This window comes from Psammomys obesus, unplaced genomic scaffold (assembly GCF_907164565.1).
Source record: "Psammomys obesus unplaced genomic scaffold, mPsaObe1.curated_primary_1811, whole genome shotgun sequence".
Classification (NCBI taxonomy): domain Eukaryota; kingdom Metazoa; phylum Chordata; class Mammalia; order Rodentia; family Muridae; genus Psammomys; species Psammomys obesus.
Window position 1 is genome coordinate 7,348,652 of NW_026596101.1, and position 70,488 is coordinate 7,419,139.

The window sequence follows — 70,488 nt, forward strand, 5'->3', positions numbered from 1 at the left end:
TTTATCATTGAAGTTTTCAACTTCCCTCTAGCACCCTTTTTTTTTATGTAAAAAGAAGGCCTTCCCACACACCTCCACTAATTATGTTGTCAGAATAATAGTTTACCCAAAGGTGTCTACATTCTGATCTTCAGAATCCATGAGATTCTTTTCTTACACGGCACAGGAAACTTTACACATTTGATGGGGTCAGTCCTCATCACATTCTAGTTATAAAACCAGAGTACTGTTCTTAGTTGCAGCCTGAGGGAGATGAACACATGAGGAGGGGAGAAAGGTCAAAGAGAGGCAACATTGGTAACCTTGAACATAGAGAAAGAAGACTATGGTCCAAGGAACATGAACAGCCCTCAAAGCTATAAAAGGTAGGTCTTTCATTACATTTCCAGAAAACAAAACTGGCAGCACTTTTACTGTGGCCCAATAAGATGACAAGATTATAAATATGCAGCGCTTAAACTGATAAATCATAGTTATTTTATGATAATAGTAAAAACAAAACTAATAAACATGTACTAAAATTACAAGAACTAGGCAAGAGTCCAATACTATGTACAGCTTACTGGGCAAGCCAGGACCTCTTGTATATGTATCTACAATGTTCTTTGGGTTAGCCTCATACATGTGAGGGTTCCAAAATTTAGATTTTTCTGTACTAATTTCAAGTACTCGATTTCAAACATGTACGTATATAAATTGTATAAATGGAAACACGTACACATGTACAAATGTGCATGTTTAGTCAGATACAGTTAGTGAAGTTAATTTTCAGCGTGCCCTAAATAAAAAAAAAAGACACGGAGTATTCTAAAATCATAGTTGGCAAATGTCACCCTGCTGAGCTCATGGTGGTGGGTGAGCACAGCACACACAGTACAAGAACATGCTGAAGCAAACAGCCTTTACTATGCAGCCTTGAATTAGAAAGGCGATAATAGTTTGAGAAACTTGGAGGCTCAAAGTAGCAACTATATGCATATGAGATTAGACTAAAGTGCTTGCTACACAAGCTTTTAGACATGAATTCAATCCTCAGAACCCCACATTTTTTTTTAAAAAAATGGGTATTTTACTATATAATTATGATCCAACACTAGAGAGGGCAGAGACAAGTAGATTCTTGGGATCTGCTGGCCAACTCACATAGCCTACTAGGGAGCTCCAGGAAAATAAGAGACATTGTCCCCAGAAAAGCAATGCCTCTTGAGGAAAGACAGCTGAGCTTGACCTCTGACTTACACTCATTTTGTGTACATACATACACAATCAAAAATAGAGAGAATAGGAAGAGAACTTGTAAATATCTCATGACTCTGCCTTCATTACAGAGACTCAGAGCACCAACAGCTGCTCCAAGCCACACTCAAAGTATTCTCACACTTACAGGAGTTCTTACCATTCAAAGGAAAACAGGATCGCAAAGTAAGCTTATGTCAACAGTATCCTAGAATTTGCATCATATGAGCTTGTCTTAAAATACAACTAGCATATCAACTTTTGAAGATTTTTTTAACCAAACCAGGAAGTTAATCCTGATTTTAAATGCACCACGTGGAAGAGAAATATTTTTTTTCTATTGCTGTGATAACATACCATGACCAGAGCAACTAATAAAAAAATAGTGTAATTGGGATTATGGTTTCAGAAGGTTAGAGTCCATTAGGGTAGGAAACAGGAATGGCAGCAAATAGCCAGTAGGAAACAGAAATCACTCTGGCAATGACTCAAGTGTTCTAAAACCTAAAAGATGGTCCCCAGGGACACACCTCCTCCATAAATACCACACTTCCTAACTGTAGCAGTTTGCATAAGAATGGGCTCCATAGGCTCATATATTGTAGTGTTTAGTCACCAGGGAATGAAGTGCTGAAAGGATTAGAAGAATTGGGAGGTATTGACTTGATGGGGGAAGTGTATCATTGGGAGTAGGCTTTGAGGTTTCAAAAGTGCATGCCAGTTCCAGTCTTGCTTTCTGTCTGCTTCTGGATCAAAATGTAGCTTTCAACTCCTTCTCCAGCACTACACCTGCCGTGCTTCCCATCATGGTCCCTGCTATGATGATAATGGACTAAGCCTCTGAAACTGTCAGCAAGCTCCAAATTAAATACTTTCTTTTATAAGATTTGTCATGGTCATGTCTCTTCATAGCAATAGAGCAGTGTCTATGATATTAATCCTTCCCTAACTCCACCTACTTAGGCTAAGTACTTACATATATGAGTTAATGCGGATGTTCTTAGTCAAACTACCACATTCCTTTCTCTACCTCCCACAGGCTTATGGCTATATCATAATGCAAAATTCATTTAGTACAACTTCAAAAGTCCCCATGGTTTTTCACAGTCCCCAAACTGTTTTAATGTCCAAAGTCTCCTTTGAGATGCAAGGCAACCCCTTAACTGTGACAACCTATAAAATCAAAAAGTAGATTAAATACTTCTAACATACAATGGCACAGAATACACATTACCATCCCAGAAGGGAGAAATCTTGGCATAGTGTGAAACTAATATACCAAAGAAAGACTGAAAGCCTCAAGACTTTTCTCCTCAGAAAAGCATTAGATGGCCTGGGATGGCCCTTCACAGTCCACATAGCTCTCAGCACTGTCTTGATCTCTTCTAGGGTGGCCTATTAGACTCTGCTTACAACATTCAACAGCTTTTCTAGTCCAAAGCTCCAAAGCCTTTTACATTCTTCCCCAAAATTGGGGAAGTTGGTCAGTTGGTCAGGCCTGACACAGCAATAGCCCACTCCATGGCACCAACTGTCTTAGTTACTTTTTTATTTCTGTGATAAAACATGATGACCAAAGCAATTTATAAAGAAAAAGCTTGAGTGGGCTTATGGTTTCAGAGTTAGAGTTCATGATGATGGAATGATCGCTGAGGACAAAAATAGTTGGAAGCTCACAATAATGTCCTGAGTGTATTGAGACCTCAAAGCCTCTCTCCCCAGTGATACAACAACTTAAACAAGTCTATGCCTCTTAATCCTTCCTAAACAGTTCCACAAAGGAAGGACCCAGTATTCAAACATATGAACAAATGAGTGCCATTCTTACTCAAACTACTACAAGAAGGCAGCAAATGCTAATCTGACCAATAAGTTCATGGCTGCTAGTACAGAGGAAGATACTCTAATCTCCAAATCATAGGCACTGTCTCCTTTAAAATATTTATCTTAATTTTTTAATTTTTTATATACTATATATAATAAATATATTTATATGTTATAAATATATAACTATATAATATAACTATATAATATATAATATTTAAAAATAATTGTATAATATATAAATAATAAGTATATAATATTAAAATATATAATAAATATGGATTTTTGCTTGCCTGTTTATATACCACTTGTTTGCCCAGTATCTACAAAATACGAATTACAAATAGTTGATAGTTGTCAGCCACTGTGTGAGTGCTGGGTTCTTTGCAAAAGCCACCAGTACTCTTAACCACTGAGCCATCTCTTCAGAACTCAGAACTCCCCTTTAAAGCACTTTACAATTCACTCTCATTTAAATTATTTGAATAATTTTGGTGTTATCACTGATGTGTTTGTTCACCTAATGAACATTTGTTGGCCTCTGGGATGTTTGAACTGAGAGAAACTTGGGTTACCTTATTTTTTTTTTCCAAAATTATACAGAAGAAAACATCCTGCAAGATTAAATGTTGATCTTAGGAATACAGACTGAGTTTCATGTGCATTTGTTAAATCTCAGCCTGGGCTCTTTCTCCGCTGTATGTGGAATTTAGATGATGTTTTTATAATATCATAAAAGTCTCATAAAATGCTTTTATAACTCAGCAACATGCACAGCCATTGTGTAACCTTCAATCTGAAAGTGTGCTCACTAGGCGAGAGTTCATAGTCCCTAAGAGAAGAAATCTGATCACCCAAATTTTAGGTGAATACGTATAAGTCACGTATTCACTTTCTTCAGGAAAAATGAAATGAAAGGCTCTAACTACTTGCTGGTGTTCTGATAATCTCCTCAGCTAAACAATGTATTTGAAAATTATGGATTTCTCATTTTCTTCTCATCCACCACATAACACCATATTATCAAGTTGTCAGCAATTACTCAGATACTCACTGTAATACTTAGTATTAGATAAAGTTGGTGATCCCAAACCATTTTTCTATTAAACTTAACACAAAGATATTATTAAAATACTTAAGCCTCAAGACCTTTGCTGGGGCAATTTCCTGGATCTTTGCTCTGGATTTTGATAAATTCAGTCCTTAAGGAAAACCAAATTTCTACCTGTCAAGTGATATAGTTGTAACAAGATTCATTTCACTGTTGATACTTAAGGGGCAGTGGGATTTCAGATTGAAGGCATTTGCATTCCATGGGGATACTTGTTATTTGTTCCTGTGCTAATTTTAAATCTCATTCTGGAAATGAAATGTGTAACTAAGAAGAATTGTGTTAAATGATCCCTAAACATTGAATAATCACTTGCAAAAACTGATCATTTAATAAACTAACCTGAAAATGTGAAGAATGCAATATAATTTTTCTTTGATGATTCTAAACTTACTCAAAGGCTGTACAGTATCTTGAGGTCATCACAGGAGTTATGATTTATAATGGGTCATAGAACTTTGGGATTAAAGAGGTATTTTTTTGTATTATACCATTAATGGTAGACAACCAAGCTTTGCCAACCTTTAACTTGCCAATTGTAATTGATTGTGTGGTTCTGTATGCTAAGCTGAGAATTATAAAATGATATTTGGACCTGGTACAAAAATATGATGTTATTGATTAATGATATCTCCTTTGGGTACAGAGGAGATTGACTAGCTGGGAGAAGTCACTTACTTTCTTTTCCAATTCCAGACCACTCCATTTTAAGGATAAGTATCTTACAGTCAATATTTGCCATAATAAACCATCTGGTCTGTGCTGAAGCTGGCCTAACCACTATTATTTCTGTTGCCTCACTCAGATTCTGAAATTATCAATAAAAACACCCTGAAAGGCCACAGAGGAAGACAATGTAGCCAGTTCTGATGAGAGGAGGCAAGGGTCAGATAAAAGGGCAAGCAGACTCGGGACTTGGCAAGGGAGGGTGGAACTAGGAGGGGATGAGGGAGGTGGCCACAGCTGGAATACAAAATGTATAAATTGTAATAAATTGAATTGAATTTTTTAATTAAAAATAATCCTGAAAATAGAAAACGAAATCACTATTTTTTTTGTGTGTGTGTATGTTCTCTGTGTAGCCTTGGCTGTCCTGGACTCGCTTTTTAGACAGGCTGGTCTCGAACTCACAGAGATCTTGCCTGCCACTATCTCTCTGAGTGCTGGGACTACAGGCATGCACTACCACACCTGACTAAATAACTATTTTCTTAGATTTCTAAAAACGTTGGCAGTAAAAAAAATAAAAAAATAAAAAAATAAAAAAAAATCATTTAAACGGAAAATTTATTTGGCATACTTTACCTAGGAAATTGGTGAGAGTCTACTGCCTAGTAAAAAAAAGAATTTGAAATCAATCTTCCTGTGGTGCACCATATAGCTTAAATTGTAATAATGATTTCAGAATTCATTTTCAAATACTCAACAAATATATTTGGATGTCTTCACTGTATAAGATAGTATTTTAGAATGGTGAGAATAGTAATGAGATGATTTAGGCAAATATTCCCTAGATATGTATTGAACATTTGCTGGAGTAAGGCAACCTTGAGCTTTGGAGATTCAAAACCAAATAAAACCCTTCAGTAATAACGTTGTAAGCTTGCTTGGCAATATGTAACATAATACCTAATGAATAAAGCATGCTTTGTTTTGTGAATAGACCTACAGGAAGCTGCAAGAAACTAAAGACAAGTGCCACACTATAAAGTAAGTTAAAGCCTAGGAAGGGAGAAACTCTGAAAATAAATTTTCAAAATAAGTGCTGAATGAAGTTCAGGAATGTCAGGCTTTAAATACTTTAAAACTTTTTATTGAATTTAACACATACATAAATCAAAATTTTTAAAAGTCAATGAACTATCCTACAATGAATGGAATCACTACATCTATGAAATCATCAACCTTGCCCAGAAATAGAATACTATCAACATCAATGTTCCCTTTTCTTCTCCTACTCAGTACCCCTTACCTTAGGTCAAGGTTAACTACAATGCTGATTTTCAACACCAGATTTGTTTTCCTTGTTTCTTTGTATTTATTCTTTTCTCATAGATACATCTTGACTGCATCCTCCCTCCCTTTTCAACCCTTAGATCCCACACACACACACCTCCACTCTCCCCCAGATCCACTGACCCTCTATTTCCCTTCAGAAAAGGACAGGCTTTCTAGAGATTTTAACAGAACATAGAATAGCAAGATCAATAAGATTAGGCAAAAATACCCATAGCAAAGCTGAATGAAGAAACCCAGTAGGTGAAAACAGGTTCCAGGAGCAAGAAAAAGAGTCACAGACATCCCCACTCCCACTTCTAGGAGTCCTCAAACACCGCAAGCTAAACAACCACAGCATGTATGCAGGACACCTAGCTCAGATCTATGTAGATTCTATACCTGCCACTTCCGTTTCTGTGAGCCTCTATGAGTGCTGCCTAGTTGATTCTGTGGGATGTGTTCTCCTGGCGTCCTCAGCCCCTCTAGCTCCTACAGTTCTTTCTATACCTTTTCCACAGGGTTCGCCAAGCTCTGCTTAATGTTTCAGTGTGGGTCTCGGCCAGATTCTCCTTTCTAAGTTTTAAACTTTTCTTTTGGGTGGAATTATATGCATTGTTTCATAACTGGCTTCTTTTATTCAACATTATTTTATTTACTACTTACACTAAAAATACCTGTAGTTTGTCTGGTGTTTTTGTCATCTAATGTCACAATGTATGTATATACTGACTCAGTATTTCAGTGAATCTGAAATAACATTTTCATACTACTAAGAAAATTGAATATCCACTTATATTTTGGGGAAGGTCATTTAGACATCATCTTTTATAAACCTTTAATTCAATTTTCAAGTTTTTCAGTTAATTTTCTGTGTTATTGTCTTATTTTCCTTAACTGTTTTTGTTGGGTGATATTCAAAGTAAGAGCTTGAGCTTCTGTAAAGCAAAGGACACTGTCATCAAAACAAAATGACTGCCTACAGATTGGGAAAGGATCTTCACCAACACTATATCTGACAGAGGGCTAATATCAAGCATATTCAAAGAACTAAAGAAGTTAAAAAGCAACAAATCAAGTAATCCAATTTAAAAATGGGGTACAGAGCTAAACAGAAAATTCTCATTAGAGGAAAATCGAATGGCAGAAAAATACTTAAAGAATTGCTCAACATCTTTAGTCATCAAGGAAATGCAAATCAAAATGATCCTTACACTCATCAGAATAGCTAAGATCAAAACACAAGTGACAACACATGCTGGAGAGGATGTGGAGAAAGGGGAACCCTCCTCCATTGCAGGTGGAAATGTAAACTTGAACAACAATTTTGGAAACCAATCTGGCGCTTTCTCAGACAATTAGGAATAGTGCTTCCTCAAGATACAGCTACACTACTCCTAGGCATATATCTAACACATGCACAAGTATACAACAAGGACATTTGCTCAACCGTGTTCCTAGCAGCTTTATTTGTAATAGCCAGAAGCTGGAAACAACACAGATGTCCCTCAGCTGAGGAATGGATACAGAAATTGTGGTACATTTACACAATGGGATACTACACAGCAATTAAAAACAAGGAAATCATGAAATTTACAGGCAAATGGTGGGAACTAGGAAAGATCATCCTGAGTGAGGTATCCCAAAAGCAGAAAGACACATGGTATATACTCACTTATAAGTGGATATTAGACATATAATATAGGATAATCATACTAAAATCTGTACACCTAAAGAAGCTAAGCAAGAAGGGGGACCCTGGGTAAGATGCTTAATCTTCGTGCAGAAAGACAAATGGGATAGACATCAGAAGAGGGTGAAAACAAGGAACAAGACAGGAGCCTACCATAGAAGGCCTCTGAAAGACTCTACCTAGCCAGAGTATTAAAGCAAATGCTGAGACTCATGGCCAAACTTTGGGCAGAGCCCAGAGAATCTCATGAAAGAAGGGGGAGATAGAAAAGTGTGGAGGGGACTGGAGCTCCACAAAGATAGCAACAGAACCAAGAAATCTGGGCCCAGGGGTCTTTTCTGAGACTGATATTCCAACCAAGGATCATGCATGGAGTTAATCTAAAACCCCTACACATATATAGCCCATGGCAGCTCAGTGTCCAAGTAGGTTCTCTAGTAATAGGAACAGTGCCTGTCTCTAATATGAACTCAGTGGTTGGCTCTTTGATCACTTTGCCCTGGGGGGGGGGGGGCAACCTTACCAGGCCACAAAGGAAGACAATGCAGCCAGTCATGATGAGACCTGATAGGCTAAGGTCAGATAGAAGAGAAGGAGGACCTTCCCTATCAGTGGACTGTGGAAGGGGAATGGGAGGAGATGAGGGAGGGATGTAGGGAGGAAGGGATTGGGAAGGAATGAGGGTGGGGCTACAGTTGGGATACAAAGTGAATAAAGCGTAACAAATAAAAAAATTTAAGAGTAAAGATTTTAAGAAATGAAGCACACACATACAAAATATAAATCAATCAGATTAAAGACTCAAAACACATGTGCTATCCCTGTTACATGAAAAGAGGTTGCAACATGAAGAGTGGCGAGACAGATGCAGATTTTTAAGTGGGTAAGTCAAACCAAAATAAGAACATTAAGGCATTCTGCAAGCAGCATTCTTCAAAAAACATCTGCCTCTAAAAGAACCAAATTGATGTTATATGCAGGGGTGAGTTGAGCTAAAATGTGTGACTCAGAAGAATTGTCACTGGTCAGCTACTGTAAAATCTTTAACAGAGTACAATTCAACTTTTGTGAATGTTGGACATAATGGCTATGAAAGCAAATTGGCACTGTTGTGATGCACATGAGGAATTAGACTGGTGCAAGCCAAGGAAATAGAAGTATTCATTCAACAAGGGGAGGCCATCTTGAAGGAGCGTTGTTTAGCAGTTATTAATAGCTAAGCATTGGTGATACCTGCCCTATTCTCAGGCTTCTTCACATTATCATGTTTCATGTTACAATCATCCTTGAAGATGTGGACTATCAGTAACTGGGATAACTCATTACTCAATGAGAGAGCCCGTGAGGATAAACTAGGTTGCCTCTATCCTAGGTTTAAAAGTGATCTTATAATAAATATAAACTAGATTCTTCCCTAGTTTTTCTTTATGTTGATTAAATATTTGCTTCTTGAGGATTTGGGCAATGACCCTCTTATAATATTAACCACAAATGGTTCTATACCACCTGTTCCATGAAACAACCATGCCTTTGTTTCAGAATGTTATTATGACCATCTGTTGTTGTGACAACCTTGTTATAACTACCTTGTTATGATCATCCTGCAAACATGTCTTTGTTTCAAGAGGTTGTTATGACCAACTGTTATGCTTATGTTGTGTGTCTGTAACCTCAACAATTTGCTTCCAAACTCCCCATTTTGGAACACCCTACTCCTGAACTATAAAAACTCTTATCCATGTCCAATACTGATCTCTTGAATCCCACAGTTAGGGGCAAACAGCCCATGCTCATGAAATTTTTTAAAGCTTTCTTTAATTAGGAGCTCACCTTAATTAATTTGGCCATGATGACTTGGATTGGTCATCTTTCTTCTCAAATTTGTGGGATTGATAATGCTTAGCAAACATAAGGCACTGGGCTCCATCCCTAGCACCTTCTACCCTAAATATGAAGAAAAATCATTTCCAGTAAAATATTAGATGAGGAAACAGAGACCAAGTGTTTCTGCAGCCAGGAAGGGCCAGATAGAGCAGATACATCTGAAATAAATCTCATTCATTTTTATGTTCATGCTCTCATTCAAAAATAAAGGTGATTTATTGTTTTTAAAGGAACAATAAAAGGTTATTGTAAATGGGAAATTAAATTTAAGAACTGGTCTCCTGACTTGAGGGAATGTTAATCAATACCTTGTGGTCATGTGAGCTCATAAAGATATGGACAGTGACATCAACATCTTTCTTCCTTTACTTTATGCATAGTCTTAATCAGCTTTTACTTGGTATTTCTGGAATCTTTGTCACGTAAGTAAGAATAACCACAGACTCTGTTGATATAGATTGTGTTTCCTGACAGCTTTTGTTTTCTGCACTTTTCTGTTGCAGACAACAGTCTGCAGACAAATAGTCGTGTTTCCCTGCTCTAGAATCAAAACTTGGGCCCAGCCTGCTCCTAATTAATGGATCAGGAGTTTGTTCATTGGCCATGTATGATGGTTTGACCACAACTGATGTGAGTACAGGCATACTTGTAGCTTTCTCTCAACCCCCCACCTTAACCCATAATTGCTCCTCCCTTTTAAAAGTCTCATTTGTATGTTAGGTCAGAATCATGGACAGTGAAAGAATTCTGCCAATTCAATACCTAGATAAATAAAGACATGCTTTTTAACACACTGCAAGAGAACAATAGGAAGGAAAGTATCAAAAGAATTATCTGCACCAAGACTATGAGGCTGTGGGTTTTTATCTGGGGGCCACCCTCCTTTTTTATTGAATTCTCATCACGTATTTCCTGCCATGCAAAAGAGAGTGTACCTAATTGGTCAATATTTGATTCTTGGCAGAGGCTGGGTTTATAGTTACAAGAACTCAATTCCTGTGCTTGTGGTTTAGCTGGAAAACAAATCCTGTTTTTTTTTTTTTTGTGGAAAGGATAGCTCAAAAATCTGGAAGCTTTTGAGAGAGACTCCTTGCCTTGCAGTCCTTGGTTCCTGGTGCCTCTCATCTCTGAACCTCTGTTTATACCATCACATCTTAGATCCTCACCTTCCTACATTCTTCTTATAGGGACCCATCAGACTACAGGGAGCTCATTCAGAGCCAAGATAATTTCTCCAACTCAAAATTTTCAATTTAGCACATTTGCAAGTCAACCTTTGCAACGGAAAGTAGCATATTTATAGGTAGACATCTTTGGAGGGTCAATATTTAGCTAAGTACGTATTCCAAATCTCACCTCTTTATCCTTTTCTACAACTTCCATGGAAGAAATTCTTCCTATGTTGTCTGTTTTTCATTTCCTGAATGAATTTCCTTTACTATGTTCAGTGGTTGTAGGCCGCTTCTCTTTGGAGAGAGCTTGGCCTAGATTTACTTTCTCTGTTCTGCTTCTTTAGAGCTTTGCCACCCCAGTCATGGGATATCAGCTGTCTGGTTCATTTAGGTTGACTTATAGATGCCTAACTTCTGGGCTACTGAGATCATCAAAGCGAGACTTTCTTGATCCATCAGTGGATGAATTAAGACACGGAGACATTAATTTTTATTATAGCTTAGGTCTTATTTTGAGCTACCTCCCAGATTTCTCATCTAAGTTAATTAACTCAACTACTCTAATCCATGACCCTCATGTGGCTGGTGAATATGCCAGATCTGAATTTTTCTATGTATTTTTTTTTTTACAATTTATTCATTATATATCCTGATTGTAGCCCCCTCACTCAACTCTTCCTAGTCCCACCCTCTCTCCCTCTTTCCCCTTATCCCCTTCCTCTAGTCCACTGAAAGGGGAAGTTCTCTTCCTTTGCCATCTGCTCATAGCTTATCAAGTCTCAAGTGGAATGCCTGGATTCTGGATCCTCTTCCTCTGTGGCATGGCAAGGTTGCATCACCAGTGGCAAGTGATCAAAGAGCAGGAAACTGAGTTCATGACAGAGGCAGCCCCTGCTCTCCTTGCTCAGTGACCCACTTGGAGGCTGAGCTGAATATCAGCTACATCTGAGCAGGGGTCTAGGTACTCTTCATGAATGGTCCTTGGTTGGTGCATCAGTGTCTGCAGTACCTCCTGGGCTCAAATTTTTACCTTTGTTGGTCTCCTTGTGGAGCTCCTGTCCCCGACTTGTCCTTCTGTTCCCCTTTTCTTCTTTCATAAGACTCCCTGAGCTGATTCTTCTTTCAAATACCCTCTCTCAGCCCAGATGTTCTGCCTTTTCTCCCCTGCCTAGGATTGGCCACCAGCTCTTTATTAAACCAATCAAAACATGAGGGAAGGAGACTGTATACAAAATATGATACAGGTACTGATCCAAAAGAGCAGCAATACCAAAGTCTGTAGAGTACTCAGCTCTAGCCAGTTTAACGATCGACAATTGAATGTATAGAGACACCTTCATAGACTGTACAAAAGATTACTCCAACTGATCATTAAGTGAAAGAAGTTTTTCCTGGGATTTGACAAATAGAAAGCAGTCTGTGAATGTAGATTCATTATCTTCAGTGTCTCTTTTACTTTTGTCCTGGCTTAGAGTCTAGAGGTCCATGTTGACCTGAAAGATGGTTAACCCTTCTCTTTCTGACTTGAACTAAGTTCAACCATCTCTTATCAGCATCCCACACTTTAACAGTCACTTAGCATAGAAAGATGAAAGAGGCATAATCTCTATCCCCATTGCCCAGTCTGCAGAGCAAGACAAATAGATGCAAGAATAAAATTCCATGCAGCATGGAGGTTTTAATCCTATAAATGCAGCACTCAGGACGCAGAGGCAGAAGATCAGAAACTTGAGGCTATCCTAGCTAAATAGTAAAGTCAAGTCTGGATTATATAGTAAAATCCTCTTTCCCAAAACAAAAGAGGAAGAAAGAAATGAAAAGGGAATGGAGCAAAGAAGAAAGGACTTTAAAATAATGTGAAGGATATGTATTTTTTTCTTTAAAACATATCAGGAAAAATTTTCTATCTAAGAGCCAATTGAACTTAGTGAGGCTGAAAGTAACTTATTTTTGGAAAAACATTAAAGTATAAGCTTGTAGTACTCTGTATTCATCGATTATATCCCTACCTGAGGCATTGGACCAATTGCTGTCATCAGCAAAATTCATGCATGAATGTTTCAGAATAATAAGAGTTTCACCACTGTTTTTTTTTTTTTCAAGTCAAGCCCAGCAAGGAGAAAGTTGTAAATGGAAGAGTGAATAGCAGGATCCTCTGTTTTGCCTGTGGCAGTGTCTTAGTTAGGGTTTTAATGCTATGAAGAGACTAGATGGCCATAGTAAGTCTTATAAAGAAAAACATTTCATGGAGGTTGACTTAGTTTCAGAGGTTTAGTCTGTTATCATCATGGGGGGAAGCATGGCAGCATACAGGCAGACATGGTGCTGGAGAAGTTGCTGAGAGCCCTACATCTTGATCCCCAGGCAGCAAAAGGAGACTGAGTATACCTTGAGCATAGGAGAATTCAAAGCCTGCCTCTGCAGTGATACCTTTCCTCCATCAAGACCATACCTACTCCAACAAAAACACCCCTATTTGGGCCAAGCATTCAAAACATTCCTTAGGGACCATGCCTTTTCAAACCAGCATAGGCCTCGTGGTATAAATTCATAACAGCACAGGTTTTGTATTTGGTTAGAATACGGTGTCTTCCTAAGCACCTAGCGCCAGCCCAGGGAGATGCCAGATGACAAGAATATGGCCAAATGGCACCACTCAGAAGACTTCAAGCTGGGCTGAAAATCGTGACTCACTCATTCTCTAGACCCTGACTCAGGAGAGTAGAACAGTAGATTTTATTCAACCCATGCTGTGCATGCCGACTCAATAAAGCAAAAGACCTTGAAGAGACGATGGACAGGGTAAGTATGGCACAGTCCCTGAAATTCAACCCATACAATGCTCAAACCAAGCAAATCTTTGCATATTTTCAGCAACTTCTAACAAGAGCAATAAATAAAACTAAACCACCTTAAGGCAGTGTCTATGCTGTACAAGTAGGAAGTGCAGAAGGAGAGCTTCCTTCCAGAAAGTGTTGGGAATCTCTGTTTCATGCTTGTACATTCCCAGTAGAAGACTTACAAAGTTGCCAAAACATTGGGTGGCTGCCCGACATCTTGACAGACTACAAAATTAAAGTCTGTAGCAAATTTTGATCGTGCCCCAATTTTATTTTGTGAAAATCAAAATTTAATCTTGTGTGTTTTTTAATTCTACTAGCAAGGAGGTTTTAGTTAAGCATCAAAATGATAACCTGTGAGCTCATGACTATGCATTACTTACTTTTCCTGTTGTGGTCACACAATACCTGACAAGTCTAATTAAGGAAGAGTTTATTTTGCCTCTTAGCTTGAGAGTATAGTGCATTATGGTGGGAAAGTCATGAGAGCAGGAGCTTGAGGCAGCTGCTCACATTGTATCCACAGTCAGGAAGCAGAGGGAGATGAACGCTAGTGCTCAGCAGAACCCTGGTCAATGGAACAGTACCATCCATAGTTAAAGTGCATGTTTCCTCCTCAGTTAGTTAGAAACTCACAGACACATTCAGAAGTCCATCTCCTAGGTTATTCTATAGTCCTTCAAGTTGACAGTCAGTGTGTTAACCATCAAAGTTGAGTCTGGGATGTAGTTTCAGTCTGTCTGAGAACCACCCTTGGAGCCAACAGTTGGCTCATGACTTACTGTGGTTTGGTTATATATATACAAACTGGTGTATTTGGACTCTCTGTCCCCAGGTGGTAGTGCTGTTTTGGGAGCATTGGAAAACTTGGGAAGTAGAGCCTAGCTGGAAGAAGTGGGTTACCAGGTCACAGGCCTTGACGTCCCATTTCTTGTCCCATCTCCCCTCCCTGATCCACATAGATATGATCAAGTAGTTCCACTTGCCCCTAATACCACAGCTGAAAGATGGCCCCACCATGGTCTTAGCCATCATGATGGAGTGTATTCTCAAACCTCAAATAAATAAATAAATAACCTTTACTTCCCTTAAACTATTTCTTGTTGGGTCACAGCAATGAGAAAACTGACTCATAGTTTATACTAAACAAAACATAAAGCAATGATTTAAGTGAAACCAATGTTTTTGTGGAATCCTGGACAAAGCACAGGGCCACAAGGAGCAGGAAGGAGGCCGCAAGGCATAGTCAAAGGAGTACTCTGAGCTTTATCTAGGCAGTCCTTGAGCAGTATCCAGTTGGATAGGACAAAAGTCAGGAACACACAGTGAACAAAGACATTAAGGAGGCTTAAAGAGACAAAGCCGCAGAGCCTTGAAAGCTGGCTTAGATGTTAAAAATCCTTCAGGCTGGACTTCTTTCATACATGGAAACTGACTTATGGTCATAACATATTGGGCTAGGTTGAGAGTAGAGTTCTCAAGAATGCTGTAAAACCCAAAGAAACCACATACAAAGTACACGCCTCAATTTTGTATCAGACTTAAGTGTTTAACAAACACTCGCGTGTCACCTGTGAGTGACAGACCAGAAGTTTTGAGCCAAGTGGACTGCTTTTGGAAGGGTGGCGAGGGAAGGCGCGATGCAGCTAATGAACTACTGCCACCTGGTGATGCTATGGTGTCATAGCACGCTATATTGCTCACTGTCCCATCGCTCACACAAACCAGTGCACCTTCAGTCATTTGTCACATCATTAACAGTTAACTATCATATTATTTTTACTACTGGTTTGCGTATTTACTGTAATATACGTTAATGAATATTTTAGAGGGTGTTCCTTTTACTTGCTTTTCTAAGTTAAATTTAAACAGCCTCAGGCAGGCCCATCTAAAAGTATCCTAGCAGAAGCTTGGTGATCATAGGAGGCCACACTCCAAATGTTACTGCCCTGAGGACCCTCCAGCAGGACAGGATACAGAAGTGGAACACAGTGGTGGTAAGCCTGACCCTGTGTAGGTACCAGCTCATGTGTGTGCTGTGCTTTCAGTTTAAACAATAAGGAAATACCTTAGAAAATTTAAATATGTGATTTAAAATATAAAATTCAATTTACAAAAAAAAAGGGTATGGTGATACAATGTGTTTCTGTGTTTAGATACAAGTCAAAATGTTTAAAAATAGCTCATAAGGTAAAAAGGTTTCAATCTGCTAAACTTTAATTCCTGGAGCAACTATTTTTATAAATTTAGAGTATCTGTGCATATCATGTTTACAAAATCTACCGGGGTGAACACAAGGTCCCTTAACTTCATATGCATTCATCACTCACTCAAAAACTCACCCAGAATAATTTCTAAGTGCTGGAAGCTTCACTCAGGGCATTGGCTTTGCACCATGTGCCAGTTTTCATCCATGATACCTATCCTCACCACAGTTAGATCCACAAGTACTTAACATTATACTACAACTGCCTATCACATTCAGGACAGCAACACCCTGTACAAGCTTTAGGTTAGGAGTGATGGACTCTGGTCCATGTAGCCAAGAATAATAGCAGAACTATACCACTCAGATTTTGAAAACACTGAAATCACTTAAAAATGTATTCTTTGAGTTTGTGTGTGTGTGTGTGTGTGCGCGCGTGTGTGTGTAAATATATATGGTGTGTGTATGCACCCACATACATGAAACCCCTTATTTGATCTTACCCTGTGGCAAAGCCTTCTAATATGACCGAATTCCACTTTGTGATAATCTAATTCTTCCACTGCAACTTAGACAGCACCCTAGGTTTTGCTTTGGCCCACTAAATATGACTAGTGTCACTAGTCATGTTTAAATGAGAATTTAAATATTTAAATTTAAATGAGAATGACTCATTCTCCAAGCTTTTTCCTTCTGCTGTGGCAGCCAGTGATTGTAGAAGAAAATTCCAGTGGGGCGTTACTACTGGGAAGTAGCCTAATGACCCATCAACAGAGAAGACGGTGTGCTGGAGACGGTGCCCCCATATTCTCCTTATTTGAGCAAAACATAAAAGACTAGCACTGAACTGCTAGTCTTTTGTCATTGTAGAAAAATTTCACATGACCTAGATATAGTCAGTTGTTACAGCAACACCAAGAAAACAGAGGCAAGGAGGAAGACGTTAAAATCATGATCTAAAAAGGGAGGGAGAGTGTAGAGCCTAGAGCCCCTTCTTGTTTTGTGCTCTCCTCTCTGCGGTGATTCTCAGCTATGGTGGAAGTGCCACCTGCCATTGAGAATATCCAGGTGAGTCATGAAAACAATTCTGTAGAAGAGTCTAAAAACCATCAATTCCCCAACATTTTACCATCTTGCAAAATCTTCTCTACTTTACCTGTCAAGTCAGAGATGGATGCGGTGGTAGGAGGTCGCAGTAAATTGCAGTCCTAAGTACTGTCCCAAACAATCATTTTTCACAAATAAGCCACCCTCTGTGGAACCCACATACACTCTGGAGGACCAGAAAATATTACAGCAGCTGTGAAAGCTGCACATAACAATTTCTTCAAACCCTGCATCATTCTACATATAACTGAAATATGAGAGTCATTAATAAAATTGTTGACACTGAGGAGGCTATGAAAGATGCCCTGCCTCTTATTAATTCCTGCTTACAGAGCAGGTTTAGCCCTTTACTTCCCTCTAGACCTGTGTAGAACAGACAAGATCTATCTTTATCCACCCGTAACTGGAATTTACAGTATGTGATGCTGAAGTACACATCTCACAGCAAAGCGCTGCCAGACCCAGCACTTGACAGTTAGAGGTATGCTAAAGAAAAGATGTCTTCCTATCTGGGTTACTACACACACACACACACACACACACACACACACACACACACACACACCAGTATAGGATCATGGTTCTTATTTACTTCTAATACATAGGGCTTTAATATAAGAAGCATGCTTGCCGAGGTATTTTTTCCAGTGATATTTCTTGTGATCCTTATGGAAAGATGAAGCTATAGGCAAACGAGTCCACATTAGAGGGATGAAATGAAGAAAGAACTAGGTGGTGAATTTGAAGGGATAAGAGAGAAAAGAGAAAACAGTGAAAGGCACACAATGGGAGCTCTGGTGATGGTGATGGTAAAGCATTACTTTAAGAGAGAGAGAGAGAGAGAGAGAGCTTTCCCAGGACTCCAGTGGTCCTTTGTTACCCAGACAGTTCTTGATTGAATTGGGGTTCAGAGGATTGAGAAAAGCACAGAAAAGTAATAGCTTTCTTATTTGGAAACTAAATACGTAGGGTTAGGGAGGTGTCTTACTTTAGTACTTGTTGTTCAAGCATGAGGACCTGAGTTCAATTTCAAGAATCTATACAAATCCCGTGGGGGCGGTAAGCTTCGCTTGTAACACCATCCATTGCTACAGAGGCACAGTGGGTCCTCTGGGTCCACAGTGGGGCTCCCTGGGATTCTTTATCGCCAGGCCAGTGAAAGACATTGCCTCAGTAGACAAGGTGGGTTACTTCTAAGTAATCAAACTCCAAGTTGAGTTTTGGCCTCCACTTGCTCCCCCATAAACCAAAAAGTGTGAGTGCACACATGCACAAACAGACAGACAAAATAGAAACCAGATGCTTGCTGTCTAGAGAAAAAAAATCTGCAGGTACACAATTTATTGAAAATCTGCAGACTGTATTTAAATTGATCCCGTGGTAGCAAAAATGCACACATATTTGTATAGCTCTGCACATTTCTGCATCAGTTGGTCGAACTCTTTGCTCCTCCTTTAACACTCATCATCTATTCTGCGGGTTCTCTCCTGCATATGCTCTCTAGTGGTCCAGAACCGAATCATCCTCTGACTAGCTAGACCAATACCTTAACATCACTAACCCATCACAATGGCTCATTCGGCTGTTTTTTAACTCTGATCATAAAAGGCATCAACATATCACATGTTATTAAAAAGGACTTATCTTAGACATTATTAGTTCTGGTGTTGAGATTGTATAAACAGAGTCCTGTGGTTTGGTCAAGGCCATAGTGACTTAGGGATAGAAGGCAGAGTGATAGGAAATTGATTGAGGTACTGTTCCAAAATATTTTCAGATTGTGACTTTTCAATGTGGCAGTTTTTCTAGGGATAAAATGTCTTTTTGGCTTTCCTGGACTCACATTGTAGAACAGACTGGCCTTGAACTCATAGTGAGATATCTGCCTCGGCCTCCCAGAGTACTGGGATTTAAGGCATATGCCACCACATCCGGTTGGGGTGAATTGTCTTAAAACCTCAGATTTATTAGTTTTCTCTGTCTTTTCCGCCTTCCTCTTATTCTCTGATATACCACCACCACTTCCTTCCTTCCTTCCATTTTTTCCAGTTTTCTTTCTTCAGTGAAAACTTGTCTACAGTGAAAGACATTGTCTACACTCTTGAAATTTAAAAGAATTGCCAGCCACGATTCCGGTGCTAAAACAATTCTCTTTCTTCTGGTATATTGTAATTGTTTTACCATATATTGATTTTTTTTTTCTCTTAGTGAAGCCATTATGACTGGGTTGGTTTATATCCTGACAGTTTTACTTTCCAGGTGATTATCGGCGCTTTTCTTGTTCTTGAAAGTCTTTGCCACATATTGTTACACGTTAATTTGGGGCCTATATCTGAGGACTACTGGATTTTTTTTTTTTTAAATCAGCCATATTCCAACCGCCCCTGGAACAGTCCATGTGCTTTCTGAATATTCATTTCCATACTTCTGCACCAAAGAGGTTTGTTTGCTCAAGGTGGACACTAAAAACACAGCCTCGGGTTCCCTACCTGTAAAACTGTCTTCGTGGCTGGGAAGAGGAGGAGCCTGTACAAACTGTGGGAGGGCGGGCACTAGGTCACGCAGGGCTGCGGATAAAGAAAGGTCCCTTGCTGTTCTTCCTTCGGCTTGGTTATTCTGCATCCTTCCAGATTTCTCGGCTAGGCGGCTCGCGGCTCTCCTGGTTGGAGCCGCCAGGAGGCGCTGTGGCCCGGGAGCGTGGCGGCAGCGTGGCGCAGATCCTCCCCCTGCGTCCGGGCACCGCCCTGTCCCAGGCTCCTTTGCGGGTAAACAGACATGGCCGACGAGGAAGATCACCGGGACGCTGCGCACAACATGGGCAACCACCTGCCGCTCCTGGCTGGTAATCTCCGGGACCGACGCCTGGCTGCCGGTGGAGAGCGAGGCCCGGGACCGACCCCGCAGGGAGGACGGGACAGGAAGCCAGGCGCAGCGGCGAGTGGGAAGCTTCTCGCGAGCCTCGCCCGCCGCAGCCCTGTGCTTTCTTCCTGGCCTCTGGCTCCTGGGCTGTGGGGGATGTTGGGGCGTGGGACTTTACAGAGCAGGAACCCATTCCTTTCCATCTTTCGCCCTAGCGGGCCTCCATTAAAAATGCTCTGGGACCAGGCGAAGTCGGGAACCGGGTCACTTTAGTAGCCGTTACTTTTCCCACAAGTCTGTCTTAGTAAGCCTGACGGCTAATATGTCCTAGACATTACACTTGGATGTCACGAGCCCCGAAGTGAATGCTTTGCATGCATTCCTGCTTTTACCGTTACACCTGTCGCCTGTTCAGAAACTTGCTTATAGAGGAGAAATGTATTGACCGATTGTTAAATGTATACAATTCAGTGGCGTGGAAGGTCACACAGTTGCAGACAGGGTTCCGCGGTGTGCTGGTCTGTCATCACAGCTGGTACCTCTTAACTCTCTCTGTGGAAGCAGTATTTGGTGGTGTTTTCCTCAGGTTTGCAAATAATGCGCTTATTTTTAAGATACTCGAGAGAATGATACTACCAGTTTCTCTTTCCTGTTTACTTTATGCCCGTATGCTTTATTGCAGCTTTATGTTGCAGTACTGAATACTGAAAGGACATGAACTCGTGATGCATACTATTCTTAGAATGCTGTGGACAACATAGACTATTGTTCGGGTCTTTTGCTTGTAAGCCATGTAATGTGCTAGCCTTTGTAAGGAAACCATCACCATACTCAGCATTCTGATTTTAGGAGGTTCACAGTTGAGGTAAGGCAATTGAGAATAATTATAATCTCAGGTGCAGTTCATTTGGGGCCACATAAGCAAGTGCTGTTAGGGTGTGTTAGCTTTGTGTTTGATTCTTTGCTATGCTGGATTGGATTCCAGGGACTTCCAAATCCTCTGAGCTTTGTCCCCAACCCCTCTTATGATTCTTTAGAATTAGGGGTTATTCTGGGACTAGAGAAATTGAAAAATCTTGTGATGTAGATTTACTTGGGATATGACTGTGGACTGGGTTAGTTCTGAGTTGTTGATTACAGATGATTGCATTTGTAATCATTTGAGTTAGGAACTTTTTTGTGAGGTGTGAAGAAATAGTTTCAGGTTTCAATTAGTTGCCTCTGGAAAGCTGTGCTTTGGGTATGAATCTGTTCCTTGGTAGTAATGTAGATTGAAGGAGATGAATGCTGGGTGCGGGGCCAGTGCACAGAAGGCAACTTGTAAGTCACTGGTTGTGAAGCTGTACTTGCTGAAGTTCATAAATGTAGTAAAGTCACATTTCAACAGAAGAGATTTAAGAGAAATTGGCAGCACCTTGAATGTACCAGATATTTAGGAAGAAGAGTGGTGGAGTAGACAGAGGGTGTTCTCTTGGCATTCACCTACATGAGTCATTGGTAGTTCTGAAAAGTCTGTGTGTATTTTCTCAATTTACAATATTAAAAGAGGCTCACAAACTCTTATAGATGTTGTAGGTGTAGAATAATGGTTTCCCAAGGTACAAGAGTTTGATTTCTGGAGAAACTTTGGCTTGCTCCTTGAATCTGTATAATGTAAGTTGCTTTGAAAAGCGATCCTCTTTAAGTGCCAGCAAAATTGCTTAACATTTTAGGTGTGAAGAATCTATATTAGACAAATTGAATGTTCAAAGATAAACATAGCCTTGTTTATGAGAATGCACACCATAAGTAACAAATTCTTTTAAAGAATAAAGAAGTAGAAAATTTCAAGTATAATTTTTATATAACTTCAGCCCTTGAGCTAGCATTGGATATTTTATACATGCTGTAGTAGAGAAAAGAATGAGTCTCCAAATGTCATGTAAAATCTAGATTCTCAGAGTTGTAGATTAAAAAAATAATTCAGAATGATTTTTCCATCATTTTAGTTTTGTCTTTATCTCTTAATGTGACTTCCCTGTTATCAAGAAAAAAACAAAACATGTTCGTAAGTATTAAATATCAACTATCTGCATACAACTTGAAATAATTATGTTCATTGACAGAGCTTAATACCTAGGAATTTATAATAAAGTTCCAGCCATTTCCCTTATTGTAAAATCTTTGTATGTTCTCTTAGGAACCTACTTACAGATAATTTGATATAAATAATTTCTAAAATGGAAGAGCTGACCAATTTGTAATGAAACCTTATGCATTTCAAATTTTTTGGAGACATTTAAAAATATATGAATAGAAATGAGGTTTGGTGGGTTTTAATACTTAGTTTAGGTCAGTCTTGAAACTGTCAGCATTTGAGGCTGGAAAACCCCTTGTTGAAAGGTGTACCTTAAGCAGTACACTGAGTTTAGCAGCATGCCTGACCAACCCCAAGTCTGGCTTATCAGGATTTTTACAGTTAAAGACATCTTCAGACAGTTCCAAAAATCACAAGGGGGAGGGGGGGTTCATTCTTGGAGTAGGAAATGAACCTGTAGTTTGCAAGAAAAGAACAACTCCCACTTGATAGAATAACACCTCCATAAAGTAGTGCATTGTTTTGATTTTTCAGACTTTCATCTCTGTCCTTGGTAATATCAAATTTTAAAGTGGATCATCTTAGTTTTAATTAAAAAGAAAATGTCCTTAAGACATCTCATTTAAAATATATTTTCTTTGTGAGAATGCTTTTTTTTTTAATTTAAAATGATGAAGCAATGTTTTATGAAACTAATTATAAACATTCAATGTTAACTATGATACTGACAGCTAGGAAAGTAGTCACTGGAAAAGCAGTACCCTCCGCCAAGTCTTAATGCTATCTTTTTTCCAGTTTAAGGAACAGATCTTTCTTCCCTGCTTATTTCTTCTTTGTTTTCTTTCTTACAGAGAAACTCTTTATAGTTAAATTTTGAAAGAACCTCAAAGGTTATACCTTGTTAAGCATGCATATTTTTTTCATATGAAGAAACTAAGCTTTAATCAATTAGATTAAATTAGATTAGATCATCGTGTAAGATGTTGGAACTAATTAGTAGTTATGGAGATGAGAAAAACTGTCCATACAAGTGAATGGCATAGTTTAGCTATTTCCCTCGTAAGTTTGGAGCTAGTGAGAAAGGAAGGAAAGGGAGTTTTACCGTGAAGGAGCCTGGTTGCTGTTTCTGGCCAGATGGCCAAGGAAGAACCTCAGCCCCTCGCTCAGGGAGAAGTATCCATGATGTGAGATGAGGGAACGGCTCTGTCCTTAGCAGAATTCTGAGGATTACATCCAGTTGATCCCTAAGGAAGGGTACTGTGTAAAGTTTCTGGTGAGGAAAACAGAACTAGCAGCCTGCCAGAGGCAGCAGAAGAGCCATGACACAGAAGTATAATGTGGGACCCTGGAGGAGAGTCTAGAACAGGAAATGGAGATTAGCTAAAAATTTAAGGAAAGCCAAATTAAATAACTAAATTGTTAATAATAATTTGCTAATATTGATGACTTAGTTGTGAAGAGAAGCAAATGAATATACCATGTCAACTAGAGGAAGATAAAAGTTGTGGCACACTAGAATTGCATTTCTCCAACATCCTGTGTCCTAAAATAATTATTAAAAAGAGGGAGGGGGGGAAAAGGAAAGAAGGAGCAGAGATTCAGGCTTCCACTGTCTCTCTGCACAGAGTGCCTTTCCTTGAGGTGGGCTGTGTGAATGGGAACAGAGTTGGGGTTTTTGTTTGTTGTTTTTTTTAAATGAATTTCATTTTTTCCTTCTATTCTACTTTAGCAGAGAGTGAAGATGAAGAAGATGAAATTGAAATGGAAGTAGAAGACCAGGATAGTAAAGAAGCCAGAAAACCAAATATCATAAACTTTGACACCAGCCTTCCAACCTCACATACAGTATGTAATTTAGTCACTGAACTAATAGTGTAAATGGACCTGCAGTTTCCTAAATGCAAGTGGCTAAGGGATGCTGGCACATTAGCTGACCCTAGAACTTGTGGATGAGGACAGACTGTTATTTTCCAAGGCATACACATGTAATTTTAAAATTTAAGCAATGTAACACTATATCCTCATGCGATTCTTGTACTATTTTCTAGTATCTATATATACAACTTTAATTTTTTAATTTGTCCTGGGTGTCTGAGGAATTGTCTTCCCCCGAATGGTTCAGAGGATTCTTTTTTTTTTTAATTTGTTTTTATTAATTACAGTTTATTCACTTTATATCCCAGCTGTAACCCCCTCCCTCGTCCCCTCTTAATCTCACCCCCTCTACCTCCCTCTTCTCCTATACTCCTCCCCCAGTCCACTGACAGGGAGGTCCTCCCCCCTTCCATCTGACCTTAGTCTATCAGGTCCCAGCAGGACTGGCTGCATTGGATTCTTAATGTAGTCTCTATATTGCTGATGTGGGGTGGTATCCTGCATACTAACATTCTGTCATATTGGTTGTCATATTTGGACACAGACTATTTTGGTTAAAATATTTTGAACTACGAAATCCTGATGATTCTTCATAAAAATCTGGAGTTTTGCTAATAGGAAATACTAGGTAAAAAATTTGGGTTTGATAGAGATGTGGTTATGTAACCAAGTTTATGTAAATCAGCACGTGTGCCCTGTCTGAGTAGTTCTTTCATTCTGTCTTGTTCTTTAACCTTTTGAGCTGTATTGAGCTTCTTTCTTGACTCTGTGTCCTTGAACAGTATCTGGGAGCCGATATGGAAGAGTTCCATGGTAGAACTTTACATGATGATGACAGCTGTCAGGTGATCCCAGTCCTCCCTCAGGTGATGCTGATCCTGATTCCAGGGCAGACATTACCACTGCAGCTTTCTCACCCGCAAGAAGTCAGCATGGTTCGGAATTTAATCCAGAAAGACAGAACCTTTGCAGTTCTGGCTTACAGGTACGAGATTAAGTAATCTGCTTACTACACTGTCTTTTGTTGTCACAGCCAAGGCCAGTGTGGTAGCCAAAGCTGACTGAAATTTTGCAGCTTTTGGTTTAGAATTCAAAGTAAATATTGTCACGTAGGAGTTTGAAAGTACAGACTGGCTTATTTAATACTATTTTCATCATTTTGCAAGTCAGACATTTACTTTCATAGTTTAGCTATTTCGGACTCTAGACCTCATTTAATGGAAAACCTGCCTAGAATTGAGTTTAGAACTGTCTTTATTCAAAGATAGCTAGGCTTTTATATTTTCATATAGAGATTACTTTCCCCTTTCATAATTCACAAGGTGTACCAATACAAAACTGTGGTAAACTGAAGTTGTTCTTCAAGTAGCAAATGAAGGAAATGTGGTGGAGGCAGGAAGTGGAAAGAGGAAGTGTCCAGTTATCCCACACACTCACATCACATAGGCATAGTGATGCTAATTAGCAGCAAGCATCATTGTCTAACAAAGTGAAATAATGTTTACTTTGCGAAATGGCAATTTAAAGCTTTTTAGCCCTAGGTTATTTCTGTGGCTCTTAAAAATCCACCCTTATTCTAAAATACACTATTTGCTTTCTGGAGCCTTATGTCCTCTTAGCTTTATAGTGAGCATTGGCTGCTTGTTTTCCTTCTGTTTTGCTTTTGACAATTTTGGGTATTTAAAAACCAAAGCTGAAAACTTTCTGTAAATTTTTGTCTTGGAAGTAATATTCAGGAAAGGGAAGCACAGTTTGGAACAACGGCAGAGATATATGCTTATCGTGAAGAGCAGGAGTTCGGAATTGAAGTAGTGAAAGTGAAAGCAATTGGACGGCAGAGGTTCAAGGTCCTTGAACTTCGAACACAATCAGATGGGTAAGAAACTTTGTGCATCTTACAGAGAAATGAATTTATATTAATTTACTATTTACTGATCCTTTCTATTTTATAATTTCCTTAGTTGTTTGTTATTATTTATTATTGATTTATCTTTTAGTTAAACAGTGGTTATTCCTAAACCAGCTATATACCCAAATCACCACATAGAGACTAGGATTTACTTAATTAACCTAGAGCACAATGCTGGGCAATAGTCACTCCATCCTAAACCCCAAGGCCACGTAGTTTCCTCCCATTCGGATTTCCCACATTATACCTGGTTTTAGTCATATCTTTGGTCCAGTTCATCTCTCCTCATAGTTCCAAGTCCTCTCCTGCCCATCTCTCCTCTCCGACTCCCCCAACTCATTTCTTTCTCTTCCCCTCAGGAACAGGGTGTCCTACCCTAGTCTGTCCATTGCTCAGCATTGGCTGGTTGTTTTATTGAAATTACAGAGAACAAATGATGGCATGTTTACGCAAATGAGACAGGTGATGCTTAGAATAAACATCAATGCAATGTCAGATAGTGGGGTAGGAAAATCAGCATTTGAATGAACAAGGGTAAATTGTTCTCTTTGCCTTTTAAGGTATAAGCCCTTAGTTTCCAACTTTGATGTTTAACAGAGTCACCAGCAAGTGTAAAACCGTAGAGACTTTAGTTTCAGTCTTACCTCTCAGCCCAGAGTGTGACTTAATGTGGAAGGAGGCAGCAGCATCGTGTAAAAATTATTTCTAAGGGCTGGGGAGATGGTTGCTTTTCCAGGGGTCCTGAGTTCAGTTCACAGCAACTACACTGTAGCTCACAACCATCAGATCTGATGCCCTCTTCTGTCATGCAGGCAGACAGAACACTCAGATATATAAAGTACATAAAAATTATTTCTAGATGATTGTAATATCCCTCTAGGTTTGAGAACAATAATATAAATACCAAAGATAGTACCGCTTGGGGGCAAGGCTTCTTTGGAATTGAAGAGCTCTCTGCAGCATAGGAGAATAGAAGGCAAAAGCTGTGATCAGCATGCTCACCGGGACAGGTGTGGTATTGGCAGCATTCCTGTGCTGCTTGAAAGCCACACGGAGTAGTCCACCTGCCAAGTGCTACACCTGAGCTGTACCAGCCAGGGAGACTTGTGGCTGTTTGCATTTTGAGTTTTATATCATCCCAAGATGTCTTTTATATGAGTAATGAAGAAATTCTGTTGTCTCTGCACTGTGTGAAGTTTAGAAGCTCCCTGGAAATAGCAGTTAACATAGCTTTTCATATGACCAGAAAATATTGTTTATTTATTGTTTGTTTATCTTTTTCCATTAGTTTCTGCTAGCTTAACCCATACCTCTAAAATGGAAATTAATTAGAAGCATTTGTTTTACTTGGTGTCATGTCTTGTCTCTGGAACACAGGCAGCACCTGTAATATTTTAGGGGACAGCCTCTGGGTTCTGTTTCTAAGGAATTGTTCACTGATTTGTAGTTAGAGCTGAAAATTCTGTCAGACTTCTTTATTTCATGTGGCATCTGAAAACGTTAGGAATCAGCAAGAATGTGAGCTGCATGAAGAAAAGATTTATTGTCTGTTATGTTTCTATTGTGAGCAACTGTAAATATTAAGTAACAAAAGTGTCTAAGAGACAGCATTTTGGGACAAGAAATCATGTGGATATTGGGTGAGATGTCCAGATGTGAGGGGCTTGGTTTTCTCCTGGTCCTTCCCTAGAACATTTCATTACACAAACTCAAAACCTTTGTAAGGTTCTATGCTTTAGTCCTTCAGTAGACATGGTGCTGGGGAAGTGACTGGAACTTGTGTGGTCTACATTTGGGACAGCATTATGGGAATGAGTACAAGGTGATCTGAGGGTCTGTTAGTAATTGGTTGGTTGTTTTGTTACTGTGGATTTTGTGGACACTAACAGGTTTTAACTTACTTCCTATGTACATCTTGTTACAGTTTATTTTGTGAATATTATTTTCTAGAAGCTACAAAACAAATTGACTTGTGATACAGTGTATTTCTGTATATGACTTCAAAAATTGGTTGTGTAAAGCATAAGCTTTAATAGTCATCATCAGAAAGTAGGTCAAGAAACATGGCTGGAATCTAGTGAAGATTGACATATTGACAGGCCTTGGGAAGAAGAATTCTTTCTTGTATTCTGTTGACCTACTATATATTAAAGTCTCTCAAAAAGATGGATCTCAGCTTAAAAGCCTTCCGTGGAATAAGATTTCTTTGCCTCTACTTCCACCCTGGTTCTGAAACCACCATGACTTAAAAGAGCCAAGTCAAAGAAGGTTCAGGACAGTCTCTTTTTGCAAATGAGTAAGGTGTACCATAAAGGGTGCAGGTATCCAGGTAAATAAGAAATGGCAGATTTGTTCCACATTGTGACTTTCCAGCTAGCTGTCTGCTTTATACCAGAATTGTTCCTCAGCACAGTGGGAACTTAACCCTATGAAGTCTGTAATTAAGACTGAATTTTTGTTGTTTTTTTTTTTTTTCACCTAAATGACACTTCCTAAGCACAGTGTAACCGTTCTTGTTAAAAGTCTATTTTTCATATACATGGACTTTTTAAAAACTAACACAAAGAAAGGTGTATTTGACTCAGTGTGGGATTCTTCAGAAATCTGTTTCTTAGAAGTAATATACAGAAAAAGATATTAACATCCTCCATGAATTATAAGATATTTTATCTGTCAAATCTGAGATAAATAATTTTTAGTCAAAAAAGTTTGAACTATATAGTACAAACATTTTAGCTGAAAATTAAAATAGTGTAACATTTTGGGAAAAGACAAGAGTGGTTTTCTTTGAACTGCGTTTGCAGATCCATTAGGATGTAGAGAGATGCTCTGTACTTTGTTTATACATGATCCATCTACACTTGCAGCTCTTTTTTACACGTATTACAGACAAGCGCTAGTCAGTGTGAATACAAAATCCTAAAGGTTCAGATTTGCCTCAATTTCACGTGCTTTTACAGCCTTTTTAATAAAACCATGTAATAATAAAGTAACTGCCGTAAACACATTAGAGAGAACCAACACACTCACATACACATACACACCCTGCAAGCATGTTGAACAGAGACCATGAAGGCTCACTTCCTCTCTGGTTTTTAACATTTGTGCTGCAAAAGCCTGGTATGGCATAGAGGACATTGGTTCTAAAATGTCTTTGGTACAATAAAATTTTGTTTAGAAACAGAGTATGTATGTAATACTGTTGTCTTACTATCCAAAGTACATTTGTGTGGAGTTTTTTTTCTCCATTCTTTCTCTACCTGTTTTTGCTTTCTGAATATTAATGACAGAGTGTATGAGGCCTACAGCCTCGAGATTAAGGGTTAGAGAGTTGTAGTGTAAGAAATTAGATATGTCAAGATAATGTGTAGCCTATATGCTGTTTTATTAAATGAATTTTGTTTCATTTGTGCCTGCATATTTATTTGAAATGTAAAATCTCTTTATACTTAAGATGAGACTATAATCTGTATCTAAATTATCTCATTTTATATTTAGATTAAACAAAATTGTCTTGAGAATTTTGTGTTTGTATGTGCATTTGGTCGATTTGATTAAAAGAGGGAACTTCGAAAAATCTTTATTTAAAATTAACCTATGTTGAGAAACTTACAGTTTAATTTAGTGTATCACAAAAATGAACACCATGCCTGGTTCTCTTTATTTTAGAATCCAGCAAGCTAAAGTGCAAATTTTGCCAGAGTGTGTGTTGCCATCAACCATGTCTGCAGTTCAGTTAGAATCACTTAATAAGTGCCAGATATTCCCTTCAAAGCCTGTCTCTTGGGAAGAACAGTATTCATGTAAATGGTGGCAGAAATACCAGAAGGTGAGATACTAATTTCTTATATTTCTTCTAGAACTGAAGACAGACTCACAACTGTCATGACATTTTCTAGATACTGTAGCTCACTAGATCATAGATGTATTTAAGAATAATTCACCCGGCAGTTAATATGAAAAGTAGTTTACAGTAGTGGTGAGATGCCACACAATTGTAAGACTCTTGATATTATGTTTATCGTGCATGTATTAATGGTGTGTGGCTCTTAGTTTCCATAGAAATTTTAGAAAACTGAGTTAAATGCTGCTTTAAAGAAGGGACAGAATTGTTTGGGCTGGAATTCAGTGGCAGTAGAAAAGAAGCTGTCCTTAGATTTTTCAGAGGCAATGTTTTTGTCAGTTTTTCAGCAAGCTGCTGGCCACAGAGGAACTGACTTGAGAGTTTAAGGTATTCCTTGTTTGGTGCTGGGAATGTAGCTCAGTGGTTGAGGTCTTGGCTAGCACGTTCAAGTTCCTGCATTTGATTCCTAGCACTGAGGAAAGCTAAGTATACTTGTTTAGGCATTACTTCTTATGTATTTCTTTGGCTAAATGAGTTTACCTCTTAGGAAAAAAGTAGAAACTGTTCTGTCTCATTGGTGAGTCATGTACATCCCTGTAGTATATATGTGTAAATACAGCTTTAGGTACAAAACAAGCTTCCTAAGTTTATGATTTCTCCATAACCGAAAAATGTACTAACGTCAAAGTTTAGAATAAATTGTTATTTTGGTACTTTCTAAAAATTAAAAAAAAAAAAATCCTTTGAATCATTGCCTACTCTTTGTTAATTTAGAGTAGGAAAGGTTTACATTTTGATCTAAATAGTATGGTATCCTAAACTGATGTGAATTACTATAGAATTTTCATAAAAGTCTCTTTTTCACCATTCTCTCACATTTAGAGTTCTTTTGGAAGTCTTTAGCTTCTAGAGAACTTTGGGCAGAGCGGATATTGGATGGTCTTATAAGTATTAAGCTATATAGTTAGTTTTTCTTCTTGTTCTCCATTCTGTTAGCCATTTGTAAATAGTACAGTATGCTTTCATTAGTATAATTAATTAGACTGCTTAAGCACATGAAAAAGAATAATACAAGTAATATTTTGGAAGCTTTAACATTATTATTACAGCCTTAAGGTACAGGCTATTTGTACAGGTTTTCCTTTTCCAAACTGGGTACAGAGATTTTCTATATTTATCAGTACAACAGTAGGGAATTTGCTCACGGTGATTTTGAGCATAATTCTTAGAACAAGTATGTAAAAAGATAGCTCTATCAAGGAGTTTTATTTTTCCTTTTAGATTAAGCTATTTAATGCCTAACTGTGTATCTGTCACTTGTTTACTAATGAACTATGTGGAAAACTAATCATATCAAGATGATTGCTTTCTGTATGTCATGTCCATACATATTTAGTTGTCCATTTAAATGACTGATACTTTTTCAGCAGGACTTATATTGAGATTTATAATTTGTTCTGGGATGATTTAGTTAACCTTCAACATATATAAACTACGCCCAGATCACATCAGATAGTATTTAAGCTTCCCTAAGTACTCTGTGCAATGTGCCATTTTGCCAACAGCAGTAGAGAAAATATGAAAGATATACACACACTCAACATGGTGGATGTTGAGAAGGGGAAAATATTAGCCAAGTTAATTGAGAACACTTCAAAGTCATTCAGGATAGATTTGATTTCCTGATATATTCACGCTTTGAAATTGGTGTTTACTTTTTTTATTATTGAATCTTTCTAAACTCACTAGAATGATTGAGATTGTCTCAGACTACAATCCTGCATGTCTCTCTTTTTCCAAGCTGAAGCTTGCCATGCCAATTAGAAGAGTTGAAATATAAAGTAAACATAGTATTTGATGCTCATCCTTCCAGTCTGTGCTAAATAAACAAGACGTGGTGTTCCTATGTGTGATGTAGAGCGTGGCAGAAATGAGCACTAACTTCAACGGCTTGGTACTCAAACATGCTGTCATAGGCTAGGTTTTAGTGAATCTGACTGGCCTTTTGCAATTTTTAAAAGTTCTTGCAGTTTATTTCAAGGGCCTTTATGCATGCTATCATTAGTAAACTCTGTTCCCTGAACGACTGCAACGTCTATGAATCCTTAGCACCTTGAGCTTTCTGGCTAGTATCATAATTTTATTAAAGAACAACTCTTACAAAGTAAGCCTTAGAAGAACACCTGTGACTACTGCATTATCAACAGCACCACAGAGAAGCGAAGCCAGTCTGCACTCGCAGGCCAAGAAGGACTCTGAATGAGTGCTGGGTACGGGTAGTTGCTCTCTAAGAACAGTTCTGATCCTTTCAGTTTGTGTGACTACTGTTAAAAGCAGTTCTTTCTGCATGGATTTTTTTAGACTCTGTCCAAATAACCAAATACATACTTTGAGAAGTCCTTTTCTTCAGTGGGAATTGAGACATTGGTTTGCTTATAGGTCAGGGCTGTGCAAAAGGATGACATCATTCAGTACATTCCTGTCACTGTTAACATGTCTCTTATCTTCTGCTTGTAATTACATAATGATTTACATTTCTCTTTACCTTGATGTATCAAATTACACTTTTGCACTACATTTTATAATGTCTTCTTGCTAGAGAATAATCATCTTAATGCGGAATATGTTTTACTACGTAGTCGGACATGTGTCAGCCACCTAAACAGAAACTTTTTTGGCTCCTGTTACTCTGTAAAGAATTTCTAATTTTAGGAAGTAGACTTCTTCCCCAAAAGTATGAGCTTCATGGGCTGTATTTTTACCTTTTTGTTATGGTACATTACACATGTGTAATATCCCAAATACATAAAAATGATCAACACATTGAGTAAATAATGGTTAAATCCTAGCTACTTCCCACTACCAAATCTGTAACCTCCTATGCTTGGATTTACTTACTTTTAATATGGAGATACTTCTAGTAACTGTGTGGTACTCTAATAGAAGGTGAAATTTTTGCCATAGAATTTCATGGTAATTACTGGTCAGTCATCTGTTATTGGTAGCACATTTTTAAAAATCTGTAATTGGTAGTATGACAGTAACTACATGGTCTTAGAATTAAAGGACAGCTTACTGGAGAGGACTTAAGTCCTCTGCTCCGGCCCACTAGGCTAGACTCTTGAGCTAAGCATGAGTAGGAAAACATCCAGATCATTTTTAGGTAGCCTGAAATAAAATGTTTATGCCAAGCCTGATAGAGAGAGAGAGAGAAAGAGAGAGAGAGAGAGAGAGAAGAAGAAGAGAAAGAAAGAAAGAAAGAAAGAAAGAAAGAAAGAAAGAAAGAAAGAAAGAAAGAAAATAAACTTTTTGCATCTCTGTAAGAATGAGAATTCCAGATCCAGTATTTATTTAAAAGTTATAAAAGTATAATTGTCAAGTATTTCTATAATTACCTGCCATGAGACTGAATTCATTTCAGATAATCTATTATCCTTTTAAAAATAGGAAGTATTTTTATAAGACTAATCATTTTCAGATGTTACTATTTGTAGTGTTAGAATCTTTTACTTGAATTTTCATAGGTGACACTTTTTGTTTCAGAGAAAGTTTCACTGTGCAAATCTGACTTCATGGCCTCGCTGGCTATATTCATTATATGATGCGGTAAGTACTTTGCCTGAAACTTGTATGTTATTTCAGCACTAGGTATAAATTGGTAAAAATAGGCAGGTATTACTGGAATTGTCTTTTATTAGAATTTTTATAATCCTAATACTTACAACTTAACAAAATAGGATGACAAATTTTTGGTTACAGAAATTATGAAAGGTCATGTGGAAGTCACAATAAAAGGGTTCTTATACCACAATACTTATTTTCCAAGCAAGTGTATTCCTCTATGTATCTCTGCATCATTAGCTTATTAACTAACATGCATCTACACAAGTTGTCTGTTGAAAGAGTGCACTGTCACTGCTTACAGAAATCACTAAGACAATACTAGGATAACTTTTACAGAATCTTGATTTGGAACAAAAAGACTGCCTTCAAAGCCCAGATTCTATCAGTTACTCTGTAGTTTGGGGAAAATGGTGTAATAGTAGCTGTTGCACATAGTAAACATTAAACAAGTGTTGTAGTTCTTAGTGAATTCCTGCCAAGAAATCTAAAGAACTAGAAAAACTAAATGAGTAACTTGAGCACATATGATTTTCAAACCACTCAAGGAAAATGCTGTTAAACTCTGCCCTTCAGCAGCTTTTGAATCATCACAAACATAAAGACAGCACTCTTCTGTAAAGATTAGTTGTCAAGTGAGGTATAGACAGTAAATGTGTCCATGGCCATTTGCACTGAGCTAGAAAGGGGCTTGAGAAACTCAGAAGGGGCCAATTCAGGCTGCAGCCTAGCATCCAGAGGCATTTAGAATCATACTCCTTGGGATAGACAGCCTAAGGGCAAGAAGCCTAGTTCCTAGTCAAGGGAGTTAGATTCAACCAGTTCCACCTTTAAAATAACAAGCATTTCACCTGGTCTTGGGGTTACTACTTTTTTAAAGGGCTGAATCTTACTGTGGGTACTTTTATTTTATACCAGGAAACTTTAATGGATAGAATTAAGAAACAGCTACGTGAATGGGATGAAAATCTCAAAGATGATTCTCTTCCTGCAAATCCAATAGGTATGGCAAGTACTACAATTTCAGGCATGTTGTTGAAAAAATCCTTAATGTTAATCAGTTTTAACTAACTTTTGAATTCTGAAAAGGCAATTGCATTTCTTTTACTTTGAACATGTTTTTAAAAAATTAGTATTTTAAGCAGCAGCAGTCAATTTTTAGTTAAACTGAATAGCAGAAGTGGCTCTCATGTAGACACTTCTTGTTCTATAGAGCCTCTACAAGTGAAGCTGGCTCTGGGACTTAGCTTCAAGTATATGTGTGACTTAAGGGAAAATAACTGGGATGTAAGCATACATTAATGATTCCTAAGTTTAAAGCCTGCAAACCTGACCATGTCTTTTAAGACTTTTCTTACAGAGTAGCTGCTTGTCTTCCTATTGATGACGTATTGAGAATTCAGCTCCTTAAAATTGGTAGTGCTATTCAGCGGCTTCGCTGTGAGTTAGACATCATGAACAAAGTGAGTAAAGATGACATGTCTGCTGTGTAGACTGTGTAAGCTGCATTAGACAGTTGACAGTTGGGATCAAGGGCTACCTCTATTTTATAGTAATAGTCAGGTAATAGTGGGCACTTGTTTGGTGATCTGTAATTTAGACCATTCCAGATTTGGGGGATTAGGAATGTATAAACAGTAAAGTCATGTCAAACTTTGAAGAAGGTATATTCAATATGAAAATCTGAAGCATTTCAAATTATTTTGCAATCCTTAATCCAAATTTATCTGGTTAGAAAAATGTGATATACAACCCAAGACAATAGTACTCTAAAGAAGTTTATTCATCATCTGGGTAACATGCCTGTTTTTCCACTTAACATTTTTAGTGTACTTCCCTTTGCTGTAAACAATGTCAAGAAACAGAAATAACAACCAAGAATGAAATATTTAGGTAAGATTTTTATTACATTTTTAATCTACTTCTCTCAGTATATTCCAAATTCCCTTCAGAATTTTCTAGTTCCACTTTCCTTATTTCCTCCAATGCCTAAAAATATACTCAATAAGGAATATAAACAGGGAACTAATTCAGTTTCAGATAAGGCTTTTCTTCCAGGCTAGAAACATCTGCAATGTCTACACAGTACTTTCCTCCTCAATTTTTGTTTAAAATCTGAGATATTCTATCTTTTGACATAATGCAAGTGGTTCTAGCATTGTATTTCAACCAGGACCATTGTATTTGATCCTGCTACATAGACATGTTTCTGAATGAGTGCTAATGCTGTGACACAGCAGTTTAACACGTATAAATTTATTAGAATTATAAGCCAAGAAAGTAATGAAACAGGTAATGTGAAAAGATAAACATGACCTTTTCGATACGCTTAGTAAACACTGGTGTATTTCCCTTTGAATCATCAAAGAACATTTTCACCAACCTCCTGAATACAGTTAGTTTATATTTTACACAAAGGCTGTGGAGTACCTAAAATTCAAAGATTAAAAAGCATAATGTATATGTCCCAAAGAAAGAAAATTACTGGGATTACTATTTTTCCTTTTGATTGTCTTATTCTCCATATTTCTTCTTTGTTGTAGTTTATCCTTATATGGTCCAATGGCAGCATATGTGAATCCTCATGGATATGTACATGAGACACTGACTGTGTATAAAGCTTCCAATCTGAATCTGATAGGCCGGCCTTCTACAGTACACAGCTGGTTTCCTGGGTAATATGGCTGTTTACCTCTTTTTGTTGACTCTTCATTTAGTCCTAAATGAAGCTTCTCGAAATACTGCAAAACAAACAGGATAGAAAGAGTTTAACTAATCTTAGTTTCATCAATAGGTTGAAATGAATTTGGGGGCGTGACATGACTCACTGCATTCAGGAAAAAGTTGAAATATTTGTCAGCTCGTTGTAAAACTTTATGATCCACAGTAACTATTTACAACTCTTGATTGATATGTGGACCAAAAGGCCTTAAAGCAGGAACATAATGGGACACAGGAACCAATAAATTCTGCTTTTTCCAGCTTGCTTTATTGTGGGCCACCCTTTACACTGGAAGTGACAGAGGAATTAGTGAGTTTACTTGCTATCTTTCATTTTAAAAAATCCTCTGACATCATTCTTGAGGTCAGTGAAACTAGTATTATTAATATGCTAATGTAAGCATTACAAACAGTATCCTTCATAAGAGGAAAATATCAACTTGAGGGAAAAAGTGCCTTTTTTTTTTGACAGGTTCATGCTCTCCTTCCTCTTCTTCACCCATATCCCAGATTGCTGTTCTCTTAACAAAAATGTAGTAGAAGGCAATGACATTAAAGCTGAAGCAGATCAGCAATATAATACCTGCAGTATAGTAGCAAATTATGACAAGGTGTTTTTGTAAACTTACAAGGTTTCAGAAATATTGCATGACAAGCCTAAACCAAAGGTAAAAAATGTCTTTATTTCATTTTATAGGTATGCATGGACCATTGCCCAGTGTAAAATTTGTGCAAGCCATATTGGATGGAAATTTACAGCCACCAAAAAAGACATGTCACCTCAAAAATTTTGGGGCCTAACTCGTTCTGCTCTGTTACCCACAATTCCAGAGACTGAAGATGAAATAAGCCCAGATAAAGTAATACTTTGTTTGTAAGTGCACCTGTCAGGGTAGCTTCCTAAAGATGGTTTCTCAAGTCAGATCTGCGCCGGACAGCACTGCCTCTCATGTATGTGTACAGTGGGTCACAGCATCTGACTGCCAATTTCAAAGCAGCTTGTGAAAAAACAGTACAAAACACAGGCTGGATTCAGAAGCATCTGGTTCTAGTAGCTGGGTGCCATTAATTATCCTGTTGGATATATGCCATTGATAGGATAAGAAAGTACCTTTGAAGTTCTGGGAATAGCTATGAACAGGAGAGGATGGATAGAGGCACCACTGCTCTAATGATGAATGTTCCAGAAGCTGGGTTGGCAAAGCATAGGAGAGAGGCAAGGCAGTGTATATTTTTTTTTTAAAGGACTTCATTCCTTTCAGTTTTCTTTAGCTTGTCTGAGATGCTGATTTGTAAACTTTGGAAATATTAAAGAGTAAAATAAGCAGTTTGAGCAGAAAAAAAAATAGCATTTTGTGTATGTGCACTATTTATTTGTTGACCCTGTCGTATTAGAACCCTTTAAATAGTAGCATATGTCCATTTTACATTTCATTTGCAAATGTAAGCAAACAGTATATATTTCTGGGATTATACCCTTTAGGAAATAAAGCTAAAGCAACTGAAGGCCATCTTCAAATAAAACTGACCAAAAATAATATCTATATCCAAAGCTACACTATCTAGTTGAATTATGTTTAAGCAATCAAGTAAAACATTTAAAGTATATTAAGCATATAATAAAATGTAACTCAAGAATAGGCTAGTCCTCAATGTCATTTTTTTACAGCTCTACTCTGTTTCATTCATGCCGCAGTCAGGAAGTGAGGGAATTCTGCTTTTACTTCTGCAGCGTATCTCACCATCCACTTACTCTTTAAAGGAATCTTGCACATTGTATACTTCCTGCATATTCATGCAGGTGGAATGACAGCAGCAGGAACTCAATAGTATAAAATCCAGCTATACTGACTGGATGAAATGGATTTTGAGCCTCCTCTTCTTTGTAACATGATCCTATTCAAACTCCTCTTATTTGGGCTTTAATCAAAAGCTGTTGTTTGCTTACACAAATACTATGAGTGTCTATGCAGAAAGGAGAGTTAATTATAAAATGTTAAAATCTAAGAAGCCACATCCGTCTAATTAGTAAAATAAATAGTTGACTATCCGTGGCACCTAGAAATCTCAACATCAGCCCTTCAATTATTCCTATAACTTTCTAAGCAATTTTAAAATTCAGGAAATAGCTTAGACAACAAACTGGGTTATTTTAGCACATAATGTTTTCCTTCAACAATTACCACGTTTTAAGATCAATGGCCAGTCTAAGCAAGTAACAGCTATGACTTTTTCTCACCTGGCACTGTTCCAATAGAGTTGGAAAATTCAGAGGAGGTAGACTTGAACTTAGTTTTTCAGTACTTCTGAGTTTATTCTTGCTATTTAAGATATTTAAGAAACAGAAGGAAAGAAAACCAGACTTACCAAGACTTTCCACTGTTCATACGGAGCTCATTTTAGGGCTTCTTTATGTAACTTAGAAGTTCATCTTTTTCCATTTGGTAACCACTTTTCTTCCACTGCTCACGCAACTGCTGTAACAGGGCTCCAATTTCTTTCCCTGAAGAAATGCCAATTTTCCTGATGTCATGTCCACTCACAGGGAATGGCGGGACAGACCACTGCTGCATCTCCTTGAGAAGACCATGCTCTCCTTGGTACTTGAGCAGCTCACACACACGGGCAGGGGCATCCGGTTCCCTAGACTAAGTGACACAGTTCTATCACATATTGACACAAATACTTACGTAAAATCTACAGTTTGAAAGTCACTTCTCCAATTACTTAAGAACTATTTTCTGAACAAGCCTACATACTTACGTCTATAACAAAGTCTTGATATGGTTTCAATGGTTCTGAACTATCTGTTGCTTTAATCAAGTCTTTCCTGTTTTTAACTATAAATAAACCCAAGTTTTTCTCTTCTTTTGAAATTTTCAATCTCAAATCCAGTTTTGTGACATCATCTTGGGTTTTGAATAAAGAGGCCAAAAGAGTCATCGGTTTTGGTGAAAAGCCTTCAACATTTTTACTGACTTTGTTAAATTCTTCTAAATTTGAATTAGCAGGTAAACCTGTATAGACCCAAAGAAAAGAAAAAAGTCATTTTTTTTTAATTACAAAACCTCACTCATCTCTTAAACTATGCCGTTTTTACGAATGTATAGTGTTCAGATTTCTCCACTGCTTATTATCAGCCCATCTGTCACTCTCTTTAACTCCTAGGGAAAACTTATCATGTTCTTGCTTCCCAGAAGGTTCAGGAGCTGTGGTCACATCAGGTGCACATCAGATGCCTTCTTAGTCACACTCCTGTCTGTACCCATTCCCTAACCAGTAATTTCTTGTTCTTGTAAATCAGAGCCAAAGTTCCTGACTGGAATATATTGGCTATAATTACTGACTTATTTTCTATATAGTAAGAATCCTTGTGAAAGCACTTATTGTACATTAACTCGCGGCTTCCTCTTATTTTCTATGAGCTAACTGCTGTTATTTTAACCCTTTCTGATGATAAACCAACCCAACCTGCAAAGCCAGTAAGTGGCACAGCTTCATCAAATTTAAGTGTTCTCTCTGAACTATTCTTTACCCATAAATAAACTCTCCTAATCCTTGATCCCAAAGTTTATCTTAGAATTTCATCTCCCCAATTTAAATTCCTTAGCTACATAACACGGAACATTTTACCTCATGTACTTTACACTAGCTATTTTGTTGTTAGAAATTCATACACTGTTCTCACCTATGTGAGGAGCCACATCAAGGTCATAGATTAGATGCATCAAATGGTTTACATGGTTACCACTAAGAATTTTCTTCAGCTCTACCCAAATCCTTTCTCCTGATATCCCAGCCAAGCCTTTGGCATTTTCTGCAATTGCTTCTAGAATCTCATGGTCATGGTCACCAGGTTTGTCAACAATTCTACCATAAAACCTGTAAGACAAAAAAACAAAACAAAACAAACAAACAAAAAAACCCTGTAAGACATTTTTTTACATTTATTATTAAAAGAAAAAACAGCAACTACCCTCAGTTTTGTTACCTCTATACAGGCATGTATCACCACAAAAAATGTTTTCCATTTTTAATAGGCTAACTCAAACACATCTAGGTGATGGATCAACAAAAAATAGACAGTGCTACTGGTCTGTTATTAACAGACTGTTTGCATATGCTCAAGTGTAAAAAACTTGGATGTACTGACAAAATATATTGTGCAACACAGTATTCTGAGTGGTCCCAACTAGTGAACAATGTTGTATACTACCAGGTAGAATTATTTTTTTAAGGTTAAAATTTGGATTAAAAAAAAAAAAAATCCTTGTTAAGAAACTATTGAGATACAACCTACAGAATATTTGTAAATGATACATCTGATGAGGCATTGCTTAAATTATAGAAGGAACTCAAAAACAACTGGCTGATCAAAGATAACAAGTGCTAAAGAAGTCATACAGAAACTCACTTGCAAAGGTAGGCAGAAATAAACTAGTACAAGCAATGGGAAGTGGGGAGACTCGTCTGAAGACTGAACAGATATCCACTTTAGATTTTTTATGTCCAAAGGAAGTAAAGTCAGTTATCTGGAGGTGATCCTGCCTCTATTTTGTTCACAGTGGCTCACTTTTAAAAATAAACATCCAAGAAGTTAAATGGACTGCTGATCGATCAACTGACAGAAAATGGAGCACACTGAAAATATGGTGCAGTAGCCTTAAACTCAGAGTATAGCTAAGGCTGGCATTGAACTCACGACCTTCCTGCCTTAGGTTCCCTTAGTGTTAGGATTATAGGCATTTTAGGCATATGACACCACTTCAATAAAGTTAGAAATAACAGTCTTAAATAGTCCAGACACAAAAATATGTGCTTCATATCACATGTAATCAAAAATGGGTGAGCTCAAAAGTTGAGGACATGTAATATAGGATAAACATAAAATCTATACACCTAAAGAAGCTAAGCAAGGAGGAGGACCCTGGGTACGATGCTCAATCCTCATTCAGAAAGGCAAATGGGATAGATATCCAAGGAACAAGACAGGAGCCTACCACAGAGGGCCTCTGAAAGACTGTACCCAGCAGGGTATCAAAGCACATGCTGAGACTCATAGCCAAACTTTGGGCAGAGTGCAGGGAATCTTATGAAAGAAGGGGGCGATAGAGAGACGTGGAAGGGACTAGAGCTCCACAAGGAGAGCAACAGAACCAAAAAATTTGGGCACACTGGTCTTTTGTAAGACTGATACTCCCAACCAAGGACCTTCATGGCGATAACCTAGAATCCCTGCACAGATGTAGCGCATGGCAGCTCAGACTCCAAGTTGGTTCCCTAGTAATGGAAACAGGGCTGTCTCTGACATGACCTCAGTGGCTGGCTCTTTGATCACCTCCCCCTGAGGGAGAAGCAGCCTTACCAGGCCACAGAGGAAGACTATGCAGCCTGTCCTGATGAGACCTGAAAGGCTAGGGTCAGATGGAAGGGGAGGAAGACCTCCCCCATCAGTGGACTGGGGAAGGGGCAAGAGAGGAGAAGAGGGAGGGAGGGCAGGATCGGGAGGGGATGAGGGAGGGGGCTACAGCTGAGATACAAAGTGAATAAATTGTAATAAATTAAAAAATTAACTTTAAAAAAAGTTGAGGACTAAGATATGTTAGATGACTTAACTGTGGGCACTCAGTTATAAGTCAACACATAAAATGACATTGTCATCACTGCTGCATACTATTGTGACTACAGACAACCAACATATTCAGATATGCTTACATTACAATGTATCAAAACATTACATATACATGTATAGCTTGTATTATGTATCAATTTAAAATTTAATCTACAAAAATTCAAATCACTGCTATCCACAAAACTGTCCATGTATTTCACACTTAACCAGTTTCCCCAACTTTTAAGTATATTTATCCTCCAATTGTTTTAACATGCATTTAATAGCATTTTCCTTTTGCGTGTCATTTTGTGGTAAGACACCAGATATGTCCCAGAGCATCTCAGACTTAAGGTCATGAGGACAGATGCTTTAAATCACTCCTCACTAATCAGAGCACCTAATCAGGCATGTGGTAAGGACACAATCCCCAGGATCAATGACGGAAAAGCACTAATAATTTAAAGCTTTTATACAGAGCATAGCACAAAGAATACTTTGTGTATAGTTCAGAATAAAAGTCAAAGGGTGCTACCTCATCACTGAAGTACTTGGGGTCTCTAGTTTGTATTCCTGCTGATGTCACACTACACAAAAAGGGATTGTGCTTAAGGGGTGACATTAAAAACTGAAATTTCCTATTGTTAAAACTTACAAATTCTTACCTGAAATATCTTAAAATTCGAAGATAATCTTCTTGAATTCTCTGTTCAGCATGTCCAACAAATCGAACTTTTTTATTTTTTAAATCTTCATAACCATTAAAGTAATCAAACAGGGTACCATCAAAACCTATTCATAAGAAAAAGAGGGAAGAAAAATAATTAGAGCAAGGATTTAATGGGGAAAAACCATCTGCAAACTACCACAAACAGTAAAAAAAAAAATCAACAAGGGTATCATTTTAAAATATAAACATAGTAACGATATTCACATGTATCACTAGTAAACGAATAAAAGGCCACTTATACAAATGAAAAACAGAACCTTCAAAAATAAGCAAAATTAATTTACCATACTTTTATACAGCAGGAGGGAGAGGAAGACAACAGATAGGCCAATTTTTATATTAATACAGAATATAAACAGCAATAGACATTCTTGTAAACATAAAATGTAATATTCCTAAAATAAGAATAGCAGAACAGACCCTGTCTCAAAAGAATAGGTGGAAAGTAATACGGAACAGTCAATACCTTTTTCCAGCCTCTGTGCACACATCTGCACACATTCGGACACAAGAAAAAGAATCTTCAAAGAAAAACACTGCCGCACGAATATTTGTTCCCATTGTGAACCCCGAGATTGTGACCTGTAATATCCTGTTTCCTGTTTGATGTGGCTCAGCCCTAACTCACACTTTTAATCCCAGCTTTCTGTTTACTGTAAACAAGCCCTTGTGGTGTGGCTCAGCCCTAGCACAGACCTTTAATCCAAGAGCTAAATAAAGTCAAACCTGAGTGGAGCAAGAGACCAGCTGACAGGAATTAAACAGAAAGGAAGGTCTTTGATTAGAAGGGTATTTAAGACACAGTGGAGAAGAAAGGGCTTTTAGGTTTTGGCTTTTTCCTTCTTGGATATGAACTGAGTAGAAGCAGTTTTTTCCTTCTGGGCTAAGAGCCAAGTGGGAAGGTCAGCTGGGTGCTTTCTCTGCCTCTCTGAGCCAGTAGGCTTTCACCCATGCATCTGGTTCCTGAGTCTTTGTTGGTAAAATCAAATGATTGGGATTTTACTGCTTTAAAAACAACAAAACACAGTAGTAAACATAGTAGATAAAAACATCTAACCCATCTATGAACTGCTGGATCATGTGACATAGGGCAACAACAGGCTATCCAAGATGAGTCTTGATGAGGATCCAATATTGATAATGTAGCAGAAGCCAGAGGCCTCAAACCAGACCAGTGACTCATTGCAATGAACATTTTTTAAGTAAAGCTGATTGGGCAAATGGTATACTGTGTGACACACCCTGACACCAGAGCATCCATGGCGAGATTTTTTCTTTGTTTTCTCTGGGGGGAAGGGAAGTTGCAAGGGTAGGGGGTGCGCACAGAGGAGTGCGATTGGAATGCATGATGTGAAATTCACAAAGAATCAATAAAAAGTTTAAAAAAAGCTTTTGAAAATACAAATAGGCTTACTGGCAAAAAACAACAACAACAAACAAGCAAAAACAACCACACACACACACAATTACAGCCTTAAATAAACACCTGACACTGAGAAGATGGCATAAACACATACTCAAAATATAAAAACAAAACGACCATATAAATAAAAACAGGTTAAAAAATAAAATCCAGAAATCTTAATAACATTTCAACCTTAGTCACAACACAAATTTTTGAAAAGCTTTTCAGATTTCTCTCAGACTGGGTAATACTTTCTGGTAACAACAGCAGTGATAAAGCAGGCACTCAATCACCACTCCCTCACACTCAATCACACACAGCTGTAGTGTAACAAAACCTACTCTGATGGTTCTGTCATTAAAAGGGGGAGGGAGGTTTGTCAAACTACTCCTAATAGTTTATAAACCTTGGTATTACAGTGACCCATTCATCTTGGTTAGTCTGGGATTTTTCTTCTTCTTTTTTTTTTTTTTTTTTGGTTTTCGAGACAGTTTCTCTTATAGTCCTGGCAGTGAGGCACCAATCGCACCTTCCAGGAAAATCTCAAACCCAAATAGCTACCTACTTATCCCAAGAACTCAAAGGAGAAAGGAAACATTGAAAGCATTCATTCAATTAGCAAATCATGTTGGCTACTGGCCTTGTGAGATGTTTCACTCTGCACCTTTGGAAATAAGAGAAACTGCTATCACCTTTGGGAAATGACTGTCAATTTAGCTGTTTCATATTAAATGCTGTTTGATTATTCTAAAATCAGGAACACTGGCAAGCTCGAAGTTAAGGCTCTAAGTGTTTCCAAGCTGTTGTGGATCTATTCACAGGCCAAATACTATACCAAATGAATCTGTATGACAATTTCTAAAAGTACCATATGAAAACAAAGCAAAAGCAAATAAGACTACATAGTATATCTGTCTTACGATCCTTGTTCTAATGCAAGATTGACAAGATGGCTAACTCTCTTCCCAACTACCATGTACAGGCCCCTCATTTTCATCTCCAGTGAAAGAGAAACCTAAAGCAAAGTAACAAGCCATTTACATCCATGCTATGAATATGCTTGAACCAGTAAGATGCGAAAGAAGCCTGAACAGAAAACTGCCTAATGTGAGGACTGTTATCATTGTTTTGCTCTAATCACTATTTTTATTAAAAAAAGAAAAGGAAAAAGAAAAAAAGACTAAAGATGGTAAGCGCATGGCCTCTAGAGCCAGTATGCCTCAGCCCTCAGCTAGAATCCTAGTTGTATAATTTACAAGGTACACATTAGACATGCTGCCATGAGTTACTGAGCAGATCAAACTTCCTCAGTGTGCTTATAACCATGCTGGCACATGATAAAGCTCAGAACACTGCAAAACAGCACCAAGAGTAGCGTTTTATGTGAAATACTACTTTAAAGACTCAGGTTTTCAATTTCGTAAAGTATACTAAAAACATTCCCACTGGACAAGACTATTAAACCAGTTGGAGTAATTTAAATTTGGATTATATAAAAAGAAACACTTGTATCTTTATATATATATAAATATATATATATAAATATATATATTTATATATATATAAAATCATTCATTATCTGGCTCCCTTGTCATAAACTACCTAGGCTTTGGAAGCTCCCACTATCACTAGCCAGGCTGAACTACAGCACTTACCATTGTGCAGTTTCATGTAGCCATCTGGCCTAAACTTAATTTCTCAGCCCCTGAAGCAATAATCAAAACCAAAGAGATTGTATGAAATTTAAAGTGTAAAAACTGATATAGCAGAGATGTCCCAAAAAGCTATGCCAACTCACCTCAGGTCCTGCATGTTTCTCCTCACTTTTCGTATCACAGAAGATTAAGCTGGTATGTGTTTCATTACCTATGGCAACTCAATTGCTGACTCCTAGGATTGGATGCTAACAAATACTGAGGTTGTATGTCAGCAGTTACGAAGATTTGATAGTTACTTGCCATTCTATAGCAAGATGCCAGAAGAGGAATGAGTGGACACACATGTATGAAACAGTGCAGAGAGAAAGCCTGACACGTGATACACATTTTCTTGCACTGTTTAGGTACAGTAAGTCAACAGACTAAATGGACAAAAATGTGTCAGGCACTATTGTTAAACACTGACATTTATGTCCTTAATCTTCACTACAGTAGTACAAAAAACTGATGAAAACATTTCAATTTATAGTTAATGATGCTGGCTCTAGCCAACAGGCTCTGATAAGTTAGTGCAACGGAAAAGTTGGATAACATTTCCAACAGTGCCAGTTTAACCCAGAAAGGAAGCACTCTAACAGACTGAATTATGATGCTGTCTTGTCCTCTCAAGAGATTACCTAGAAACATAGAATTTATGGTGAGATCTCTCCGTTCAGCATCTTTCTGCCAGTCAGTTGTGAATTCTACCTCTGCATGTCTTCCATCAGTGCTGACGTCAATCCGGAGTGTAGTAACTTCAAAGTTTTCTTCATGAAGCTGCAATGAAACGTAAGTTTTTGTTGTTATTGTTTGTGTGCCACAGCCAAACACAACTTGCACAAGGATGCTGTCTCCTTTCACTATTGGGGCTCTGGGGACTAAATTCAAATTGTCAGGTTTGCCAGCAGGCGCCTTTACCTGGTGAGCCACTACACTGGCCCCATAAACTCTTTTTTTTCTTTTTAATTAGTTTTGGTTTCACCAAATATTTAAAAAACTTATCTTTAAGGCAGCGTGCTGTAATACCTGCCAATTACGATGTCTTTTTGAAAATTCCATTATTATATACATATAACTTTATACAGAAACATATAATTCAAAAAAAATACTAAGAATTGTTTCTTTCAAGTTTCCACTGTGATAAGATCAGTTTCCCACACAAACATCCAGCTCTGAGAAGTGGGAATGGGGTGGTAGGAAAGAGCTCTCAGTGCACTAGACTCCGGTTATTCCTTTTCAAAGCAAGTTATTCTCTAAAGAGTGCCAAAGTCTAATTTCTGCAACATATACCACTGAGCAGCATACTGAGAAACAACAGCTGAAAGTACTGTGTATCCTGCAAAGAGATCACTTCCAGCTTCGAAAGCTGATAACAACACGATATGAGCTGAACACTGAGAATGATCTGGATCTAGAATGAGGGAAGAAGCACATTTTAAATGCAAGCTCATCTGCTCGTGACCAATGGTGCACTGACAAATGATATATTAGCGGTAGTCAAGCACAGAGATATTTCCAACCAAACAAGACTTCTGGACCTCCTCATCAGGACCTGCATTCCTCACACTTCCACATACTTTCCAGATACAAAGCTGAGTCTATATTCTCATTATAAAGTAAGGCTCTTGAAATACAACTATATATAAAGAAAAAAGAGAAGGACTTAAAAGTAGGAAAACTATGAAAAATTATTACAAACAAGTATACTTTCCCTCCCTGTACAAAACCAGGGTAGACCAAAAATTACCAAAACTTGAGGTACCAGAAATGGTAGAAATAGTAGAAATGAAACATCACAACTGATAACAGGATTAAATGGAAATCAATAAAACTTGTCTTTTTCCCATTTGATTTTCAAAATAAAACACAACTCAGCTTATCCCTTGGCACAACTCTGGGGAATTTTGATCTCTAATGAAAAGTCCTAACAGCATGGGGAGCATTAACTCACACTTTTCATGAGACTAACAACAACAGGTCACTTTGCTGAAGATATGGAGCATGGGTACACAACCTTCTGACATCATGACATGACACTGTCATCTGCAAATGAGCTGCTTCATTCACTAATTATCCGTGGACACGCTTTTCCAAGAGCCTGCCTGGTCAGGCCTGGTTAAATGCATCAGCCAAATATAATAAGAGCCATAGAATATGCACATTTAAGAAAGGAATTAACAGAAAATGCACAAAAGAAACATTTTGTTAAAACAATTATAACTGATAGCCTATGGAAGATGAACATTTTGAATCTGACACAAGAACAGAACACTGTAAAAGAAATAGTCCTGTGCCACATAAGGACACTTAACAATGGACCTCAGTGTATATTACAAACATTATAGTCTTTGTGGCAAAAGTGTAACACATGCAAAAATATATATGTACATAGTTTACTAAGAATAAACTTTAGTGAATGTCACTTTATTTAACAAAGGTATGTTCTAAGAAACTTATTAGTACGTAATTTCATTAACATCTGTTTTAAAACTTTTTACAATAACTTTGGAAACATAACATACAACTTGAAAAATAGTTTCTGTCCTGTTGTAAACCATACCACTCTCTCTTAAAAACTGTTTTGTTAACAAGATACAGATCAGTCTAATTCTGCAGGGGAAGAAAGGAGTATTGAGACCACCAATATCATCATCATTGTTCAGCCCCACATCTTGGCCTACTAGAAAGTTTTCATGGAGTTACAGATGGAGCTGGTCTCTCCCACAATAATAGTATCTGGTGAAGTATGTCCAAAAAAGCCTGCCTAAATCTGGTTAAAATATATTTCCAGAACTCAACTGTAAACAACTGTCATAAATGCAAATTCTGAACCTGAATTAACCAAAAACTACAGTATCAATATCCTGGAAAATAAAGGGGAATTATAGGAGCTTGCTGTGGAGAAAGGGGTGGCAAGGAAGCTGTGTCACAGGAATGAAGACCATCTGCAAACCTACAAATTAAAAATGAAATGTACAGCAGACGACTTACTTGGTTTTATATCAGAAATTGTAAAAGTATAGAGTATCAACCTTACATAGTAAGTAGCTCCAACAGAAGAGTATGGAAGATTCCAGAGGGTAGGAAGCATTTTACTGAGATTTTTTTTTTTTTAAGTTGGATAAATATGTCAGCTTTAAATAAGTACAGAAATGCACAGCCAGTAAGCAATTTCACTCACCCTGGCAGTGATAGTCCCATGCTTCTCTCCTTTGTTGTTTATCATGCGAATGCCAGCTGCCTGGAACATCTCCTTCATCTGAGTAGGCGTGGCAGTGGTGGCAAAATCCACATCTTGAGGCTTCACCCCATTTAGTAAATCTCTCACTGCTCCTCCTGCTATTCTTAATTCATGATTCTCTTTGGCAAATAATTCTGAGGGGAAAAAAAGGTTTTAATTTTGGTGTTTTGCTGTTGTTTTTTTTACACACAATGTGATTAAACATTAGGACTCACATAAGCACAAGATCTTATTATCTATCACATATAGTAGATATGATATCACTGAATAGTAGATATTATAGTATCACAGATAGTAGATATCACTGAACTGAGTAGTTTTGCATGAGAATGAAAACAAGTCCTGAACATCTGAAATGGTTCTCCTATAGTAGACTGCCCCTAAGAACTGTAGAAGCAGAGAACTTTGAAAATTTCTTTCTGATCCAGAAGATAGTTCAGAATTCCAAGATGCCTTAGAATCAGCACTAAAAATATAAATTATTATCAACAGGAAAGCAAGCAAGAAACCATTCTGCTTGCTTCTCTGTGGTGGATGTGTATACTTTAGAATGGAACTGTTCTAATTCTCCTAGGACAAATATAGAGGGAGTATGCTTATGTGGAAAACCTATGATAAATATTACAGCCAAGAACCCTTAATAAACAAAACTGCATATATTGATTGAAATCAGTTTGCATCTCTGCTATATACAGTATGAACACTACCCAAAGCAAGCCTTGTAAAGTTCATGAATGATTACCCTAGCTTTCTAGTCATTTTTAGTCTGTGTTCTCACCATCTAGCTACAAATTAAGGTAGCTTAGCAAGCAACTAGCTTCTCTCAATCCAAAAGTTAAGAATGCCATCAGATAGCAACTCAGTCGTATAGAACAGCTCCCCTCATTTCATTGTACCTTCCTGCCTAATATATGCACCAATGTATTTTAACCTTGCCTTAATTTATGACTTTCTCTGTTCTGTAAAACTTTATGAAATTGCTTCCAAGTTGGAATATGGACTGTGTGGTAACCTAAGTCAGTCTTCCTGAGCTATGTACATGCACATGGCTCCCCTTAGGATGACAGCTGTAGATTTTAAGTCAAATAACTGAAGATAAGTCTACTTCCTGAAAACATCCAATCCTCTGCAGATGCCATGTCCAAAATTCTCTCCAAAATCAACTAACCCAAGTCCCAATATTGTAAAAAAGCTAGTCCCAAAGTCCTCTTGTTGCTGGGCCACAGGGATCTCCTTAGGCAGCATTCTTCCTTTACTGCAAGAAGCAGCTTTGCATGTTCTTGGAGATTGTGCATCAGCTAAACCTATCCCTAAATTTAGTCATCAACTTCTGTTGTCTCATACTCTTCTTCCACCTACTCTTTTCAAACTGTTCAGCTCCACTCTGTAGATTTGCTAAAATAGCTTGTCTAAACAAATAATGATGTCTTAAGCAAACATGGGCTCTTGTACAAGATACCACTTCTATATAAGCCCTCCCCAAAAACCATTCACGTGCCCTTAATTCCCAATCAAGTCTCCCAACCAATACCCAAGTGAAGAGTCTTTAAAATATAAAAATCATGTCCACAACTTTCATAGACTAATGGAGAGGTCCATGTACCATACAAAAGTTGTCCAAACTGGGACCTATATCCTTCAACACCTAGACCAGTGCTCTAGTCTCTGCTTATTCTGACACAAGGCTATCGAGTGCCCTGTTATCTCCTTGCTCCAGTGCCAAGGCACTGGGGCCTTAAATTTAGCCTCTACAGCACCAGGGTAAATTATACTAGGCAATTCCTCCTACTAGATTTGCAATATAATGTCCAAATTCTCTAGCACAATAAATAAAAGCTCCATATCCAACTTCTGTCTCAGCTCTCTCTAATCCTTGACTCACACTTTACCTACAGGAAAATCTCCCTACGGTTCGCTTCCAGCTGTTTGCATTGAATACTTCACTCCAAGTTTCCCACCTTGTTCAATTCATCTCACTGAGCAGTGGTCAAATTTCTTGTCCAGCAACATCAACTAGGAAAGACACTACTTACAGATAGCAGTGAAATAGGCTTTAGGCTTTAAGAGTGTATCTACTGCGAAGATGACCATGTTCCACCCCTAGTAATTGATGGGTTATTGTAAAAAAAAAAAAAAAAATAGGAAGTAAAGAGAGTAGGAAGGTGGGGGAAGAAACAAAAGTATTTAGGGTGATATGAGCAAATGGTATGAAATTTTCAAAGAATAAAAATTGTTTTAAAAAAGATATTAAAAAAACAATAATATTTAACATCTTAATTATTGTTTCTAATGGTGGGGACGATAAAGAATGGGAAAACTAGTGGCTTAGAGAGGATCTGAAAAAAAGAATAGGCTCATTCAGCCCAAACTGGAGCTGTTGGATCTGCAGTGTTCAAGAAAAAACTGCCAGCCACTTGCGGTTACTGAGCATATGAAATGTGCGACTGAATAAGACATGGTGTATGTTAGATATATGCTACATGCACAATTGTAAATTTCATACTCATATGATAGTCTATTAGTAGACGTTTAAATATGATGCCTGGTTAACTATTTAAAAGAAACTATTAATTTCTTTTTAGTTTTTTATTGGACAGCGAATTTCTAGCTTTTTTCACTCTGATTACATCATAGTGAAAACAGTATCATAAACTTGCATTTAAACCCTCTACTTCACTAAAAAACTTAAAAAGAAAGTTTTTCTCAGTAGGTACCTAAAATACTACCATCTCATTTCAAGAGTACAACAGTAGCCTTGGGGAGAGCATAATAAGTTTAAAGATATGTTTCCCCCCAAAACTGATCATCAGAATTGATCTGTGGAGTGAAAGCAAAAACAAACATATGTCTATCCTTCTGAGAGCCAGTGGACTGTAGGGCAGATTCCCAGCATTTATGTTTTAAGAGCCTGTGAGATGTGTGAGTGTGTAAAAGTCATTGTCACCAAGCCTGGTATCTTGTGTTACATCCTGGAGCAAACACAGTGGAGACTACTAACTCCCACAAGTAGTCTACTGACCTCAACACAAAACATGCACGCTACTCACCCCAGTAATCAAAAGGCACCTCAAGTGAATGTAAGTCTCTGAAGTGATTTACACACTCACACAATGCAGTGTATTTATGGAAGCCATTCTTGACAAAGCTACAGGCTTTAAATTGCAGCTGTGGGCTGCTTCAACATCATTTGCTCACATAAAGATCAATACTAACCAAACTGTGACAACAGCAATTTTCTGCCTGCCTCCCAGACAAGCCTTCTAGTTGCACATAGAGAAAAAAAATGAAATAATTTCTATTTCCTTCTGTTCTCCCAGAAAGCAATTATAAAAGGAAGAAAGCATGGCTTCACTGCATACAAAGCAGGTGACATCAGACTAGCAATTTAAAATCTGACTCCTTCAGTTAGTCATAAGGGAAACAAACAAGGCACTTTACTTCCTAAGCATGTGTTTCCTCTTCCATTCAGGAGAACACAGACCTAAAGGAGCTGGGTCTCATCACACAATCTATGGTAAATGGGACTTCTTGGGGGATATAGAAAAGCTGTGGTCCATATTGCAGTCAGCTTCCCACTTCTGGTGCCCCGACCTAAGCTTTTCAATTCATCCCAGGTGGGTCTTTCTTTCATTAGCTCCACAAAAATCTCTCCACGTTAAACGAAAGCTGTCTGCCTTTTACTTCTCTGTGGTGGACAATTCCAAAGACCAGAAGGCAACCTTAACCCCTCACCTGTCAGGCTCTTCAATCCTTCTGTGAAAAGTGACTGGAATTCTGGAGACTGCAACTTCATTGTAAATAGGTATCGCCTTAGAAGGCACAATCTACTCCAACTACAGCTCAGGACCTGCCTGTGCCAAGGATTCAGGAGCCTCTGCATCTGGAGACAGTCATCAGCCACACATCTACAAGGCAAACACACAGGTGCGCTAATTAAATTTCAAAATGAGGGCCAACAAATGCTGTCGGACAGCTCAACTAGCAAACTCATCTCTCCGAATTAGAACTTGGAAGCCGTTTAGGGAACACTAAACCCCTCCGATGGCAGCTACCTGGTTCTGTACTACATTTATTATATCGGAAGCAGGAGGAGGGAAGAAAAAAAAAAAAAGAGTCGCAGAAAATGAAATATTTGACCGGCGGGAACAGGAGACCTCTAGAACATGTTAGTTACACGCGCGCATCACCTTCGTCTGCCTCAAGGTTACGGCCTCCAAAGGTGGAACTTCGCGGAGCTGCCTCGGCAGTCCCCGCCATCTGCTCGACCCCCGAGAGGCGGCAGCTCTTAAAGATCTCCAAGGGAAGTATCGCGCCGCGAGGCCTGCTACCCTCCAGCAGGCCAAGCGTCGGACACGCCTGCTTGGACTGCCGGGGTGCCCGCCCTGAGGTACGGCCGCCGCCCACGACTCAGTGACAAGAGACCCGGCGTCACCGAGACTGGGGAGCGGCCTCCACCTCCCGCCATCTCCCCAGCGCGCGTTCGGACCCACGCGGCACAGGGGAGGCGAAAATGTCCCTCAGGAAGGCGCCACTGCAATGGCGAGGACCCGCTTACCGCCCGCCGCCCGGGCCGCACGCACACTTCCGGGTCGCGGCGCAGTGACGTCTGCACGCACTGAAGAACCGCGGCGAGTGGTCCCGCCCACTTCCTCCGGTGGGGGCGGGGGCGGGGGCGGGGCAGTAGGTTTTTTCCAAGCAGCGCCAGTTCCCCCTGCGCCTGCGCACGGAACAGCCAGCGTTCCGGGTCATTTAGATTTAGAAAGTTGGCAGCGTGCGCGTCTAGTTGCTTGAGACCGGCTTCTCTCGCTTTATCCAAGCATTTACCGGTTTAGCGTGACCGTTGCTGCCTAATCTGGAGGCTTCATCGAGCAACGGGAAGATCGTGGATTTGAGTCAGTCCTTTGCAGAGTGGAGGAGACTGGCTGAATGGGAAAACAGACACGTGGCTTAAAATTCCTTAATCTTCCTAAAAGTTTTTCTTGAAAAACGTGTACGCCATAGTGTTTTTGTGTTTCCTATCACCCGGCCGCTTATCTTCAGGGAACATGGCTATCTAATTTTTGAAACAACAGACTGCCTGTCCCACTCGTGATTCAGAGACACAGTGATGACCGAGTCTGGAGCCTGCAGGGAACAAAACTCAGATCCCACGGTTTTATTCCTGCACACTAAACAGATAGTAGAATAAACTCTATAAAAATATATAAATGCACTGAGGTAGGATAAAATGTTTAACGTGACAAACTTAATCTCCAAGTTAATAACCAACAAGTAACAAAAGTAAAATTTAAATATTAGTAAACTAAATCCCACAGCATACCCAGAGGATATATCCCTGTAAATTTGTTCATTCCTAATACGAGGAATGCAAGTTGGAGTTAATGTTCAGAGGCCAGTTGAGGGAACTCACCATCCCAACAGACTCTAGAAGGGCCACAGAGTTATCCCAGAGACACAAAGAGTTTGTTTTTATATACATTCATTCAGAAAATTAAAGCTAAAAAGGACTTTCTTAGAGTAAAAGGCACCTGAATAAAAATCTACAGCTCACATCAGATTGAGTGGAATTTGGTTCATGTCTCGCTTAATATTTGGAATGTAGCATTTATTCAGTATAATCAATTATTTCCAACATGTGACTAATTCATCATCATCAGTAAGAGAAAGAAAAAGAATTTTAAGTGCAACAATATAGAAGAAACCAAAACTGGCTCTTCATATGACATGGAGAAATCAGTTCTGTGAGTATACAGGAGACCTTAAAAATTCCATTAGGAAACTTTTGCAACTGGTAAATACTTGCAGCAAAATGGTAGCATATGAAATTAACATTAAAAATCTTTCCCTATATACTGGTAATGATCACGGAGAAGAAATGAAAACAATACCATTCAAAATGGCCTCTAAAAATACCTAGAATAAACCTAGACTAGGAAGAGAATTACTGGCTTAATGAGAACTTTAAAACACTTGAGAGAGAGAGATAGAAGACACTAGAAGATGGAAAGCTCTCTGCGCTCATGGGTTGGTAGAATGAACCTTATGAAATGGCCATTTTTACCAAAAACAATGGACATATTTAATGCAACCCCATCAATATGCCAACATCATTCTTCACAGATGTGGGCAAAACAAACTTAAACTGCATTTGAAAACACAAAAGACCCTAGATAGCCAGGCAAACCTCAACAAAAGGAGTAATGCTGGAGGTACCGCTACGCCTGACTTCAAGTTATACTACAGAGACAGGAATAGGAACAGAATGAGGCAAGCTCAAAAATAGACATGTATGTTAAATTTCAACCCTGGGACAAAAGATTGAGGTGCCTATTTAACATATGGGGTATTGGTTGAGAGACAATAAAGAAACTACTAACCACAAGGAATATGTTTAGAAAGCCTCAGGATACAAGATAATTACATAAAAATTCTGGTGTTACATTCTATCAGCAAAACATACACAATGAAAGCATCCATGGTTTATTTTATATAACTAAAATATGTAAGAATAAACATATATTTACATAAATCTGTATAGATATACAATATCGTTAAATTGCTGGGAAAATGAAAATCATACTGAGTCACTATTAAAACATGACATGATGTTTAAAACTGAAAAACTATTATGTGCTGATAAGGATGTGAAGTGGGCAGAATTCTCATACATTGTTAAAAGAAACAAACTGGTGTGCTACTTTGGAAAAAAGTTTTGTTAATACTGTAACAGAACTTATGACCCAATAGGTGTACCTCAAAATTCTAAGATGTAAAAAAAAAAGTTTATACGTAACAGGATTTTTGAATGGTTATAGTTTTATATATAATATCCCAAACTGGAAGTATCCCAATTTTCCTTCAACATATAAATAAATGTGCAAGCTTCAGTAATGAAACCCTACTTGGCAATGAAGAAGAGCATTCTACTAATACACACAGCAACACATTTTGCTCTTAAGTGAAGACAGCCAGATTCATGAGGCTACATATGATTTTGTTCATATGGCATGTAAAAACAAGAAGGCTAGAGACAGGAACAAATCCGTTGTTAGCCAGGGCTGAATATAGAAACAGAGTTCATTACAAAGAAACAGGAAAAAGTTAGAGAGAGAGAAAGAAAAGCACTGTTCTAAAGATTGACACAGCTTGTGATTATATGACTGTGTGCTTGTCAACACATACACAACAGTACATTCAAAATGGTTTTGAAAGGGTATTTTTTTTCTGTACATAATCATACTCCAAATAGCTCTCCAATCGTCTTTTTATGTACTGAAAAAAATTAGAACATAAAACCACACTTGAAAAGAAATGCTTATGTTTTAATTGAAGTATCTATAAAAGCAAGATCAGGAACTTCCAGGCTATTTAATTAAAAGAAACTTTTATGCACAGAATGTGCAATTGAACCACTGGGATGCTGTGAGGACCTCTGAAGATCCAAAACTCCTTACTGCACGCATGTTTATTGTGATCGTTTATTACAAACCAACCTTATGGAAAATAGAAACTTCAGCTTCAGAAAAACTGGTATTTAATACAGAAACTGCCCAGGAAGAATTCTTTCTGGGTATGTGTTTTATACTCTTGAGACCGTTATAATACACCTATGTAAGGGTCTGGTAAGCTTTTACTGTTCTAGAGACAAACTATTATTCATCGGTTAGAAGACAATATGTGATTAAGAAGAAATATCAGGAAAGTGAAATAAAAAGCAATCTACATGCTTATGTACATATATGTCTAGACAACGTATATGTATAAGTTACTTAGAGGCTGTGGTCCTGTTAGTCTAGCAATGTCTACCAGTGGAAGGTCTAAGAACCCAGTACTGGTTCAGTCCATGAGGTTGGATGTCTTTATGTGCCAGCTGGCCTTCAGTATATGTTAGAATCCCAAAAATGTAGGCTCTAATGCCAGTGAAGAAATGGATTTGCCAACTAGAGACACAGCATGCAGAAAATGAGAGCAAGCTTTCTTCTTCTATGTCCTTTATATAGGCTGCCATAAGAGGTGTGGCTCAGATTATTCCTACCTCAAAAGACCTAGATTAAAAGAGGGCCATCCTACTGTAAGTAATTTAATTAAGAAAAATACTTCAAAGGCAAACTCAGTCCCTTAGGTTTCAGTTAATTCCAAATGTAGTCAAACTGACAACCAAGAATAGCCATCATGGGCTTCAAGTAGAATTTTAGATTCAAGCATTCTGATTCAGAATCATTACTCATAATGATTACACATGGTAGGGGGAGACCATATATCAGACAGGATGACACTATGCATCATGACACTGAACATATCTTTAATTTGAATAGGAATGAGATACTGGTTTTACTGAAGTAGGGATTTTTATAAACCCGTTTGTGTTTTCCAAGGGGTGATCACTGCACACTGGTTGCATGGAGGCCTGGGGAGGAGGCTGAAGTTGCTGCTCTTATGCACTTGGGCCAAGATGGAGCAAGGTCATATGACATCTCTGCTTCTCCCCTGGGGGTATTCAGACTTGTTGTCCACGAGGTGGACTGGAGGGAGGAAAGCTTAGCAAGGGATGATGGGTGCAGGCAGGATCCTGGTCAGTGTAGGGAGTGCTCAGGCCAAGAACATAAATCTGGGAACAGCTTCTGAGAACTACTTCGTTTATTGGTGGGAGGTGGACAGGGTCTCTGGGACAAAATTTGTGTGGCTCTGTACCATTGGCCAGGACAGGGATGTTGAAAGATGCTTCATCTATATACTCAGGGGCTGTGGGGGAGGGACCTTATAAAGTCAAACAAGGAGTGAACCCTGATAACTGTCAAGGTAATAAATTTTCTCCCCCCCCCCCCGGAGTTCCCTAGTAAGGGGAACAGGGGCTGTCCCTGACATGAACTCAGTGGCTGACTCTTTGATCACCTCCCTGGGTGGGGGGAGGACGGGGGAAGAGCCTTACCAGGCCACAGAGGAAGACAATACAGCCACTACTGATGAGACCTGAAAGGCTAGGGTCAGATGGAAGGGGAGGAGGACCTCCCTTATCAGTGGACTTGGAGAGAGGAGATGAGGGAGGAAGGGTGGGATTGGGAGTGGACAAGGGAGTGGGCTACAGCTGGGATACAAAGTGAATAAATTGTAATAACTAAAAAGAAATTTTAAAAAGGAAAATATAAAATAAATTTGTATTAGCGTTAATACTGGGGCAGACTTTAGGGTGCCAAGTTGGGGTTTGGGGGCTGGAGCTAACTCCTGCTGTCCTCATCTGAGATATCCATTGTTGAAGCTCTCTCCGACCCTTTCTTCACAATCCTGGACCATTATGGTCCCACAGCATTGGGGACAGGGAAAGAAAAATGAATGATAACCGGAAGAAAACTTAGAAAGGATAAAGGTGAGTGAGGAGAGGAAATGACTGGCAACCCACAGCATTAGCACCCTGTGGCTGATGTAACCAACCACACCAAATGTAATGGCTGGAAACCACATAAATGTATTATCTCACAGCCCTGGAAGTCTGCATTAGTTACTTTTCTCTTACTGTGATAAAGCACCGTGACCAGAAGTGTGTTACAGAAGAAGGAGATTATTTTGACTTGTCTTTTTGGAAAGATAAGCCCTCATTATGGTGGAGAAGCATAACAATAAGAGGCGAGCAATGTACCCAAGCTATCAGTGGGATGAAGTTACCAATTCTCAATGCTGTCCCCCAGAGATGGACTTCCTCCTGCAAGGCGACACTGCCTAAGTTCCCTGAACAGCACCACCACCACCTACTGGTGACCCAAGAGTATAAAATGCCTGAGCCTATAGGAGCCATTTCTAATTCAAACCACTTCAAAGTTAAAACTCTAAAACAAGTCCATTGAGTGGGGTTCCCTCTGTGTATTCTGGGAGGTACTGTTTGTTGTTGGAGGATGTTTTGTGCACTGTGTTATTGAAATGTAGATTTCTATACTCAGAGATCTGGTTAGAGTCCCTATGGTTGCTGTTATCATTATTATTGAAGACTCCATAACGTATGATTGGTTAATAAAGAATTTAACAGCATATAGCTGGGCAGAAGAGATAAAGCAGAATGTCTGATCTAGTAAGGGGGTCCTAAGTGGAAAAGCAGGGAGCCAGGGCTGCCATGAGAGGAGTCACCATGAGGACAGAGATGGCATAGGAACAGCCAGGGGGACTAAGATGGCAGGATGGCAGGTAACTGGCCACATGGCTGGGAAGAAGGCCAGTGTCAGGATTAGTCAGGTTAATTTAGATTGAGCTAACTGAGAATCGGCCCAGCTATAGTGCTTGAAGATATTTGTAAATATAATATGTCTCCATGTCATTATAGGAGCTAGAGCAGGCATACAAAAAAAAAATCTTTTACTTTTGGTTTGATTTTTGTAGATCCAAGAGAACTATACAATCTTCGAAGCCAAGAGTACAGTGTCCTCCCTGCTTCTTCCTAATACCTTGTCATAAAAACATTGGTGACTGGATTTGTTTATCTAGCTATCTTAAAATGATCTATCCACAGAAAATACCTCTCCTTAACTATATTTTTTATGGAAGTAGGCTGGTTTCTAGGTTCTCATTATTCATCCTGTCAGTGGCTAGGCAGATGAAGAGAAAAAGAAATACCATGGAAAGAGCCACAAAAGTAGAGTAACATTAGCTACATCAGATAACACTAAAATACTTGCCTGGGCTTTCCCTTTCAGCTGTTAGGTAGGCGGTGAGATTTTTATCACAAATATGGCTGAAGGACTGGGAATATAGCTCAGTTGGCAATGTGCTTGATGTCCACGCCTGGCTAATTAGGTTCAGCACCCAGAACCCGTGCAAGTTAAAGCCAGGCATGATTGCACACATCATGCCTTGTAGTCCCTGAACTGGGGAAGCAGAAATAGGTAGATATCAGTGAAGCCGAACTGGCAGTTGCCAGACTAGTGAGAAACACTGCCCCTCAAAATTAGATGATTATGTTTCTGAAGAATAACACCAGAAGTTAACCTCAGTTTTAAACACACACACACACATGCAGCTTTACATGAAGATAGACAAACACACACATCACCCTTACATAAAGACACACACACAAATAAAACAAAAACATGGCTGAATAGAAATAGAACTTTCTACTGATTGTTCACTCAGGGACACATCCTTCTACCTCCTGCCTCCTCACTCTACTCTCCTTGCTAGAAGCATAGTACAGAGAAGGCGGAAGGACTCTTCTCCCTGTGCTGGGAGTTAATAGCATTGTCACCCACTTGAGAAAGACATTTTAGGTGATATTTAGGTAAGTCAGGAAAAAAAATGTGATTGTGACCTGATGTGACAGTGTACAATTAGGGAGTTCTGGTAGACTTCTTCCGTACCCCTGCCCACCTTGGGCCTTTTCTCTGACACACACTCATTTGTTGAAAAAAAAAAAAAAGTTTTGTTTTAGACATGCGTGCTCTTCTGTGAAACAACAAAAAGTACCTGTTTGAAGAAAAGTCATTCTCTAGTTTTGTTCTCATAAAAGTTTAATAGAAGCCAACTAAAGTTTAAGATCTCCCAGAGGACAAATAAAGATATTTCTCGGCAAATGTGGAATTGCACTTTCCATTGGTGCTGGGGGATTTTACACACAAATGCAATTTTATTTTACATTTAAAAGAGGTAAGTAAATAGACGAATCAATTTCAACTGCTCTGAAATTTCATACCGGGTCATTAATTTTAAAAGATAGGACTTCAATAATAGTTAAGAGAACAGAGGCGCACGGGTAAAGACTGAAAATAATCACCTTTAAAATTCTGAGTTTTCAGCAGCCTCAGATCAGAGTAAGGATGAACCTAAAGTCAGTTTCTTACAGTGCTGTTCTCCACTGCACTGTTTATCTCTAAGTGCAGGCTCACATGAAACAATCTACTGCCAACGCCGAAACTGCCTCCCTCCTTGCAGCACCCAAACTGCTTTGTGTGATGGCCCCCCTGCAAAGATTCTGAAACACTGAAAACAAACATGTGTCCTATGACCCACCCAGGGTTTCCGATTTGAGATGGGAGAGGCACCTGCAGCCATCACTGCAGTGGGGACAGAAGTACAAACATCACTGTCTGTTCAGTAACAGCACAAAATAGATACGTGCAAGCATCAGGTCACTGGGGAAAAAGGAACTAAGAAAGGGCTTCATGGACCAGAGGACATTCAGACTAAACTGCGATTTAATCAGCAGGTTCTCAAGAAGAATTACTCATCAGCCATTACCAATTAAACATTCCATCCAAATCAAACAGGTCTTCTAAAATAACTCAAATATTTGTAGAATGAAGTGAATTAGGGGAGCATCCCAAAGAAGTTGTGCTATGTCAATTCTCTAAGCCTCTGTTTACTCACCTGTAAAACGGGTTTGTGAGGCTACAGTGATATGTGCATAGCAAAAGACAACTTTAGATACACAAGAGCTTCTTTCTTCTCTGAAACAAAATGTTACTTTTGTTAACAGTGTTTAGCCATACAGTTTTTGATAGTTTTTTTTTCTTTTCTTTGTATGTTTATATACTGTGTCGGTTGTATGTACATATGTGTCTACTGAGCCATAGGAGAGTGTTGGGTATCATCTGTCCTGTGAGGCAAGATCTTTCCCTGAGACTGCACTTTTTTTTTTCAGCTAGGCTGGCAGCCAGCAAGCCCAAGAGGTTTTCCTTTAACCTCTGCATTAGTGAGGTGACAGACACATGGAGTACCTCGCTTAGCTTGTTGTGTAGACACAGGTGTCTGAACTCAGGCCATGACAGGGGAAGTACATGTTCTTCATCTTTGAAACATACCTACAGCCTTTTTGTTGGGTTTTACATATTTTGGCTGTTTCCCTGTCTGACTTGCAAAGCCTTGGAGGCTGGATAAAGAACTGGGAAAGCTTCAGCTCCTGGGAGTGTCTGCCGGACAAAGATGAGCTTTGAATTTCGGTGCTATGAGCCTGAGGACACTGAGCTTACATGATACAGTTTTGCTAATAACTGCCCGGGATTGATCAAATTTTGTTAGGGGCATAGTTCTAGTATTTTTATGACAGTTGTACTGGCACATAATTCATTCCGTATAATTCATGAAAAGTATGTAACTCAATGAATTTAGAAATCGGTAGACTTGCTGTCACCACAGACAGTTTTAGATGATTTCATTACCCAAAGAAACTCACACTCAATAGCAATTACTGCTCCTGTTCTCCAGATACTCCCCATGGTGTCCTCTCCACAACTGAACTCAAAATCACTAACTGACTTTCTTCCTCTGTAGATTGTCTTAGTCTGGACACTTCAAGATAAGAATAGAATCATGTGTTGGTCCTTTCTTACTAGCCTGACTTAGCTTTCTGGTTTTTTTTTTTTTAATTTTTTATTAATTACACTTTATTCATTTTGTATCCCCCCATAAGCTCCTCCCTCCTCCCCTCCCGATCCCACCCTCCCTCCCCTTTCTGCATGCATGTCACTCCCCAAGTCCACTGATAGGGGAAGTTCTCCTCTTCTTTCTGATCTTAGTCTATCAGTTCTCATCAAAAGTGGCTGCATTGTCCTCTACTGTGGCCTGGTAAGGCTGCTCCCCCCTCAGGGGGAAGTGATCAACGAGCAGGCCAATCAGATTATGTCAGAGGCAGTCCCTCCTCCCATTACTATGTAACCCACTTGGACACTGAACTGCCATGGGCTACACCTGTGCAGGGGTTCCAGGTCATCTCCACGAATAGTCCTTGGTTGGAGTATGATTTTCTGGGAAGTTCCCTGTGTTCAAATTATCTTGTTCTGTTGCTCTCCTTGTGGAGTTCCTGTACCCTCCAGCTCTTACTATTTCCCACTTCTTACATAAAATTCCATTCACTCTGTCCATCAGTTGGCCATCAGGCTCAGCATCTGCTTTGACAGTCTATACTGCAGAAGCTTTCAGAGGTCCTCTGTGGCAGGTTTCAAGGTTGTTTCCTGTTTTCTTCTGGCTTTCAGAGGCCCTCTGTAGCAGGTTCCAAGGTTGTTTCCTATTTTCTTTTTCTTAATGTTCAATCCCCATCCTGAAAAGCTTTCTGTTTTTAAGGTTCGTGTTTGTGTATTGGGGGGGGGGGGTTGTCAACAAGATGAAGGGCAAGCAGGCAAAGAGCAAAAGCTTTCTTCTTTCATGTCCTTTATATAGGCAGCCCCAAGCTGTGGCCCAGATTAAAGCTAGATCTTTCTATCTCAAAAGATCCAGATTAAAGGTGAGTCTTCCCAGGTGGCAGAAGCAGGTAGATCTCTGTGAGTTTGAGGGCAACCTAGTCTACAGAGTGAGTTCCAGGACAGTCAAAGCTACACAGCAAAACCCTGTCTTAAAAAAAAAAGACAATGAAAAAAGGAACAAAGAAAAAGAAGAAAGAAGGAAGGAAGGAAGGAAGGAAGGGAGGGAGAGAGGAAATGAGGGGAGGGAGGGAGGAAGAAAGAAGAAAGAAAGAAAGAAAGGAAGGAAGGAAGGAAGGAAGGAAGGAAGGAAGGAAGGAAGGAAGGAAGAAAGGAAAGAGAGAGAAAGAAAAACAAGCCCTTACATGTGTGCCCAGATGCTTGGGTTTTAATTACTTCCAAGGAAGGAAGGAAAGAGAGAGAAAGAAAAACAAGCCCTTACATGTGTGCCCAGATGCTTGGGTTTTAATTACTTCCAAGTGTACTCAGGTTGACAACCAAGAATAGCCACCACACCTCATGTTCATGTCCTTTATCAAGTTGATTTCTTATAGGTTATAAAATAGGTTCACTATCAGTTTTTTTGCATGTGTATGTGCATTGTTTGTAGAAAAAAAACTTGTCTTTCCACCATTGAATTGTATTAGTATTCTCAAAAATCACTTGGCTGAGTTGAGGAGACAGCTCTATAGGGAAGGCTCTTGTACAAACGAAGTATCAGCATTTGGAGCATTAGAGTTTTGATCCCCAGAGCCAACATGAAGGCTGGCCACTTGTGACAGCCACCTGCAGTACCAGTACACCGAGGCAGACAGAGAGTCCCAGAGCAGGCTGGCTAGTCAAATTGTTGAGTTCTAACCTCATTCGAGAGACCCTATCTCAATAAATAAAGTGGATATTAATCAAAGGCAACACCAGATGCCAACTCTGAAGTTACACACACACACACACACACACACACACACACACACACACACACACGTTTACCTATATATGCATACCATAAGCATCATATATAAAAAAATATTAGCTGACCATAAATCTAACAATTACTTCTTGACTTTCGGTTTTATGCTGCTGATCAGTGTGTGTTCAATAGTTTTAAGCAAATCAGTGTGTCCCCAATATTTTTAAGTAACTTTTTTTTGTTTATGAGCTTGAATAAAGCATTTGTGTTATATGAGAAACACAGAATAAAGTAAAAGAAATATTAATCTTGCTGGATTAGAAGGAATTAATTTATTCCCAGTTCTTCATTGACTGGTATTGACTGTGCTCTTTTTGCCTTCATCTCACAAATGTGGATGAGAGTATACTTTAGACATGAGACTGTTGATTCTTGGTTTGATTCTGCTGTATTCTCGGAGCATTAGAATACCATTGAGCAGATACTCATCATGAGCTTAAACGGCTGGCCTTGCCTGCATTTTTGCAATCGTTGTAAAAAGAACATGTCTTGGGTAGTCCCAGTTTCAGATGTCCTGAAGATTCCTGGACCAAACCTGAAACCCATGTAATCTGCAACCCAGTGCAAAACAAACCAGACTGCAATGAAAACTCAGACACACAGGTGAGAAACAGATGCCTTTCAGTGATGACCACTGGCAAGCCACCGTGTCTGTTCTGTGTGAAAAGCTAAGAGACCTACGACTTAGACATAACCTTCTAACTTCTCCTCCCACTCTTCATCTGACTAAAATGACATCATAAAAGTATATGGGTGTGCGTGTGTGTGTGTACACTTTCCTATTGCTTTTCCCATAATAGTTACTTATCAAAAGTCCTTGATTATAATGGGCAGAGTGGTACAGACCTGTGACCCCAGAACATAGAAGCAAGAGGCAAGGGGGATTAGGAGTTCAAGCTCAGCTCTGGCTACAACTAGTTTGAGAACAGCCTAGGTTACATAAGACCCTAACTTTAAACACACACACACACACAACACACACACACACACACACACACACACACACACACACACACACAAGCCATAATCATCTATTACAATAATCATCTACTGTATGGATCATTATGGAGCTGTATCTGTCTTCTACCTACCCCTATATTACTTTTCCTATTGCAGGAAAGGCTGCAATGCATTTTAGTCTCTTATGCATAAAGCTTGGTCTACACATCACGCTTTAATAAGCTCATTAGCCAGAGCTCAGGGGGAAGCTACTATATCTTGCTTCGCATTTAATTACAATTCAGATTTCACCTACGCCATTTGACTAAATCTTCCCTGTTTTGCTTCTGAAGGAATGCAGCAGGTTAAAAAAAATCAACACCTAATTTTGTGAATTCTTCTAGAATATTCCACTCTGTCTTTGGACAGTTATATTTTATCTTAAAGAATAAAACTAATGCCATAAAATATAAACTGTGCAAATCCCTGTCTTTATTTCCTTTGAGTTCACAGAAAAACAGGAGAAATATGAGCATAGTTTTTTTTTTATTGGTGTAATAAGTTAAAATATCAAACCATGTCATTGGTAAAAACAATATGCAGAGGCATAGCCAGAATAATTTTTGAAAGTCTGCAGAGGGCTTGGCATTGTGTGTATCTGAATTCTGTAAATACATTTTGAATCAGCATGTGTAAGAAATATAGCGAGCATTAAAAGCAGCCTTTCAGGAACCAAAGTACTGTGCTCATGATGATTACTAAGTATTTTCTGCATTCTTTAGTGAGGAATGGGCTGCATCTACACTAAGACGTATAGTACTCTGAAAAACAGGTCAGATGGCTGAAACTGTCTAAACTTTCCTGGACAGCTCTCAGCAAAGAGCTGGACCTCTTTCTGTTTCTTGTTTCACTTCTTCTTTCCCCAAGGAAAATCACATTTTTTTCTTCAGGTTGTCAAACAATAATTGATCTGGTTTCATCTTGGTAACTGTTTTAAAACGGTTACCTTGGGAACCCCCAGAGCACACACAGTATTGTACTTATACCGTGTGGACACTGAGCTGTGCGGAAGTTTCCTTCAGGGTACTCATCATTTATCACCTCACAAACAGGAACATTGATCTAGCCTCCACAATGGCCTCTCTGTGTCTGCTGTATGGGGATGGCTGCCCCTCTTCTCTGAGAGCTTCTGTACTGGCTTCTCTGGGGACTAGGATTCCGGCGCCTGCAGCTGAACCTACAGCTGCCCCTTCCAAGGCAGCTACTAATATCTGACTCCCGTATTGCAGTGAACACAGTTCTTGTGTACATGCACGCTAAGCCAGTGGTTCTCAGCCTGTGGGTCGTGACCCCCACAGGGCTCGCATATCAGATATTCTCCATATCACACATTTACGCTATGATTTGTAACAGCAGCAAAATTACAGTTATGATGTAGCAGTGAAATAATTTTATGGTTGGGGGCTAGAGTCACTGCTCTAAGCCATAATTAAAATGGGAAAACTCTTCTCCACTAGCCACTAAGCTTGAAATTCCCCAGCCTTAAACACCCAGACAAGAGCAAAGGGCAGGAAAATCCATGTGTGTCTGCTTCTACTGAAGCACAGCAGCGAGGGCTGGGTGCTATACTGGGCACTGGGCGACGACTCGAGGAAAGTGTGTGGCGTGTGCCTTGGGAACTGTCACTGCCAGAGCTTCTGAAGGATGCGCTGGGTCAGGCCAGACAGATCCTGGCGATTTACTATACCCAGACCCCTAGGCACTCCTCTCTCCACATGTTTACTTAAGGGTTTAGGATTTAATAACAAAACAGAAGAAGTCACAGGCCTGAGAAATGTTCCTCAGGCTCAGGGTGGCTGGAGCTGCCCATGTGTCAGGCCCCGCGACCTGTCAACTCATGAGCCCACCGTTGGGGTAGTGGCCAGACACTGTCGCCTCTCTTCCTGATGAAATTTCTTAAATATTCTAACTCCCAAAGTCAGCAGCGAGCTATCACCACCCTGATGCTGAAGCTTGTAGGGTTACGAGATTGTGGCTATGTGGACGAGGCAAGCGTTTGTCACCGAACAGTATGGTCACTGAGAGTCCAGTGTGGCTCCTCTTGAATGGATTGTTCCCTTGGGAATCTTCCTTCAAAGAGCAGTCAGGTGGTCTTTCCACTGTAAGAGAAACGGCAGGTGACTTCTTAACCATGACAGCTCTGATGATGAAAGAGTAAAGAACCGCCTCAAAGTCGAACAGTGTACCCAGAGATAAGGTTCACAGCTGCAGTCTTACATCGTGGTAGCCACCGTACTTCTCAGTGAGCGAGAATCAAACGCTTGACTCACTGTGGAGGTTGGTGGGGCAGAGAAATACCGTTTCCTACAACTAGGCTGGAGACACACCCGGGACCCCCAACAAAGGGAGGGGCAGGAAAAGAGAAATAATTGGTAAATATATAGAAAATGTTTCAATAGAGAAAAGAGGAAACAGAGCACTTCCTAGCCCTGTTATCAGCAGAGACAGAGCTAACACTGGGGGTACCAAGCTTGAAGAGCCTCACTGGACAGGTCCAGGGTATGCGTTTCTATTTTTGGCGGTGGTTCTATAGCGTATGTGCTCATTCATACCAAGGTGAGTTCCATTAAAGTAACATCTTTGTGTTACTTACTAATGCCCTTGGAAATAGAAGACATTTGTCTCCTACTGCTGTAGTTACTTTACCAAATTAAAGAGAGTATGTTTCTAGTGATAAGACTTCTTCAAAAAAATATACGTGTTTAGGAAATAAGTTATCGATGTAGTTAGATGTCTTCATGAAGGTGTTTCAGAGTTAATTTCAGGAGTTACAAATTCAGAAACAACAATAGGGAAATGATATCATCATATAAATGAAGGTATTTTGGTTTTGGTTTCTGCTGAAATTTCTTTGGTATTCATGACTTTTTTTTTTTTATCTTATCTAAAATGTACAAAAAGCTTACGGAATGTCCCACTTGGCTTTATGCTCACTAATTAGTTATCTAAAGCCAGGAAAATATATATTCCATATGCACAGAAGGAATGGACAGAAAGTAGTCAAAAAGAGAGAGAAACAGAAAAAGAGAGAGGAAAACAGGAAAAATCATAATTCAATGAATTATAATTTTGAATATTTCACTACCTGTCATTTCTGCTTCGTGATAATATGACCTCTTTAATAGTTGCCTGGTGATAAATCTATGTAGTTGTTTATTAAGTTTACATTTTGAAATTGAACAAAGTTTTAGACATCAAATTGTCTCATTTGTTTAACATTACTTAAAATGCAATGTGGGGAAATTTTTTAAGTAAGGCATGCAAGGAGCCAGGCTTGCTAGGTGTTCCCCACAGTCCCACAGCTGAGCTAAGCTGTCCCTTTGTTGATGTTGAACAGACCTGCCTTGCCTCGTCAGGGCTGGGTACTGACATCCCCTATTCTCCACAAGAACGAACCTAATACACATGTGCCCTGGACTTGATAGAGTGCTAGGTGCTGGGGCCCTGATGGGAAGCCAGAAGCGACAGGCAACTGTGGTCCTTGGCTTCTAATGTTGCGAACCTGTGGAAGTGAAGGGATCGTCCATAAACAGGTACGTCCACCAATGAGGAAGCACCTATGCTGATAATGCTTAGTGCCATCTGGGACTGGATGGATGAAGTTGAGCACTGGGATACCTGCAGCAAACACATTCTCTGTAGAGAATATTAGAGTGACAGCTATTTGCACCTGGACTTATGGAGTGTTTTGTGATTGCGGCCACAACTTTAATAGAAGGGGTGACATTTTAGGACTATTTTAGAGAAGTGTCCAGAAGTGCAAAGGTAGGAAAAACAAAGCATTGCATGTGTCATCCTGTGGCTCATTTATGTTTTTGTCAGTATAGGTTTCACTGTAGGGGTGACATGGACCTAGTTAATCGCGTCCTTTGGCTTATGTATCCGTCACCCGCACTGAAGAATTGGGCTTTATGGCTGGCTGAGTTGCACAGGGTTAAAAGGAGGAAGCAATTTTTTTTTCCTTGTGACAACATAAAAGAGCATGAATCCTCCCAGTGGCCTTTTAATTTCTGCTACTCAGGTTGTGCCTGGAATCAGATGCCACCACAAGTCACTCTGAAAGGCTCTAAAATTGGGGCCGCCAATATCATTTTGATTGTAAAATGAATACTCCAGGCAGAAAAATTAATTGGAAAGGGAAAATTTTATTTCTGAACTTCAGCAGAATTTGACCAATTCTCAGGAACACTGGGGAAGTCCGTCATTAAGGGCTAGAACCTGACTCAAGTTAATTTCTAGAAACATCTGTTATGAGAGAGATCACACTCCTTTCATCTTCTAAATTTCAAGGAGGGCGCTCAAGAAATTTAAGTTCACTCGCAGAAATGTTACGTGAACAAATTCCTTCCAACCACCCTCAAATATAGTGTGTGTATTTTTGAATGTAGGGAGTCAATCTTTATTTACTTTATTCTTCTTAATTTACATCTCAGTTTAAGAATGTAATGGCTTTGGGTTACATTTTAATTGGTAACCAAGAGAAAAAGTTGGGTATATTGTCATCTTGAGATTACACAAATAAGCTACTCTATTAACTATATTTTAACATGATGCCTTACAGCTCATTTGATAATGGTGTAACACTGAAAACATGAACCAAAGAGCTTGAATCTTTTTTCCCAATCCAAATATGACAGCTCCTGCAAAAGGTTGGTGGACGTTAGACAGCCACACAGAGACCAAGCCTAGAGTCATTTGGGGAAACAGAGTCAGCTAAACACAGAGTCAGACACTGAAGCTCCAGTACTATCCAGCCTTTTCTGACATTTATCTGCTCTGTTTTGAGATATTTGTGGCCTATTTGAGTACCTTGTTCTGTCCATAGGACAATCTTCCTTCTCTCAAAGGTATTGCCTATGGAGATATGAAAAATCATGTTGCCATTAATGCCCATATCTTAGTAAAAAAAAAAAAAGTTGGAGTGATCAAAGTTGAAAGAGAATTCTATTTTCAGCTGCTATAAAATTAGAATGCAAGATAAATTCTAGGGGAGAGTGCTTACTAATATAAAATATTCAATTACCTCCCCACTGAGATACTCAACAGAGTCATTATTTACTTCAACAGTTTAATTGCAAAGGATAAACAGATGTTTGTTATTTTTACAAGCACTGTGTTAAGACACTTCCTGTTTTACCAGTCAGTAAAAGGCACTACGGAGTATTAATTTGAGAGGTTTTTTTTTTTTTTTTCCTTCCTGACCTAGAACTCCTGTTAATGAAATCAAGGAAAAGTAGGGTATATTGAACATCATGTCAGGAAGTGCTGACATCTGAAGATGTAGCTTTCATAATTCGAAGTAGCAGTTATCTTGGTTGGTATTAGGGATATTTTAGCTGAGTTTCTCAGGCTAATTGCATTAGAAATCCTTCCCTTTAGCATGAAAAGTCTGACTTGTTGATAATTTATGAGACTATTGCAGTGCCTGCTTTCATCGCCGTGACCAAAATTGGTATAAATATTCACGTATATGGGTAGGAAATGTCACAGGGAAAGATTCAGGATTACATTGATGAAAACTGGCATAACTGGTAAGTTTATGTGAAAGAAAGAAAGAAAGAAAGAAAGAAAGAAAGAAAGAAAGAAAGAAAGAAAGAAAGAAAGAAAGAACACTGAATGTCTTCCATATGCAATCTGTTTATGGCTGTTGTGTTATTCCTCCAACTTCACTAGTAATAGCAACATGTTAAGCAAGAGTATCTGGCATTAAT

The 70,488-nt window shown here is 38.8% G+C and overlaps 2 protein-coding genes across 6 annotated transcripts; one reads left to right on the forward strand and one right to left on the reverse strand.

Annotated features, from left to right (window-relative positions):
* The first annotated feature begins 19,829 nt into the window (after window positions 1-19,829).
* Crbn (cereblon) lies at window positions 19,830-37,614 on the forward strand. 4 transcript variants are annotated; one of them, XM_055628427.1, is made up of 13 exons: window positions 19,895-19,910; window positions 20,399-20,513; window positions 20,610-20,792; window positions 23,737-23,849; window positions 24,662-24,864; window positions 25,606-25,755; window positions 29,458-29,617; window positions 33,176-33,238; window positions 34,172-34,256; window positions 34,601-34,716; window positions 35,082-35,146; window positions 35,797-35,928; window positions 36,672-37,614. In XM_055628427.1, the coding sequence occupies exons 4-13, from the start codon at window positions 23,766-23,768 to the stop codon at window positions 36,850-36,852; spliced, it is 1,239 nt and encodes a 412-aa protein (XP_055484402.1). In that variant the 5' UTR covers window positions 19,895-19,910; window positions 20,399-20,513; window positions 20,610-20,792; window positions 23,737-23,765; the 3' UTR covers window positions 36,853-37,614. The 4 variants fall into 4 exon arrangements, with proteins under 4 accessions (XP_055484398.1, XP_055484399.1, XP_055484400.1 ...); XM_055628425.1 differs by lacking the exon at window positions 20,399-20,513 and having other exon boundaries at window positions 19,838-19,910; XM_055628423.1 differs by lacking the exons at window positions 20,399-20,513; window positions 20,610-20,792 and having other exon boundaries at window positions 19,830-19,910; window positions 23,734-23,849.
* On the reverse strand, window positions 35,019-53,239 carry Trnt1 (tRNA nucleotidyl transferase 1). Of its 2 annotated transcripts, none has more exons than XM_055628429.1 (9): window positions 53,214-53,239; window positions 52,391-52,563; window positions 48,599-48,792; window positions 46,056-46,194; window positions 42,251-42,377; window positions 39,663-39,856; window positions 38,738-38,991; window positions 38,342-38,622; window positions 35,019-35,994 (listed from the first exon to the last, which is right to left on the reverse strand). In XM_055628429.1, exons 2-8 carry the CDS (start codon window positions 52,536-52,538, stop codon window positions 38,374-38,376), a joined length of 1,305 nt encoding a protein of 434 aa, XP_055484404.1. In that variant the 5' UTR covers window positions 52,539-52,563; window positions 53,214-53,239; the 3' UTR covers window positions 35,019-35,994; window positions 38,342-38,373. The 2 variants fall into 2 exon arrangements, with proteins under 2 accessions (XP_055484404.1, XP_055484403.1); XM_055628428.1 differs by lacking the exon at window positions 53,214-53,239 and adding an exon at window positions 52,846-53,205.
* Between the last annotated feature and the right edge of the window lie 17,249 nt (window positions 53,240-70,488).

What these genes read in the sequence shown, in the direction of transcription:
- Crbn (XM_055628423.1), top strand. Translation starts at nt 19,844, where the DNA reads ATGGCCGACGAGGAAGATCACCGGGACGCTGCGCACAACATGGGCAAC. An exon ending in GGTGGCAGAAATACCAGAAG is followed by an intron (nt 29,618 to 33,175) that starts GTGAGATACTAA and finishes TTTTTGTTTCAG; the next exon opens with AGAAAGTTTCACTGTGCAAA. An exon ending in TCTTCCTGCAAATCCAATAG is followed by an intron (nt 34,257 to 34,600) that starts GTATGGCAAGTA and finishes ATGTCTTTTAAG; the next exon opens with ACTTTTCTTACAGAGTAGCT.
- Trnt1 (XM_055628429.1), bottom strand. Translation starts at nt 52,538, where the DNA reads ATGCAGAGGCTCCTGAATCCTTGGCACAGGCAGGTCCTGAGCTGTAGT. An exon ending in ATGGGACTATCACTGCCAGG is followed by an intron (nt 46,195 to 48,598) that starts GTGAGTGAAATT and finishes GTTTCATTGCAG; the next exon opens with CTTCATGAAGAAAACTTTGA. An exon ending in TGATGTGGCTCCTCACATAG is followed by an intron (nt 38,992 to 39,662) that starts GTGAGAACAGTG and finishes GGGTCTATACAG; the next exon opens with GTTTACCTGCTAATTCAAAT.